Source organism: Lampetra fluviatilis, chromosome 33 (assembly GCF_964198595.1).
Source record: "Lampetra fluviatilis chromosome 33, kcLamFluv1.1, whole genome shotgun sequence".
In the NCBI taxonomy this organism is placed as follows: Eukaryota; Metazoa; Chordata; class Hyperoartia; order Petromyzontiformes; family Petromyzontidae; genus Lampetra; species Lampetra fluviatilis.
The window spans coordinates 4,393,262-4,465,182 of record NC_136307.1 but is presented as its reverse complement, the minus strand read 5'-3'; the positions used below and the strand labels follow the sequence as shown (position 1 = coordinate 4,465,182).

General features: G+C 54.4%; 1 protein-coding gene across 1 annotated transcript; it reads left to right on the top strand.

Annotated features, from left to right (window-relative positions):
• Positions 1-28,738: 28,738 nt before the first annotated feature.
• Positions 28,739-62,327, top strand: LOC144943944 (CCAAT/enhancer-binding protein zeta-like). Its single transcript, XM_078871846.1, is given in 18 exon segments — positions 28,739-28,892; positions 31,621-33,383; positions 33,985-34,216; positions 34,737-34,953; positions 35,287-35,375; positions 36,370-36,423; positions 41,242-41,344; positions 42,692-42,766; positions 44,506-44,572; positions 48,450-48,556; positions 52,953-53,022; positions 54,122-54,354; positions 54,830-54,871; positions 58,602-58,724; positions 59,244-59,314; positions 60,720-60,801; positions 61,748-61,854; positions 61,856-62,327. Coding segments are annotated over 18 exon segments (3,723 nt in total). The 5' UTR covers positions 28,739-28,754; the 3' UTR covers positions 62,006-62,327.
• The last annotated feature ends 9,594 nt before the right edge of the window (positions 62,328-71,921 follow it).

The window sequence follows — 71,921 nt, the reverse complement described above, 5'->3', positions numbered from 1 at the left end:
AGTGGAGGTCTCTGTAGCTCACAAGTCTCTATGAGAGTGAGTGGAGGTCTCTGTAGCTCACATGTCTCTATGAGGGTGAGTGGAGGTCTCTGTAGCTCACATGTCTCTATGAGAGTGAGTGGAGGTCTCTGTAGCTCACAGCTCTCTATGAGAGTGAGTGGAGGTCTCTGTAGCTCACAGGTCTCTATGAAAGTGAGTGGAGGTCTCTGTGGCTCACAGCTTTCTATGAGAGTTAGTGAAGGTCTCTGTGGCTCACAGGTCTCTATGAGAGTGAGTGGAGGTCTCTGTAGCTCACAGGTCTCTATGAGAGTGAGTGGAGGTCGCTGCTGTAATGGGGCCATGTAATGAAGGCGCGTGGAGGAGCCCCTTCTGTAACGTCGGCGTGTATCGATGGAGCTGCGGAGCTGAAATCTGCTCGCCGCATCGCGGCAGTTTTGGCCATCATTTCCCGCTGATGGCTCCGCAATTTTCCCGTCAACTCCGGGACAGATTCTCGGGCAGAGCTCTTACAGGGAGGGCCGCGCGTGGAGGGTGGGGGGAGTGGGACGCGGAGTGTGTGTGCGTGTGTGTGTTGTGTGTGCGTGTGTGTTGTGTGTGTGCTGTGTGCGTGTGTGTTGTGTGCGTGTGTGTTGTGTGTTGTGCGTGTGGGGAGTGGGGTATCGCGGTTGGCGCGTTGCGCTACGAACCCGGCGATCCGAGTTCGATTCCCGCTCACTGCCACCAATACCAGTGACGATTGTATGGACCGGTCCTGGTCTTGCCCTAGGTCGACTCAGCCTCAAATGATTACCTGGTGCGGTGTGTAAACATCGCCACAGGGGAGACAAAGGCGGCCGGAAATGGTGTTGGCCACCCACCCCTTCGTGCGCCGTGCCGGTTTTCAAAACAGCACTTGCCCCAACAGTCTGCTATGGCTACACGGGGGATCTTTGTGTGAGTGTCGGAGCTGTTTTTTGCGGGGAGCGGTGGCGCTGCGGTTGGTGCGCTGCGCTACGAACCCGGTGACCCGACTTCGATTCCCGTTAACGGCCAACACCAAGTGACCGATTATCTGAACCGGTCCAGGGAATTACCCCCCCCTCCTCCCCCCTAGGTCGAATCATCCTCAAATGAGCACCTGGCACGGGGAGACAAAGGCGGCCGAGCGTGGTACTGGCAGGTGCCGCGTTTGCCTTAATTGGTGCTACTCGCCAACAGCCCATTGAAGCCCTTTGCTCGTGGGGCTGTGTGTCTCTCTGCGTGTCTCGCCGAGTCTCAAACACTCTCTGTCCACGTACTGCCAGCAGGGGGCGATGTTGCTGCCGCTGCTGGGGCTGGAGTGTCATCTCCCCCCACCAATTCGCACTAAAATCCGCAGGTCATTTTTCATCATTGGGATGTTTGCCCAATGCTGTGCCCAGTTAATATGTGTGCGTGCTTTAAACTCTGGGAGAAGATGGGATAACGCGGAGGAAAGCCACGCAAAGCAGGGTGAGTACGGGCACGCCGCACAGGGAATGGGGGAGGCGGGGGGGCTGGCGAATCGAGCAGGAATCGAACCCAGGTTCGTCTTGCTGTGAGGCACGGGCTGTCAATCACTGCCCGCCACCACCCCGCTGCCCGATGTGGTACGGGAGGATTTTGGTGCCGAGCTGACCTGACTGGTACCATAGAGACCTGTGAGCTACAGAGATTGCTGGTACCAGCAGCGTCAAAGATCACCCGTGTAGCTCTTAACAGGCGGTGGGTGGCCAGAACCACGCCCGGCCGCCTTTGTCTCCCCAGTGGCGATGTTTACACATCGCACCAGGCATTTATTTGAGGCTGAGTCGACCCAGGGGAGGCCCAGAACCGATCCAGATTAATCGCCATTGGTGTTAATGTCCGTGAGCGGGAATCGAATTGGGGTCGCCGGATTCCTATCGCGCTAATCACTGCGCCACCGCTCCCCGCTGATGCCCACACACCCCACCACGCACAGTCAGTCGTATTGGGTGACACCACATCCACAGTCTCCCACAACTGCGCTCCTCCTCCAGCCACTCAACATGTGGCCCCATTGTAGCGAGCCCCACTGGGAACGCGGCCCCATCGGCCCCTCACCCCACCACCCCCTCCCCTCCATCCCCCTTTCCTCCCCAACCCCTCCCCTCCATCCTCCTTTCACTCCCAAACCCCTCCCCTCTATCCCCCTTTTACTCCCAAACCCCTCCCCTCGATCCCCCTTTCACTCCCAAACCCCTCCCCTCCATCCCCCTTTCACTCCCCAACCCCTCCCCTCCATCCCCCTTTCACTCCCCAACCCTCCCCTCCATCCCCCTTTCACTCCCAAACCCCTCCCCTCCATCCCCCTTTCACTCCCAAACCCCTCCCCTCCATCCCCCTTTCACTCCCAAACCCCTCCCCTCCATCCCCCTTTCACTCCCCAACCCCTCCCCTCCATCCCCCTTTCACTCCCCAACCCTCCCCTCCATCCCCCTTTTACTCCCCAACCCCTCCCCTCCATCCCCCTTTCACTACCAAACCCCTCCCCTCCATCCCCCTTTCACTCCCCAACCCCTCCCCTCCATCCCCCTTTCACTCCCCAACCCCTCGCCTCCATCCCCCACTCACCCCTCTCCCCCTCCTCCCCTCCACCAACAACAACCGGCATGCACCACGAAGTGGCGGTGGCGTCACCTCGGCGCTCGTGCCAGGCTAGGTGCACTTTGAGGCCACGCGAAGTGTCAGAGGCCCGCTTTTGGCAAGAGGACACGCAACAGACCCAGGTGCCGTGGGTTGCCTGACTGAGATGGCTGGCAGATGCACCACGTGTGCTCCCCACTGCGCCAACTCTTCTGCGCTTTAGCCGCCCGGCGCTCCGCTCGTTGTTGTGAGCGTCGCTCCTCTGCCCTCCGTTGTTGCTTGGAGGGCGACTGCCTCCAACTCATGAGCAGCGTCCTTCGTGAAATTCCTCCGCCGACCCTGACACTGCTGGCACCGGTCATCGGCAAGTAAAATCATCTCCACATCACATCAGTCCATCCCTTCTCTAGCCGCGTCACTGTGCCGGCTCATCCTACCGATGGGTTGTTCGCACGGATCGTTCTCATCGGCCTTGGTCAATCCACTGCTGGATGAAGGCCTCCCGCTCAAAGCCACCACCACCACAACTAACACCACCACCAGAACCAACACCACCACCACAACCACCACAACCAACACCACCACCACCACCACAACCAACACCACCACCACAACCAACACCACCACCAGAACCAACAACACCACCACCACCACCACAACCAACACCACCACCACAACCAACACCACCACCACCAGAACCAACACCACCACCACCACCACCACCAGAACCAACACCACCACCACCTCACCCGGCCCCTGCACGCGAGCTCCTTCCATCCCCCCGCCCCTCGACGTGGTCGTTACTAAGGGAGTTGGATAGCCGTTTTATATTGTGTCGGGTGGTGGAGGGTTACGACACATTTATAAATAACGCGATCTAAACCCAAAAACGTTGATTATGAACCGTCTAAATTTCGATTTAAAGCTTTCGTGACTGCAGGGATTCATCTTCTTGGTTCTTTCGGTAAAGTCACGTAGAATGACAGGCCTGTTCTTCACCTGAGGACGGCTGCTTGCGTTGTGGCCGAAACGTCGTGAGAATTATTTGATTATGTTTTATTATTTTATTATTTCCATTCTACGTGACTTTACCGAAAGAACCAAGAATATGAACCGTCTATATCCATTGCAGTTTAGACAGTTCCCGAGATACGAACAAATGTGGATGATGTGGATGATGATGCTGATGATGGTGATGATGGTGATGGTGGTGATGGTGATGATGGTGATGATGGTGATGATGGTGATGGTGATGATGGTGATGGTGGTGATGGTGATGATGGTGATGATGGTGATGGTGATGATGGTGATGATGATGATGGTGATGATGGTGATGGTGATGATGGTGATGATGATGGTGATGATGGTGATGATGATGGTGATGATGATGATGGTGATGATGATGGTGATGATGATGGTGATGATGATGTGGATGATGATGCTGATGATGGTGATGATGATGGTGATGATGGTGATGATGGTGATGATGGTGATGATGATGGTGATGATGGTGATGATCCTCTGCACTCTTATCGTGTGCCGTGCTGTTTGTTGTGGTAACGTTCTGACACGCCTCCCTCCCCCGCTGGACAGGAATCCGATTCATAGCTAATCGGATTCCTCCAGTAAATATACATATTCTGATTTTGATGATGTGGATGATGATGATGTGGATATAGTCGGTAGACGATTTCACATCATCGTGATGATGTCAGTGGTGGAAAAGATTCTGAGCACTGCTGCTGTTCATGTCGCTGCTGATGATTTTGATGGTAAATATCGTGGTGAAAACTGCTGCTGATGTTTGTATATTGAACTTCTTTTGCACCGTGCCTGGCCAACTATGCCAATCGGATGCTGGTGCTGCTGCTGTTCACGATGCTGACGACGGTAAAATATCACGGTGGGTACTGCTGCTACTGATGGTTCTGCTGCTAATGATGATGATGGTTTAAACGTTAACACTTAAAACAAAACACAACAGTCGTGTCTTAATACTTTAAATGACAGCCACATTCTAGCCAACACCTCCTTTCAAACAAACACACGCACACACACATCTCTCTCAGCCTCCTAATTACTCTGAAGCCCAGGACCCGCTCAGGTTTCACTCCTTCGCACGGGTCTCGTAGCCCGTGGTTCACGTTGCAGCCAGCTGACCCTTGCACCACCGCTCGCCTATGATACACTACGGTTGGCCTCCAAAAGCCAGGACACGTAAGGTTATTTATTTTGACACTGGAAATGGACGCGCCGTTAATCGTTTAATTTCTTTGAGTTCACATCGGATTTTTATTATTATTATTCATTACTACTGTTCATATCGAATTTTTTTTTAGTTAAAAACGGAGAGAAATTTGACCAAAGATCAACGGCTTCACTTCGGTTCTACGGATGTGGAAGAAGGCAGCTGTAATATTTTTTAAAAATCCTAAATTTATTTCAAAAGGGAATCCATACACCAGGCATTAACGTTAACGGGCGTCAGTTTGAACATCTGTTAAAATGAATGAGATAACCCTTTTCTGATTTGTTCAAATAAACGTAATAACCTCATGCGTCCTGACTATTGGACCACCAAGTCTACCTGAAGGAAGTTGGTGAATTTGATGGGCGGTGGTGGGTGGGGGTAGTGGGGGAGAGGGGTGAAGGGTCGTGTCAGCATCTACCGTAATCACCCGGGTGAATGATACAAAGTATTATCTATGCGAGTACCGTAAAGTCCTCGCTCAACGCGTCTCGGAACACCTTTCACACAACGCCGAGCGCGCCCGTTAGAACGCGGAGCGCGCCCGTTAGAACGCGGTTCATGAGCGGTCGTGTACATGTGCGGTGGAAATCCACTGCTGTATGAGGCCGCGGCACGAATTGTGCTCCCCGCACTTGAAGAGAGAGAGAGAGAGAAACCACAAACGAGCGGCAAAGCAGCAGCAGCAGCGGCAGCTACACAGCAATGAGCCGGTGCGAAATTTTTCTCCTAGCTCTGCGTTCCTATACACATAAAGGTGTTATTGGCCAATTGATGAGCGTTTAAAAAATTGCGAAAAAAAACCGCATGGAGCACCCGGGGATGACTCCACGCACGTGAGAGGGTGCAACACTCGATCTCACGTTCATGGGACTGGTGGAGAAGCACATTTTGTTTTGCTGTACGCACCCACCGCCTTTCCTCCTGGCTGAAGGGAGTTTCACGGCATGGGTGTGCGGCGGTGATCCACCAGCCCTCGCTGCTGCCTCCACAGTGCTGGATTACAGGTCGACATGTGCACAGAACCACCACCACCATCACCACCACCACCATCACCACCATCACCACCACCATCACCATCACCACCACCATCACCGCCACCACCACCACCATCACCACCACCACCACCACCATCACCACCACCACCATCACCACCATCACCACCACCACCATCACCATCACCACCACCACCACCACCATCACCACCATCACCACCATCACCACCACCACCATCACCATCATCACCACCACCACCATCACCACCACCATCACCACCACCATCACCACCACCACCACCACCATCACCACCATCACCACCACCACCACCATCACCACCATCACCATCACCACCACCATCACCGCCACCACCACCACCATCACCACCACCACCACCATCACCACCACCACCATCACCACCATCACCACCACCATCACCACCATCACCATCACCACCATCACCACCACCATCACCGCCACCACCATCACCATCACCACCACCACCATCACCACCACCACCACCATCACCATCATCACCACCACCACCATCACCACCACCATCACCACCGCCGCCCGGCTAAATCCGTTGGACGAATATTAATAATAATCAACGATAAACTAATGAACGACATTACAGCAGTCAAAAAATACAACCCGACGAGAAAAACAAACTCCCTCCATCTCCCCCCCCCCAACCTCCCCTGGCCTTCCCCCGCCCGCCCGGCCTCCCCCGGCCTCCCCCGGCCTTCCTCAGTCTCCCCCCGGCCTCCCCCGGCCTCATCACTGACTGCGAGGTGACAGGCGAACGCGTGGCAATTAACACGTGGCAGAGCGAGCTGTTGTTTTGGAGATTAAGGGTTCGTATAAATGGGTTATTTTGTCATCGCCATGGAGGAGAATTTTAATTTATATATCTGTGCGAGCGCGAGCTCGCGCTCGCGTGCGTGTGTTGCTTTAGAGAACACACACGGGAAGAAACACGCATGATGGGGGCAGCTCCCACACTCGGTGATGCGATGATGATGATGGCACGTGTTTGATTGTGGGTGGGGTGTCTGTCTGTGGATGGTGATGTGATGAAGATGGTAACAATCATTATTATCATCACGTCATCATCATTAATGTCAGTAGCAGCACTGCTATCGTCATAGCTACCATCATTGTCATCATCATCAGCAGCAGCAGCATCATCGCTACCAACCACCACCGTCATCATCATCAACAGCAGCGGCAACAACAGCGACTTCAGCATCGGCCATCGACATCATCATCATCAGCAGCAATATCGCTACCAACAACCACCGTAATCATCATCATCAGCGGCAACAACAGCGACTTCAGCATCGGCCATCGACATCATCATCATCAGCAGCAATATCGCTACCAACAACCACCGTAATCATCATCATCAGCGGCAACAACAGCGACTTCAGCATCGGCCATCGACATCATCATCATCAACAGCAGCAATATCGCTACCAACCATCATCATCATCAGCACCACCATCATTCTGGGCCCAGTGGCTCAGTGGTAGAGGGAGCAGCTCAACATCAGGGCTCCAAATCCTGTTCCGGGGTTAACTCAGCCCGTAATCCCTCCGCGGTAGATACAATCAGCACGGATAAGTCAACAAATGGGTTTCCTCTGGACATAATCTCCCGCCGCCATAGGAATGTGGAATGTACGCAATTGGTTTCGGTACCCAGATGAGCGCCGCCGCAATGCTCATTTGAGCAGGAAATCACCTTGCCTATGATATGAACATCATCATCATCATCAGTAGAAGCATCATCGTCAACATCAGCATCACCCAATGAACACGATCCATTCATTTATAGTAAGGACCGGTCGCTGTTGGCAACAGGAAAACATCAAATTCTCATCAAATTCTGGGTCAATATAGAGGCCCGTGTGTGTGGCTGTAAAGGTCACATAAACGCACGATGGACAACATATTCCACCACCATCAGAGCCAACGTATTCATCGCCATCATTACAATCACCATCGCCAAATCCAATTCCAACTCTCGTCATCGTCCACGAACCGAGCCAGCCCTTCCCCTCCCTCCACCCCTTGCACCCCGCCGCCTCCCGCTGGAGACGCAGCGGGCTCCGTCATTGTGCCGCCTGCCACCGCGATTGTAAAGCGCTAAAGCAAACAGGTCGCGGGGAGGGTTCAGCGAGGGAGGGGGAGGGGGATGGGGGAGGAGGGGGGGCAACAAAATGCGAGACGGGGGTCACCGGTGTCGCAATAACAGAGGCAGACAAACCCCGGTTGGCCGTGCAGCTCCCGAGACGACGCTGTTGTGGTGTGGGGGAGGAGGGGAAGGGGGGGGAGAAGTGGTGGGAGGGGGGGATGTGTTTGGAGGGGGGGGGGTAGTCGCAGGGATGGAAGGGGGGGGTGGAGGTCGCTCAGTTGCTCGAGTTGAGTCCGGCACGGGATTGGCACGGGATTGAAGTCGGAAAAAATTATTAAGCGCGCGTTTGTGTTTTAGCGGTGATTGATGTGCTTCGATGAAGGGGCATTGCCCGAAACGACGCACGTAATTTATTGTTTATTTGAAAGCAACGCAGTGTTACTGACGAATGTGTTTAGTTTGTGTTTGTGTTGTTCTTTCTGGGTCGATTAGTGGTGATGTTGTCAGTCGTGATGGTGATGGTGGCGGTTGTGATGGTGGTTGCGGTGGTGGTGATGGTGGCGATGGTAGTGGTGATGGTGGCGGCGGTGGCGATGGTAGTGGTGATGGTGTTGATGGTGGTGGCGGTGGTAGTGGTGATGGTGGTGATGGTGGTGGCGGTGGTAGTGGTGATGGTGGTGATGGTGGTGGCGGTGGTAGTGGTGATGGTGGTGGCGGTGGTAGTGGTGGTGATGGTGATGGTGGTGGTAGTGGTGGTGGTGGTGGTGGCGGTGGTAGTGGTAGTGGTGATGGTGGTGGCGGTGGTAGTGGTGATGGTGGTGATGGTGGTGATGGTGGTGGTGGTGGTGGCGGTGGTAGTGGTGGTGATTGTGGTGGTGTCGGTGGTAGTGGTGGTGGTGGCGGCGGTGGTAGTGGTGATGGTGGTGATGGTGGTAGCGGTGGTAGTGCTAGTGGTGATGGTGATGATGATGGTGGTGGTGGTAGTGGTGATGGTGGTGATGGTGGTGGCGGTGGTAGTGGTGATGGTGGTGATGGTGGTGGCGGTGGTAGTGGTGATGGTGGTGGCGGTGGTAGTGGTGGTGATGGTGGTGATGGTGGTGGTAGTGGTGGTGGTGGTGGTGGCGGTGGTAGTGGTAGTGGTGATGGTGGTGGCGGTGGTAGTGGTGATGGTGGTGATGGTGGTGATGGTGGTGGTGGTGGTGGCGGTGGTAGTGGTGGTGATTGTGGTGGTGTCGGTGGTAGTGGTGGTGGTGGTGGCGGTGGTAGTGGTGATTGTGGTGATGGTGGTAGCGGTGGTAGTGCTAGTGGTGATGGTGATGATGATGGTGGTGGTGGTAGTGGTGATGGTGGTGATGGTGGTGGCGGTGGTAGTGGTGATGGTGGTGATGGTGGTGGCGGTGGTAGTGGTGATGGTGGTGATGGTGGTGATGGTGGCGGTGGTAGTGGTGGTGATTGTGGTGGTGTCGGTGGTAGTGGTGGTGGTGGCGGCGGTGGTAGTGGTAGTGGTGATGGTGGTGATGGTGGTGGCGGTGGTAGTGGTGATGGTGGTGATGGTGGTGGCGGTGGTAGTGGTGATGGTGGTGGCGGTGGTAGTGGTGGTGATGGTGATGGTGGTGGTAGTGGTGGTGGTGGTGGTGGCGGTGGTAGTGGTGATGGTGGTGGCGGTGGTAGTGGTGATGGTGGTGATGGTGGTGATGGTGGTGGTGGTGGTGGCGGTGGTAGTGGTGGTGATTGTGGTGGTGTCGGTGGTAGTGGTGGTGGTGGCGGCGGTGGTAGTGGTGATGGTGGTGATGGTGGTAGCGGTGGTAGTGCTAGTGGTGATGGTGATGATGATGGTGGTGGTGGTAGTGGTGATGGTGGTGATGGTGGTGGCGGTGGTAGTGGTGATGGTGGTGATGGTGGTGGCGGTGGTAGTGGTGATGGTGGTGGCGGTGGTAGTGGTGGTGATGGTGGTGGTAGTGGTGGTGGTGGTGGTGGCGGTGGTAGTGGTAGTGGTGATGGTGGTGGCGGTGGTAGTGGTGATGGTGGTGATGGTGGTGATGGTGGTGGTGGTGGTGGCGGTGGTAGTGGTGGTGATTGTGGTGGTGTCGGTGGTAGTGGTGGTGGTGGTGGCGGTGGTAGTGGTGATTGTGGTGATGGTGGTAGCGGTGGTAGTGCTAGTGGTGATGGTGATGATGATGGTGGTGGTGGTAGTGGTGATGGTGGTGATGGTGGTGGCGGTGGTAGTGGTGATGGTGGTGATGGTGGTGGCGGTGGTAGTGGTGATGGTGGTGATGGTGGTGATGGTGGTGGTGGTGGCGGTGGTAGTGGTGGTGATTGTGGTGGTGTCGGTGGTAGTGGTGGTGGTGGCGGCGGTGGTAGTGGTAGTGGTGATGGTGGTGATGGTGGTGGCGGTGGTAGTGGTGATGGTGGTGATGGTGGTGGCGGTGGTAGTGGTGATGGTGGTGGCGGTGGTAGTGGTGATGGTGGTGATGGTGGTGGCGGTGGTAGTGCTAGTGGTGGTGATTGTGGTGGTGGCGGTGGTAGTGGCGCAACTGCATTGACTTGTTTTGTGGTTGTGTGATATTTCTTTGCGGCTGTGAGGTGTGGTTGTGTGATATTTGTTCGGGTTATAACCACGTCTTATTCGGCACGATGTCCGACGTTTCGTTCCACGTGCTGGCAGCTTCTTCGGGAACTGAATGTTGAACCTACAACTGAATGATAATAATAATACATTATTAATTTGTGGAGTCATTGGTGCAAATTGAAAACCAAAGACGCCAGACATTGCGAACCAGATTCTAACCACTGTCACCAATTTATATACATATACTGTACACCTAATTAAATATAATGTTTATTTTAAGGCGGTTTTGTTGACAAATCTGTTGGGGCCTTTATTATTTTTGCAACGTTCACCATCGCCAATGCATTGTCTCCAAATAATGTTGTTCGAGTGGAAAATAATTAGAATTCCACGTGGAGTTTGTGTGAAACAGCTGAGAGAGAGAGAGCACACATGTTGCATGTTAAACCTTCAGTAGTCGAATCCCTTGTCATAGCAACGTGGAATTGTCCACCCTCTGCTCAAGGAGGAATGAACGAGATGAAAGACGTATGAGACTCCTTTGAGGTGGGAGACTTTTTGAATTTCTGTCAACTAAACTCTAAACTATGTTTTTATTTTAACCAGGTAAGGGCCCACTGAGGGATGTTTAGCTTTTTTTCAGAAGCGACCTGACAATCACAAATGATATCTCAACGAAGTGGCTTATCATGTGGAACTTTATAGCGGCCAAATCTATGATGAAATCCCGGCGTTCCGTTTGTCCATCAACTAAATTACGAGAGGGCCTGAATCAACAAGTTAGAGAAAGTGGACCCCCCCCCAGATTCGGGGTAAAACGTTGATCCGTAGTCACTTTAAGATGTTCCTTGTTCATGTTTTTGTTTGTTGCGGTTGCACCCGAGTCAAGAGCCGAATGGCTCACAGGGCTATACCTAATAAATGAACGGAACTAAACTGATCCAACAGGTCTACAACAATTGTCGAACACCCCCCCCCCCCCCAAATGATGTTTTGTAGGGGGGGAGAAGAGGACATCAGTGGTGGCCATAGACCGCTTACGGCCACCTAAATTCGAATATCCTGAAGGCGTGGATGTTGATTCTAAATGTGGGGGGGGCGGGGGGGAGGAGGAAGACACGGAGAAGAATCCACGCGACCACGGGGAGAGAGAGACACGCGAACTCCAAATATACAGCAGCAGCAGGCATCGTCAGGGTCGGGGTCGACCCCACGACCTCCTGTATACCAGGCGAGGTAGTTAACAGCTCACCACCGTGATGATGATGAGAGAGAGAGACACCGCAAACTCCAAATATACAGCAGCAGCAGGCGTCAGGGTCGGGATCGACTCCACGACCTCCTGCATACCAGACAAGATAGTTAACATCTCCTTGCCACCGTTGACGATGTTGATGATGATGGTGATACATCATTAGTAGCAGGAATTCGTGTGTCACGTAAGAAGAAAATGTAAATTTCTCTGACAAACACGACAGAACGGACAACCAGTCTGGTGCCCGACCGCCTTTGTCTCCCTTTCCCGCCCCTCCCATTCTGTCGACCATATTGGGGGCCGTCCATAAATGACGTCACGCGATTTTTGACCCCCCCCCTTTCGTCACACGGCGGCCCAACATTTCAGACCCCCCCCCTCAAATATGACGTCACAAAGCTCTGCCTCCCCCCCCCCAATAAAACATTCTTCAAATCGATTTCAACTATTGTCATTGTAGTGCGTATTTAATATGGCGCTGCACTCTGATGTTGTAGGAGAACACATTTATTAAAAAGTCTATTTAATTAAGTAGAACGTGGTGTCTATATTTATTTAAAGTTGCGCATTTTGACGTGACGTCACATTTCTCAAACCCCCCCCCCCCTCGTCACACATCGTCACAAATGTCTGACCACCCCCCCACTAGATGCGTGACGTCATTTATGGACGGCCCCTTAGAGACAGCACGATTCAATCTTGCCGTTGGTGATCTCCTGTTCGCTACTGCCACGGAGCGTGGTGGGGGGGTGGTGTGTCCTGTACCTCCGCTTGGCACAGTTAACTATGTACGGTGCGAAAGAAGTTCAACGTACAGTACGTACAAACACCCCACGCCCGGCCGTCTTTGTTTTTTTTTTACCCAGTGTTGATCGAAGGCCAGGATTGATGTCAGATTGGCACCGCTGTCGATGTGCGTTGGAGTTAAGAATCTAAGTTTGCGTAGCGATGGACAACCATCGTGATCCTCATCACCACCGCCAACATCATCATCACGAAAAATCATCCTCGCCACCACCATCATCATCATATTCACGATGCCACCGTCATCACCATCAACATCACGACCGTTACACGACGTGGTGTGATGTCCCCATCCTTCATAACCACCGCCACTTACAACCACCATCAACATCACAATTACCACCATCATCACCACCACCACCTAATTACCACCATCACCACCACCATCGCCACCATTAGCTCCGTCGTTTCCGACATCATCACCACCACCACCACCACCTAATTACCACCATCACCACCATTAGCTCCGTCGTTTTCGACATCATCGCCATCCACCATCACCGCAACCACGAGACAATTGCCACCATCACCATCGCCACCATCACCGCTGCCACCCCCATCACCTCCAGCAAAAACACACTGCACGCCGTTCGTGCTGCCTGTTGGTAAAGACTCTCACTCATCCTCCTATCCCCCATCACCCCCCCACTCCCTCCCCCACTCCCTCCCCCTTCACCCCCCAGCCCCCCCTCCCCATTCCCCATCATCGCCTCCCGCCCCATCCTCGTTCCGTGCTCCGCTCGGAGGACGTGGCAATCAGCGAGCACCCATTTGACCTCCCAACCGCACGGGCGACGCGTCCTGATAGCACGGGGAAGGGAGTGGGGGGGGCAGGAAGGGGCGAAGGAGTGGGGGGGGGGCACGGTGGGGGGGGGGGGTAGCGAGGCGGAGGGTGGGGCCGGAGGAGTGGTGTGGGGGGGGGTTGGTAGTAATACCTTCATCACAATCACTGCATGTCTACATGTACGGCTCTTCTGTCAATCAATTCACTGCTGGATATGGAGGCGGTGTGGAGGGGAGGCCACTCGTGGGGGGCTGCTCGACCATACTTCACCCACGTGGTGTGAGGGTCAGTGCGGCTTTGGTTTAAAGAGCGTTTCAGAAATCGCTCGCCACTGAAGGTGAGCCGTGCCTGGGAGTCGAACTCGGGACGTCGGGTTCTGAGCGCGGTGCGTCGCTAGACACACGCACACACACACGTGCGCACGTACAGACAACAAAGACAAAAGATCCCCGTATAGCCTCAACACACTTTTTGGGGGCAAGTGCTGTCAGCGAGTAGTACAGACATTTGTGACGATGTGTGACGAGGGGGGGGGGGGGGGTTGAGAAATGTGACGTCACATCAAAATGCGCAACTTTAAATAAATACAGACAACAGGTTCTACTTAATTAAATAGACTTCGTAATAAATGTTTTCTCCTGCAACATCAGAGTGCAGCGCCACATTAAATACGCACTACAATGACAATAGTTTAAAGCGATTTGAAGCATGTTTTATTTTTTGGGGAGGGGGGGCAGAGCTTTGTGACGTCATATTTGAGGAGGGGGGTCTGACTTTGTGTGACGATGGGGGGGGGGGGGGGGTAAAAAATCGTCCAAAATCGCGTGATATCATTTATGGACGGCCCCTTACGATGATGATGATGATGATAGAGAATACTATTCATCTTATTTGTGTCTTTCGGTAAAGTCACGTAGATAGGCTCAAATGATTGAAAATAAAATAAACAAAAGACTACGACGTTTCCATCACAACACAAGCGATCGTCATCAGGAGGAGAGAGGAAAAACGAGGTGAATCATGTTAGTTGTTGATGGATGCTGTTGGCTGATAATACTTGTGTTGCTTACGACCAAGTCACCTGGAATGCGCCCCACCAGGTCGGTCCCTCCAAGTCTCAGCGGGTTTGAGCCTGGTTAGCAACCGGGGAGGGAGGGCGGGGGGGAGGCTTGCCAGGTGTTGTAGGCGCGGGGGTTGCTATGACAAATTCTCTTCCCGCACCGAGACGAACTCTCACTCACTGCAGGAAGAATCCGATGAGCCATGAAGCTCTTTTTGTTTCTCACAGATGTCCAGTCGGGTGCGAGTCCGAACGTCACAGCAGCAAACAATAACAAACAAAAAACCGATATGAAAGGTAAACAAATCACACAAACAAATATATATACCAATAAAACTCAACATTTTTCTTTAATCTTACCAGATAAAACCCACTGAGCTATTAGCTGATTTTTCAGAAGCGACCTGGCCGGCAAAAAAAGTTGTAAGCTCAACAAAGTGGCTCATCGTGTGGAAATGCATCGCAGCCAAACCTCCCGAGGCCAGGCGAGGCAATTCTATAGCTGAACAAAAGGGAGCATTGTGACAAGACTGCCAATGCGTTCTGGCAGGTCGTGAGTGGTGGGGAAAAGTGTGGGTAACCCCCCACCCCCCCCACCACCACCGCTTACAAGCTTTCGTGACTCCAAGGATTCATACTCTTAGTTCTTTCGGTAAATTCTAGATTTGAAGCTTTCGTGACTGCAATGATTCATACTCTCAGGTTTTTTCGGTAAAGTCACGTAGGTAAAACATTAAAAGTAATGAAAGTAAAATAAAACAAAACAAAAATAAAAATAAAATTCACGACGTTTCGGAGGCAACACAAGTCTCCGTCATCAGGTGGGACCGTCACAGCCAGATTAGCTGCATCAAGTGAAGCAATGATTCAAGATGTAATCCCTTATAAGCAAGTTGAAGGGGGGGAGGAGAGGGGGGGGAGTTCATCAGAATGTGGTAGCCAATGAATGGAACGTATCGGGAGGGAGGGGGGTGGGAGGGGGAGGGAGCCAACAAAACATTTGGCGACGGCTTGGACGCGGCTGCTGCGCACGCCAACACAATGGGCAGAGAGGGGGGAGGGGAGGTCTGATACACATGATAGAACAAAGGAACGAAAATGCCCATGTTTATACCAATGCAGTACTCTCTTCATTTTTCAGCCTGCATTGGTATAAACATGGGCATTTTCGTTCCTTTGTTCTATCATGTGTATCAGACCTCCCCTCCCCCCTCTCTGCCCATTGTGTTGGCGTGCGCAGCAGCCGCGTCCAAGCCGTCGCCAAATGTTTTGTTGGCTCCCTCCCCCTCCCACCCCCCTCCCTCCCGATACGTTCCATTCATTGGCTACCACATTCTGATGAACTCCCCCCCCCCTCTCCTCCCCCCCTTCAACTTGCTTATAAGGGATTACATCTTGAATCATTGCTTCACTTGATGCAGCTAATCTGGCTGTGACGGTCCCACCTGATGACGGAGACTTGTGTTGCCTCCGAAACGTCGTGAATTTTATTTTTATTTTTGTTTTGTTTTATTTTACTTTCATTACTTTTAATGTTTTACCTACGTGACTTTACCGAAAAAACCTGAGAGTATCTTTCGGTAAAGTCACCAAGTAGGTAAAAAATGAAATTAAAGTTAATAAAAAAAAATCACGACGTTTCGGAGGCAACACAAGCTTCCGTCTTCAGGTGAAACTGTCACAGCAAAATATCTGTATCAAGTGAGGAGAAGTCCCAGGAGGTACGACCTTATATATTGGTTAAGGGGGGAGAAGCCAGGAAGGGCCGTGCCTCCTGGGACTTCTCCTCACTTGATACATATATTTTGCTGTGACAGTTTCACCTGAAGACGGAAGCTTGTGTTGCCTCCGAAACGTCGTGATTTTTTATTTTTTTTATTTTTTATTAATTTTAATTTCATTTTTAATTTACGTGACTTTACCGAAAGAACTAAGAATAGGAGCTCGTTCTCATTGGAAACCTTTGTTTTGCCATCAGTGGAGTGAGTGAACCATTGCAGGACCGCGCCTCTAGCTTCGCCACCTCTAATGAGGTGCTGGCTCCTGTGTGCCACACACACCCCGAGCAGCCTCGACGCAGCGAAGAAGTGGTGAGGTCACTCGTAACCTTGTGACCCCTACCCCTCTCCCTCCCCCCCCCACCTTATCCTCTCTCAACGTACCTACAGCACCATAGCGAGTGGCTACATAGGAGGGCGCCACGGTGGCTAGGAGATGTTAACTACCTCGCCTGGTATACAAGAGGTCGTGGGTTCGATTCCGGCCCAGACGCCTGCTGTATATTTGGAGTTTGCGTGTCTCTCTCTCTCATCATCATCAGGGTGGCTAGGAGATGTTAACTACCTCGCCTGATATACAGGGGCTCGTGGATTCAATCCCGGACGACGCCTGCTGTATATTTGGAGTTTGCGTGTCTCTCTCTCATCATCATCACTGTGGCTAGGAGATGTTAACTATCTCGCCTGGTATACAGGGGCTAGTAGCTTCGATTCCGGCCCAGACGCCTGCTGTATATTTGGAGTTTGCGTGTCTTTCTCTCATCATCATCACCGTGGCTAGGAGATGTTAACTATCTCGCCTGGTATGCAGGGGCTCGTGGGTTTGATCCCGGACGACGCCTTCTGTATATTTGGAGTTTACGGTGTCGCTCTTTCTCCCCGCGGATTTTTCTCCGGGTCTTCCAGAGTTTCTCTCCACATTTAGAATCATACGTCTGGAGTATTTTGCTGTTATGAGTTTCAACACGATGGTAAAGCCACTTCGTTAAGCTCTCATTTGTGATCACCAGGTGGCTTCTGAAACAGAGCTACGTAGCTCAGTGGGGCCTTCCCTGGTGAAATAAAAACAGATCAGTTTTATCTTCTTGGTTCTTTCGGTAAAGTCACGTAGAAGGGAAATAATAATATAATAAAAATAAAACATAATAAAATACAATTCTCACGACGTTTCGGCCACAACGCAAGCAGCCGTCCGCAAGCAGCCGTTGTGGCCGAAACGTCGTGAGAATTGTATTTTATTATGTTTTATTTTTATTATATTATTATTTCCCTTCTACGTGACTTTACCGAAAGGACCAAGAAGATGAATCCCTGCAGTCACGAAAGCTTTAAATCGAAACTTAATAGTTATATATAAAATATAGTTAATTTAGTTTTACTTATAGACAGTTAAATTAATGAGACATTCTGTTTATATGTTATTTATATTCTCCACAACGATGCAAACGATTATTTTGTGTCTATGATTATTATTTTGTGTCTGATTATACACATTATACATAAGACGCACCCCTCCCCCAGTTTTAGTTTAGTTTTTTTGTGCGGGTAGGACTCCAGAAGTGGGGGCCCTCCACGTGTCCCCATTGTCGGATCTGTGGTGAGAGGTGGACGCTTTGGTGTTGGCGAGTGGGACAGTTGTCATGTTAATTGCCTTGGTAATTGTGTTGTATTATTAATTCATAATAGTTCAGCTGCAAAACAAATTCGTAATATTTCAGCTTCAAGCATCGCTGGTGAAGCTGTCCTCTATTCAAGATGCGACCACGTTACTGTGCAGGCAGGGAGAGTAGACGTGTTATTTGATCCAGCGCATCATCATCAGCAGCAGGATCATCATCATCATCAGCAGCAGCAGCAGCATCACCATCATCATCATCATAAGATTATCAGCAGCAACATCGGCATCATTATTCAACAGCAATATCATCATCAACAGAGGAAGTAGGATCATCGTCATCATCATCATCATCACGATGGGGTCGATGCAATAATTACTTGTACTTTATCGGGAACCTATTGCGACCGCGGTCGGGAATATTGAGTTCTCGCCATAGGAACGTGGAATGTCCACCTCCGTTAATAAACACGTCCTCCGCCAGCAAAGAGGGAGACATGTTCCCCGCACACCGTATCTTCACATCCCAACTTCCTTTGAAACGTATCGGGCCAACCACCCTGATCTAAGCCACCCAGAATATTCAACACATTTTGTCAAGAGCGGTGCGTGTGGCCTTGAAAGGAAACAATTATACAATGGGCAACGTTTCGGGCAATGGCCCTCTCTTCGTAGCACCTCCGATTAGCACGGTTGGCTACGTACGGTGCGAAGTAAGGTCAGAGAGGTAGCGTGGATAATATTCAGAGATTAGACTTCACTCCATGGGGCCTATGGTGAAATTTATATTTAAAAATATATTGTTTCGTGATGAACAGTGTTACATTGACTAACTATATAAGTTATCACTGAATATATAAATCATATAAATATTATATATAATGTTAATATTATCGCGACGGCAATGCGCGTTTGATCTGCCGTTCTTAAGGCTGACAGACCTCGCCCGGGCAGACATTAAAACCACCCCATTCACTAATCCTCGCATAATCTGTCCCCAGCCCCAATTAACTTTCCATTAATGCCAATTAGACAGTTACTTAGTGCGGGTGCCGGCTGGGTAATTGTACTAACGAGTCGCACCAGATTTTTTTTTTGGTATCATTAAAGCCAGCCAGCTAAAAAAAAATCTTCGGTAGATCTATAAAATAAACGAGAGCGTCTATTAAAAACGGAGAGATGACGGAGGAGAGGAAGACAAAGAGGGAGGGGGTGGAGGGAGTAGTAGGGGGGGGGTGAGAGAGAGTGCGGGAGAGATGGTGTGTGTAGTGGTTAGCGCTACGCTGCGCTACGAACCCGGCGACCCGAGTTCGAGCCCAGCTCACGGCCAACACCAGTGACGATTATCTGTACCGGTCCTGGGCCTCACCTAGGTCGACTCAGCCTCAAATAATTACTTAGTGCGGTGCGTAAACATCGCCACTGGGGAGACAAAGGCGGCCGGGCGTGGTGCTGGCCACCCCACCCTCTCGTGTGCCGTTCCGCCCTTTATACGTGCTCGCTAACAGCATTTGCTCCGACAGTCTTTATAAGGTTATACGGGGGAGGGTGGGGGTGGGTCTTTGTCTGTGTGTGTATGTCCCCCAGCGTGGCCTATAGCGCTCTCTCTCTTACCTTCTCATCCCGTTGCCATGTCAACAGCCAGGTTTAATCATTGGACAGGAGGAGAGAACCCCCCCCCCCCGCCACCAACCGCCACAATTTCAGCACCTCGGATAGCGCGCGCCCCCACCACCTCCCACCCCCCCCCGCCCTGCGCCCCGCGTGATCGTGCGTACACAACTAATCCTAGCAGCTGATGTTTGTGATTTAAAAAAATAAAAAAGTCACATTTTTGTTAACGATTTTTTTTTGTACGAAAGTATATCTCAAATTCGTACAATGCGGGTGAAAATGAGACGTGTAATTATTCACACGTGCGTGAGAATCTGTTAGGTGGGTGAGGGTTTTAGAGACGCGTGTTTAATCCCGTTACGCGTGCGCGTGAGAGCGTGCGAGTGCGCGCGGGGAGCGGTGGTGCAGCGGTTAGCGCTACGCCGCGAGAACGAACCCGGCCACCCGAGTTCGATTCCCCGCTCACGGCCACCAACACCACGTGACGATGATCTGAACCGTTGCTGGGCCTCCCCCTAGGTCGATTTAGCCAAAAGTGAGTACCCGGAGCGGGGTGTTGTAAACATCGCGACTGGGGAGACAAAGGCGGCCGGGCGCGGTGTTGGCTACCCACCCCTTCCTGCGCCGTGCCGGCTTTTATAACAGCACTTGCCCCAACAGTATGTTAAGGCTATGCAGGGAATCTTTGTCTCTGTGTGTGGGTGTGTATTTTGTTTGTTTGTGTTATATTTTATACATTGCATTCTTCTTGTTGTAATAATTATTCTAATTCTTTTTGTACTCGCTGTACAAACATTTGTTTTATGTACGCGTCTAATAATTGTTGCGTGTTTTTTGTTTGTTTATGCATGCGGGGACGTGAGCGCGGCGGTGACGGTGCAGTGGTGAGCGCATTTACGCTCCGAACCCTGGCGTGCCGAGTTCGAATCCAGGCGACGGCTAACATCGGCGGATAAATCAAGGGCGTCACAATTAATTGAGCAAAGAAACAACACACACTTTGGCATTCGTTGTACGTCTCTCTCTCTCTATGTATCTCTGTGATATCTGTCTCTACTTATATGTCTGTCTATATGTCTCTGGTTCTGTGTTTTATCTCTCTCTCAAATTTAACATTCTCAGGAAGAACGTAATCAACCAGGTAGGGTGTTGACTTATGTTATCCGACTCTCTGTTGTATTACATTACATTTCTAAGTATACTAGATTTGTGTTTCTATTTCATTTATACCTGATGATGATTGCTTGTGTTGCAATCGAAACGTCGTATGCTAGTATTTAATTTATTATTTTCTCTTTATACGTGACTTTACCGAAAGAGCCAAAGAGTAATTCGTTGATTTGATAAAGAATATATAATGTATGTATAGATACCAACTCAAAAAAATAAACAATACACTGGAATGCCGTACGAACGATAGTTACGCGTACACGTGCTGGGTATATATGTGCATATGTACTGCAGTAGTAAATAACAATTACAATACATCCTCTGCTGGATGAAGGCCTCTCCATGCCGTGCAGCTCATGAAAGCTTGTTTGACCATACTTCCCCACGCTGGCCGCGTCGACATCGCTCGCCCCTGAGTTCACCCCTGGCCAGAAATCGAACTCGGGCCCACCGGGTTCATAGTGCAGCGCGCATACAACTGCCTCTCCACCCACTACCCATCACCATCATCACCACCATCATCGCCATCAGCAGCCATGATCTATCCACTGCTGGACAGTGGCTTCCCCCATGCCGTGGCCATCTCTCAGGGCCCAGTTGCTGTACTGCCATCACTCCTGCTCACCCCTCCTCATCCTCCTACTCCTCCTATTCCTCTGCCTCCTCCTCTACTGCGCGAAGAGGCCTCGTCCTCCTCCTCCTCACGGTCCACGGGTCACGGGAGGTCACGTACAAGAACCACATCGGGGTGCTTCCACTGTTGGGCACCGTCGGCCGGTAGCCTTTTTTTTATCCTTTATATTAAGTTCACTTGCTTGCTTGCGCGCTTACGACCGTCTAAATCTTTCGGTCGTTTTTTAACCCACTTCCCGTGATCCAATCGAGCTGACATTTTGCACACAGACTCGTTGTGCGTGACAATTTATTTTCGTGAATTTTTTTTCCCAAAATTTTCCACTTTTTAGGAAAAAGAAAAATTTCACATTTAATTGAAAATACCAATGTGATAAAAATGAAACTCTTACTCAAGAAAAACAGATAATGAAGAATAAAATAAAACCGATGCCACGCATATAAAGGATTTATAGTGAAAAACTTTGTTTTTACGGGTTAATTTTTTCCCATTGCTAAGTTCAACATCTCTCGAAGACACGCGCGGGCGTTGACCGTCGACCGCGTCAGAACATGCACGAAACGACGCAGTGCAGGAGTCGTGCCACTGTGGCCATGCAACTCAGAACTGTGGACCCAGTGACGGACTGGGACGAAACATCGGCCCAGGCATTTTGTAAACACTCAAATCGGGTAGTTAACATCTCACCACCCTGCCGCCACAACAGAACGCCCCACGCTCCTGGTCGTCACTCATCTCTCGGTTTTGTCGAAGAACCATTGCCCGAAACGTCGCCGATTACATTTGTGCTCCCTTTCACTGTTATTGGCGATCTGAGTTGATCCATAATACAAGTTTTTGGGGTTAGCTCGGTCACGCGATCTAACGCAAAAAAGCCCCTGTATTATTTGGGATGATATTGGTCGCGAAAGCCTTCGCGTTAAACTGATCCGAGTTGAGTTTGTGCGACTAAGTTCGGCTCCCCAATCAGCCGCTTGCTTCTCACGACCGACTCGAGCAAGGGGTATCCTGCGGCCTCGGAGCTGCATGCGGCTCTTTGAGGGCTGCGTCGCGGCGTTACGTATCAGGGACCGCCGTCTCGTATTCACGTTGCATTGTGCCACTCTTGAAATATTGAGGATTTTTTTTTAAATATCGAATTTGTTTAAAAAAATGGTCTCTTCTCGTTGTTTTGGTTGCCGACCACTGGATCCGACGGACGCTTCAACCCTGGACTGAACTCGGCACTTCCTTTGTGGGGTGGAGGGTGTCGGAGGGGAGGGGAGGGGGTGGGACCGGCGTCGATAAGAGACTATGAGGCCACGTGGCTCGTGACCTTCACTCAAGAGGGCCGCCACAATGGGTCAGACCCTTCCAGAGTATCAATGCCGAGACAAAGCCCTCTTTCTATCGGCGCCGATCCACAGCATTTGACCTTGTCTCCAGCGACAACTACAACGGACAGCACCACCGCCCCCCCCTACCGCCCTCCTCCAAAAAATAGAAAACTCGAGCCTCATGCTTTGTCCGATACCACCTCCTTCTCCACTTTCCGCCTATCGCCTGCGGGTATGCGCGGTACTCAACTCGCCCACACCACCCCTCCCGCCTACTCCCCCCCCCGACCGGCCTTTTCACTTTTTTTTTCATTTGCACAGACGGAGAGAGTGAGTGAGTGCGGGAGAGATAAGGCCGCACCCTCGATATTGGTGTCGATTTAATTATTAAATTAGTGGCGTGCCCACTTAATTAATTATTTACGTGGGGGGGGGGGGGGGGTGGTTGTGCGGGGGTGCCGGCTGGGTCGGGTCGGGTCAAAGTTCGCCGTCGCTAATTGCCACTCAATCTGTTTCCGCCGCACGTGCGAGCACCGGGGCCCGGATGTGGGCAGAGCGGTGGCATCCCCGGACATCAATGAAGCCTCCCATTGAGCTCATTAAACATTCAAGTGATTAATTAATTTATCAATCGATCGATGAAGCGAGTAATCAATTGATTAATGAAATGCAGCCCCCCACTGATGTCAATCCACCGCCTGAGTCGAAGCCTCCTCGCCGACGCCGCCTCGGTTGTCCGGGGTCGTTTGGCCATACTTCACCACGCTGGTTCAGTGTCAGTCTGGCCGACGAGGTGTCCCGGGGGTGGTGCCAAACCTCACGCGGACAAGTGATCGAACTCACGCGGACTGGTTGGGGGGGGGAGGGGCGCAGTGCGCTAACCGCTGCGCCACCACTCCGCACTAAAGGAAACCATTATTGAATTTGCAACTAAACCATTGACAAAGAGTTGTCTTACCACTAAGCCGATGGTGTAAGGTATTCCACACAAGCGAAAATAATTGCGGATATATCAGTGCCAAACACATGCCACTCAATTAATCAATCGATTCCCGGCGAAAGCTTCCTTCTCCGCGTTCTGAAATCTGTGATCCCACGGGAACGGTGATCCTATGGGAACCGGCGTGACCCCATGAGCCGCCTCTCCCTTTCGCGTGGCCTAATGAAGAGGAGCAACGCAGGCAGTCTGGCGGAATCGATTTAGCCACTCAATTGCCCCTCGTCTGAGAGTCGGTGAATTGCAGATGCACCCAAGCCATCCACCCCCACCACCTCAACAAGATGGAACAGAGACGGGGGTCACCGCATCTCCGCCGCCACCACCTCGGCCCTTTCAGATGCGCTTCTGCGGCACGTCTGGAACGCTCTTCCGCCCTTCCGATGTTAGGAATGCCACTGGAGCTGTGCACTTCGAAATCGTCCGGATTGTGAAACTCATCCCTTTGGAACTGCTTCGTGTGTTTAGTTCGTTGTCCTTTCTCCGCACCTCCGATTGTCACGGTTGGCTACGTACGGTGCGAGTTCAACGTACACAAATACATAAGATATACTTCGGGCGGTGAAAAGTTCTTCGCTCCTGCATGCTTTGGAGTTTAGCAGTGAACAGACTGTTGGGGGGAAAGAGCTGTTAGCGAGCACCTCTGCGCGTGCATTAATATTGAACTTCTTTCACGCCTGATGAAGGTCTCAACGGCACACGAGAAGGTGGGTAACCAACACCACACCCGGCAACCGTTGTCTCCCGACTGCTGGTACTTAGAGACGGCACCAAGATACTCATTGAAGGCTGAGTCGACCTAGAGGAGGCCCAGGACCGGTTCAAAGATTCGCCACTGTCATTGGTCGTGAGCGGAAATCGAGCTCGGGTCACCAGGGTCATAGGGCAGTGCCCTCACCGCCACCGAAAACCGCTCCACCCAGTACTCGCACCCCGGCAACAGCAGCCTTGATTAATCTACTGCTGGATGGAGGCTCCCCTCGCCCCCCTCCCCAAAGCCTGCGCGATGCAACGAGCCGACTCGATCCTGATGCGCGGAGTCGTGGCGGCCAAAGGCCTTGGCCACGTCTCCTCCTTTCGGACGCCACTCCGCCTCTTCGTCTCGAACGGCGTCCTTTATTTAAATCAGCAGCGGTCCCCAACATTTTTGTCACCAGAGACCGGTTTCGTGGAAGACAATTTTTTCACGGAGTGGGGGGGGGGTCATCATTGGGTCTTGCCCCCTTTTCAACGAAGCTCTCCAGCGACGTTTGCTTTGTACTAATTGTGGCTACTAGGGGTTAGAGCTTGTGGGCTTACCAAGACTCTGACTGAGTCAAGTGCGCAGTGCGGGAAAGAGGCGCGGATGGAAGTGGTAAATAATAAAACAATGGGGGCAGGCCACGCGCGGACTCACCGCTCTCACCTCCTGCTGCTGTGCGGTCCGGTTCCTAACAGGCCACGGACCGGTACCGGACCGCGGCCCAGGGTTGGCGACCCCCCTGCTTTGTTCGACAGCGGAGGGCCGGAAACCCGCGGCTCTTCGTGACGCCGGTTATCAAGGACCCCCACGGTTGATTTGCGGCCCTTGAAATATTAAGGATATTTTTTTTTCTCGAGCGAATTTGAAAAAAAAATTAACCCGTAAAAACAAAGTTTTTCACTATAAATCCTTTATATGCGTGGCATCGGGGCGGCTAGAGTCCTCTCGTCCTCTGGCTTGAGATGGCTGCCACCTATGGGTCAGATGATTGTCTGCCAGCATTAAGCAATTGGTAATTAAACATTTTTTTCCCTAAACAGTGTAAAATGTGGGAATTTTTTTTCACGAAAATTAATTGTCACGCACAACGAGTCTGTGTGCAAAATGTCAGCTCGATTGGATCACGGGAAGTGGGTTAAAAAACGAGCGAAAGATTTGCACGGTCCTAAGCAAGCAAGCAAGCACGCAAGCACGCAAGCAAGCAAGTGAACTTAATATAAAGGATTTAAAAAGGCTCTTCTCGCTATTTCGGTTGTCGATCCCTGTTCGACAGGCGACGTCAATGTGATGTCTTTAACTTGCAGGACCTCCCCCCATCCCCTCGTGCCTCCCCCACCCTCCTCAATGCCATCTGGTTCTCACCCAGTCACTCCACTCACCCACTCTTGCCCCCCACCCCCCCCCCCCCAAATAAAACCACAACATTCTCTCGAGAGAAATCCGCGCAGTGTAAACACGGAGTGACGAGGCAAGGCGGTGGCGGTGGTAGTGGCGAGGAATCTTAAGCCCCCTGGCTTTGAAGCCCAGAGCACGTGGCGGGGCGCGCCGGAGCTGTTTGCCCGCGTGGGGACCTAAATTGGCTGCCTGCCCCCCCCCAGCCACCACCCCGTGCGTGTTGTGCGTGAGAACGAACTCGCCAAGCCGGATCGTGACTGTTTTTTTTTTTAAGAGAGAACGAACTAGGCGCGTGGTGGCCACTACGAACCCACGAGTCGTGATGGACCCTACTTATCTCATGCTATATTTACAAAGAGTGAGAGAGACAGAGAGCACCTTCGCATCTCTGTAGCCGAGTTTGAAAGCGGTCGCAAAAATATAAAATCGAGTGATTTAGATGGCGGGGGGGCAGTGCGAGAGCCGAGGGATGAGTGATTGCGAGACGGGCTGGGTGCAGATGCAGCACTTGTCGTAGTAAAATTTCTTTTAAAAAATATTACATAGAAAATAGGGGTGACATAGACATGGAGTAGGGAGAGAGGTGGTAGAGAGAGAGAGAGGGGGTAAGAAGGAGGAGAGCAGAGCGTGAAATCTTTTGTGAAATCTTTCATTTAAAAAGGGGGAGGTGGGGGGTCACATAAAGCAAAGCATTGAAAAAAACTGAAATGATGAACGAAGCAAAGTGCCGACTACACCGAGCATCTTCTTGTTTCCTCTGATCGTAAACAAAAGGGAAAAAAAGACACCGTAACAGAGGGCACGTGGGGGGGTTGGGGGGTCTCGGAAGGGCTCTGGGGGAGGGACGGCATCGAGTGGAGGGGCGACAGGGGGGGGGAGGGAATGGGCAATGGAGAAGAGGCGAGGCTTGAAGAGAGGAACGGAAGGAGGTGGTTGGTGATGGGCGCGGTAGATACAATTAGCACTCAACTCGCCGCTTGATGTTAGCCGTGCGCGGGAATCGAACTTACTACGCCTGGGTTCGTAGCGCAGTGCGCTAACCACTACGCCACTATTCCTCCTCCCCCCTGCGCCATTGAATGTATCACGTTGATATTTTGATGCATGCTGTGCATTACATTTTCTTGATTATAGCGTTTCTCAAAGAGTCGCATTGCTTTAGAACATTTCTAAAGTTGTAGCGCAGTAACATTACAGAATGTAGACCATTTCAAAGTACAATAAGTTACAGAGCATTTAAGGAGTCTCAAGGCACATTCTAAAGAGGCGCCTGCCTGCCTTGTGATGTTTGGAAAGCGTCCTTAAAACCCCTAAAATACACTCCAAGCCATGCACGCGTGAGCATGTAGAGTCAATCCACTGCTGGATGAGGGCCTCCCCACGCCGTGCAGGCCATTGGGGGAGGGTTTATTTGACCATACTTCACCACACTGGTCAGTACGGGTCGGTGAAGGTTGGGGAGTGCAGAACAGCAATTGACTTTGTACTAAAGTCCAACCTCAGGCCTTGCTGCTGATTTGTGCCGCACAGGGGCAGCTGCCACTGGGGGTGCCCTTTCAAATGGAAGTCGCCGCTTATCGCCACGGTGGCGAGATGTTAACTGGACTCGCCTGGTATGCAGGGGATCGTGGGTTCGATTTTACTCCGGGTCCTCCGTTTTTAAATCCTTTATATTAAGTTCGCTTGCTTGCTTGCGTGCTTGCGTGCTTGCTTGCTTACGACCGTGCAAATCTTTCGGTCGTTTTTAACCCACTTCCCGTGATCCAATCGAGCTGACATTTTCCACACAGACTCGTTGTGCGAGACAATTAATGTTCGTGAAAAAAAATTCCCAAAATTTTACATTTTTTAGGCAAAAAATATTTATTTTACATATATTCAAATATAACTCATTCATGGCTTTGGCTGAACGTAACAGTGTAAGAGCCCAGAGCGTAACCCCTCCACAGGCCGTGGCGGAGTAGCGCAGATGGTAGCGCCCTTGCTTCCCATGCCAAAGGTCGCGGGATCGATCCCCGCGTCCTCCACAGGCGAATATATTTTTTAATCCTTTATATTAAGTTCGCTGCCACGCATATAGGGGTCGGCACGGTTTGAACCGACTCAAACTGGTTTCAAATTGAGCAATCCAAACCAAACCAGCGACGACTGAACCAAACCAAACCAAAACCAAACCAAACTAAGCTAAACCAAACCTCTTAAGTTGGCTTGAACCAAACTAGTTTGAGCCGGTTCCACCCTGTCCGAGCCAAACCGAGTCGGTTTTCGTAGCCCCAAACCAAACCGAACCAGTTCAAACAGAGCCAAACCAAACCGATTTGGTTCGGTTCAAACCGCGGTTTGGTGGTTTGAGCCAAACCGTGCCGACCCCTACACGCATATAAAGGATTTATAGTGAAAAACTTTGTTTTTACGGGTTATACTTATTTTCTCTCTCCACATTTAGAACCAACGTCACGCGTTAAGAGCATTTGGCTGCTTTAAATGTCCACGTGATGAGAAGCCACTTCGTTGAGCTATCATTTGTGGCCAGGTCGCTTCTGAAAAATAGCTACGTAGCAGCTGAGTTGGCCTGACCTGGTTAAATAAAAAGAGTTAAATCGTTATCTTGCGTTAACTTACTCTGAGATATCCCCGTTTAATGGGGCGCTCTCTCCAAAACAAACCACTATCATTCGGTCATCCAGCAGTGGGTTGACCATTGCTGATGATTAACAAAAAAAATCATCAACACGTTTGTCAGTAACTGTGTCGCGCAAAAAAAACAAATAGATATAATAGGCGACGTTTCGGGCAATATGCTTTCTTCAAAGCATGTTAATTTTTTTTTACTTTTAAGGCCACGGTGTTGTTATTAACGAATGAGTTTAACTTTGTTCGTTCATTCTGCCAACGAGCGTTACAAAAAAAAAATATTCAAATTCTGATCAATGATCATTAAGGGTAAAATGTGAAGTCTACACGTGGGTGGGAGAGCACGTGACTGGCCCGCCGCCCCACGTGACCTCGCCTCCCCACGTGACCCCCTGTAGCAATGGCGGCGCGCAAGGGGCACCACGCTGAACGTTCGCAGGCCGGGTCCTCCGAGCCTCGCGTTCCGGCAGAGAGCGACGGGAACGCGGAGGAGGGAGACTTTAACCTCAACGATGTCCTGCGACTCGGCGGGAAGAAGGTGACGTGAAAAAAAAAAGAACTTTCAAAAACAAAAAACACGACCTAGGCCTAGACAGCGTAAGGGAGGGGAGCCTCGGTTATGCCTGGATGGGCTACCCGGGAGAGGTGAGGGGAGGCCGGGGAGGCGAGGCGACGAGAGGCTCCTCCCCCCCGTGGTCCCGAAGATTTAGTTTGAACCGCGTGGTTGTGTGGGTGGAACGATGTCCGTAGAGTAGGTGGCGTTCGTTTGCTTTCAGCGTGCTCGTTAATATTTAATATCCGTCTAATTCTACACGTCCCGTAGTCTCTGGAGTGTATGACGGGATTTTCCACGTGTACAGTATTTTAATGCAAAACATAGCGGGAGGGGTGCGTCTTATGTATAATGTGTATAATCAGACACAAAATAATAATCATAGACACAAAATGATCGTTTGGGTCGTTGTGGAGAATATAAATAACATAAGCAGACATGTCTCATTAATTTAACTGTCTATAAGTTTCGATTTAAAGCTTGCGTGACTGCAGGGATTCATCTTTTTGGTTCTTTCGGTAAAGTCACGTAGAAGGGAAATAATAAAATAATATAAATAAAACATAATAAAATAACATTCTCACGACGTTTCGGCCACAACGGCTGCTTGCGGACGGCTGCTTGCGTTGTGGCCGATGTTTTATTTGTATTTTATTATTTCCCTTCTACGTGAGTTTACCGAAAGAACCAAGAAGAACTATTATGTTATATTATGTTCTCCTGGGAGTGAATAATTTCAGCAGCAGTGATTCAGTCGAAGCAAACTCCAGAGCGGTTTCCACATTCGGCGTCTCATCAGCAGAGTATACAAAACATGCTTTACTTTTGTACGTGGAGAAATTTAGGGTGCTGCTTATATTCCTGAGCGTCTTATAGTCTGGCGAATGGGGCAATAGTTTAGACTCCAAACAATGATGCGGTATGGTGTCCGCATGCCTGTGATCCAGGTTGGCGCATCACGCACAATTGTGAACCTCCCAGAAGGTTGCTGTACCGTTAGTGTGTTCGTTAACCCGTCTGTGCAGTTTTATTCTTCGACGCGTTTGTCCCACTCATGAGGGGTCCACTGTCCTTGCCAACCTTCTCCACACTTCCCTGTCCTGCTCCATCTCTCTTTCCGCTCCTCGGACCACCTTGTCTGATCGCACCACATCGCCACCCCCACCTCTTTTTCTGCCTTCCTCTTGATCTCTTTCCTTCCACTTGCATCACTTGCACCTTCTGACCCACATCATTTTCCTGTTGTCTCTCCACGTGACCGAACCACACCAGCCTTTACTCTCTCACCTCTGTGATTTCTACCACCTCGAGTCTTCCTCTCGCTTCTTAATTTCTCACCCAGTGTTTCCTTGTTAAACCCAACATCCACCGCAACACATCTTCATCTCTGTGACTGCCATAGCTTGCATCCTCCCTCTTTCTTGTGCCCTAGCACTTGGCCCCAACAAACCGCACCGTGCAGTTTTCTCTCGCGTGCAAAACACTGTTAAAGAAAAATGGGCCAAACATACCAATGCCTCCTGAAAATGAGTCTTGAGGCTCAGTGGGCTGTTGTTTAGAGTTGGCTGAACTGAACATGTTTCATGCATTTTATCCGAGGTTGGTAAGCTGCGATTCACGTCGTTAATGTGATGCAAAGCAAAACTTGGTAAATCAGAAAAATCACGTGTTCATATAAGAGGAGTTTGTTGCACTTTTATACACCCATTTTCAGCTATACCAGACGATTGCAATTTGTCTTGGGTTTTTTTGCATTAAATTATTGTCACTGCCAAGACACTGCAGAAACGGTGGGCATATATTGGCTTATATTCTTAGGTTTTTTCGGTAAAGTCACGTAGGTAAAAACATTAAAAAGTAAAATAAAATAAAAATAAAAATCACGACGTTTCGGAGGCAACACAAGCTTCCGTCTTCAGGTGGTACCGTCACAGCCACGACAGCTGTATCAAGTAAATGAGAGATTGCAGGAGTTATTTACTTGATACAGCTGTCGTGGCTGTGACGGTACCACCTGGAGACGGAAGCTTGTGTTGCCTCCGAAACGTCGTGATTTTTATTTTTATTTTATTTTACTTTTTAATGTTTTTACCTACGTGACTTCACCGAAAAAACCTAAGAATATGAATCATTGCAGTCACGAAAGCTTCAAATCTAGAATATATTGGCTTCTTAGATTAGAAGTTTTCGTGACGGCAAGGATTCATACTCTGTTTTTTTCGGTAAAGTCGCGTAGGGAAAAAAATACTTAAATAAAATAGAATGAAAACAACAAAAATTGAATCAAATCACATCACGGCGTGTTTCGGGCGCAACACAAGCATCCTTCTTCAGGTGGGGACAACGAAGCGTAAGCACAACAGCTGAAGAAGGACGCTTGTGTTGCGCTCGAAACGTCGTGATTTGATTTAATGTAATTGTAGTTGTTTTTATTTATTTAGTTTCCTACGTGACTTTACCGAAGAAACCAAAGAGTATATATTGGCTTCTTAGAGAGAAAGAGATGAATCAGTCTTGTATGTTGTGTAATGTGCTCACTTGACCCATTAAGCCACGGCCATTCACCAGTGTTCAAAAATAACAATTTCTTTCAACGAATCATGACCATGAAGTGCTGCAATTCGCCCAGTCACTGCGAGTGTGAATTGTTGCACCCACGCTTTATACTGCGGCGTTAATCTCTGCATCGTGCCTGTTTTGTTGACCCCGGCAGGATGACTACATCATGCTGGCGGCGTTGGACGATGGCAATGAGCTCGTGGACGGAGGGAAGAACCAGGGCATCGATGATCTGGAGGAAGGAGAGCTCCGTACCTTCATCCAGTCGCTCGGCTTCAACAAGCACGGACATGGAATGGCCGAGAACCCCGAGGAGGAGCAGGGAGAGGAGGGGGGGCGGCCTCCGGAAGAGGGAGACGCCGTCCGGAAGCGAGACAAAGCTGGTGCCACCAAGGAACTCAAGAAGGAGAAGGTGGACAAGAAGAGTAAGGGAACGGAGAAGGCGAAGACAAAAGAAGAGAAGTTGAAGACAAGAGAAGAGAAGTTGAAGACGAAAGAAGAGAAGGTTAAGACGAAAGAAGAGAAGTTGAAGACGAAAGAAGAGAAGTTGAAGACAAAAGAAGAGAAGTTGAAGACGAAAGAAGGGAAGTTGAAGACAAAAGAAGAGAAGGTTAAGGACCGTGCGGTTACCCGTCCGGGCAAAACGGCTGAGGCAAAAGTGCCAGCCAAGAAACGGGATGGGGCTCGCGAACCGCTGCAGCTGAACGAGGTGTCAAGCAGCACGCAGGCTGCCGCTGGCGGCAGGAAGGCCAAGCAGGCGGACGCGCTTGCGTTCACCCCGCGCCAGCACTTGCTCATTAAGCCCGGCGGGAAGTGGCACGACATGGAGTACACGAGCGAGTCGAACGCCGCCGAGCAGGACGAGGAGCTGGTGCGGCGCCACCTGGAGCTCGCCGAGAAGCTGCTGGACCACGAGGTGGAGCTGTACCGTACGCGGCGTGAGAACCAGAAGGGCGGCAGCTCGTCGTGGATGAAGACGGTGGCGAGCGCCGGCACGCTCGCCGACCGTATGGCGGCGGCGACCATCCTGGTGCAGGACGCGCCCGTGCACAACCTGAGCTGCATTGAGACGGTGCTGTCGCTGGCACGCACCAAGGGCAGCCGGCGGCCCAGCCTCATGGCCGTCGACACGCTCAAGGAGCTGCTCGTCTCGGACCTGCTGCCCGACGAGCGCAAGCTCCGCAACTTCTCGCAGCGGCCCTTTGACCGCCTCGACGAGCTGAGCAGCGGCAACAAGGACGCGCGCGATCGCCGCCTCGTCCTCTGGCTGTACGAGCACCGCTTGAAGCGGCAGGTGGCCGAGCTGGCGCAGACGCTGGACCTGCTGTCGCACGACACGGTGGAGGCGACGAAGCTGCGGGCGGTGGGCGCGGCGCACGAGCTGCTGGGCAGCAAGCCCGAGCAGGAGAAGGCGATGCTCACGCTGCTCACCAACAAGCTTGGCGACCCGGCGCACAAGGTGGCGTCGCGAGCGGCCTACCTCCTGGAGGGGCTGCTGGCGCGCCACCCCAACATGAACGGCGTGGTGTGCCGCGAGGTGGAGCGGCTGCTCCACCGGCCCAACGTGGGCGCCAAGGCGCAGTACTACGGCGTGTGCTTCCTCAACCAGGTGGCGCTGAGCCACGACGAGGGCGACCTCGCCGCCAGGCTCGTGGGCGTCTACTTCTCGTTCTTCCGCTCGTTCGTGAAGAAGGGCGAGGTGGACTCGCGCATGCTGGGCGCGCTGCTGAGCGGCGTGAACCGCGCCTACCCCTACGCCAAGCTGGGCGACGGCGCGCTGAGCGAGCAGCTGAACACGCTGTTTCGCGTGGCGCAGGTCTCATCGTTCAACACTGGCGTGCAGGCGCTCATGCTGCTCTTCCAGGTGATGGACTCGCAGCAGGCGCTCTCCGACCGTTACTACTCGGCGCTTTACAGGTTCGTCCGCGCTGCGTCGTCGCATCGTCGCCGGTGCTGTGAACTCCGCTTTTAAATGAGCAAAATCTTTTTATACGTATTTTTATCTTACACGTTTTTATTACAGTCGAGCTGTCGGCATCGTGCGATGTGAAGGCATGTTAAGCGTGACGCCGCGAGACGGCGAATACGTTTGGATCTCTCGTAGAGCGGTGTGTGTTTGGAAATACGCGTTGGGAGTATTTGGCTGCTGTACATTTCCACGTCATAAGTTACTTTGTTGAGCTCTCATTTGCGGACAGTTCTCTTCTGAAAAGAGCTATCTAGTGGGCTTTACCTGGTAAAATAAAAGGTTATTGTCACCCCTTCGTCTTCGAGCACAGCCCCGCGGAAGTGGAAATCACAACTAACTACTTCTTAAGATCCCTTCAATGGTTCTCCGGTCCACACTCCAGGGGGCATCACCCTCCCACTCGCTCTGCTCCAGAGAGCGTAACCGTAAAGCCGATCGCCCCCCCTGCGACGTCCACTGCCCTCGGGGCCCCCCCCCCCCCCGGTCGCCCTCGTCCACACCCCCCGCCCCCTCCTCCACCCTCCACTCAAACCCCCGAACCCCTCGCAGGAAGCTGCTGGACCCAGGCCTGTCGTCGTCGTCCAAGCCCAGCATGTTCCTGAACCTGCTGTACAAGTCGCTGAAGGCGGACGTGGTGGCGCGCCGCGTCAAGGCGTTCGTCAAGCGCCTGCTGCAGGTGGCGTGCGCCCAGAGCGCCGCCTTCGTGTGCGCCGCGCTGTTGCTCGTCTCCGAGGTGCTGCGCATGCGCCCCGAGCTGCGCTCCATCCTGGACACGCGCGCGGTGAGGAAGGAGGCGCGAACGCACGCACGCACGCAGCCGCGCGCTTTACGCGCGCAACTGTAGAACGACGAAGGAAACCGGCAGGTAGCTTCGTCAAGTAACTGATGGCGGCGGCGTTGGCGGTGGAGGAGGGAAGGAAGGCCGAGTGGGTTTGGGTTTGCTGGAAAATTCCCGATTGTATTCAGACACTTGAGCCAGCTTGACGCGAACCCGAACTGCGCAGCCAATCAGCAACTAGCAATAATGAGACTCGTATCTGGATAGCCAACCAACCGCAAGTACACTTGCACAGATCCGAACCAACAAGGCAACCACTCGCAATAATCACACCACCCTTAACTAGGTATCCAGCCAACCATTATTACTAGCAATGTCCTCAACTAGCTAGCCAGCTGGCTGGCTACTAGCCGTAGCTCGAACCAACTAGCCACCCAGCCACGGGTACAAGCACTGTCAGTGACTGTCACCACAGCGAGCCGGCGGGGGGTCGGGCGCGCTGATTGTCTTCCAACAATCGCAGGACTCGGACGACGAGGAGCACTTTGAGGACGCGGCGGAAGAGGACGAGGTGGACGTGAAGGAGCGAGCCAAGGGGGCGAGCGGCGCGTTCTCAAAGCCCGGGGTCACGGAGTCGAACCCGGAGGCTGGGGCGGAGGGCGAGGCTGGGAAGAGCGCAGCGCCCGCTCGCGCCGGCTCGTCCGCATGCGCCTCCTGGGTTCACCATCGCAACCGGGACGGTGAGTGTGGAGTCACCGGCGGAGTCATTGGCGTCGTTCTCGGCATCGTCGGCGTCGTCATCAGCATCGTTATCGTCAGCATAATCAACATCGTCATCAGCATCATCAACATCATCAGCATTGTTATCAGCGTCATCAGCATCGTTAGCATCAGCATCATCAGCATCGTTATTATCAGCATCCTTATCAGCATCGTTATCAGCATCATCGGCGTCGGCATTATTGACGTCCTCAAATTCGCCATCGTCACTTTTTCTGCAGGGAGAGGCGCTCGCCAGCTCTTGACCTTTCTGTCTGTCTCCGTGCCTCCCTGTGTCTCGCGTGCGGGAGCAGGAGACCGCACGGGCGGATTGTACGACCCGGCGCACAGGAACCCCCTCTACTGCTCCGCCGACAAAGCGTCGCTCTGGGAGCTGCGTCTGGTGAGCGACGCCGTGGCCCAGACCCGGCACCCTGTCACCCTCTGGCGCGCTGTCGAGTCATACCTCTTGTCAAAGTCTGTCGACGTGGTGCCGGTATCCCTGGCTCGCTAGTAGGCGGTATAGAAAGTGGGATCATCGCCATCCGTTTTCCAGCCGTACCGGGGATCAAGCGTTAATATTAAACTAGACTCTTTATTTTACCAAGTAAGGCCCACTGAGCTAGGCAGCTCTTTTTTAGAAGCGACCTGGCGATCACAAATGATTGCTCAACGAAGTGGCTTATCATCATGTGGAAATTGATAGCAGCCAACTACTCTGAACGCACGTTGATTCTAAATGTGGAGGGAAAAACCGGAGGATCCGGAGAAAAATCCACGTGACCACATTGAGAGAGACACAAACTCTACATATGCAGGCGTCGGGGTCGGGATCTAACCCACGACCTCCTGTATACCAGGCGACGTAGTTAACATCTCCCCACCGTGGCGCTCATACGCTCGTAGAAGAAATGGCTGGAAACATTTAAAAACAAAACATTTTTGCAGGACACCCCTGCGAAAAAACAAAAATTCCACCATTGGAACCTCCTTTGCCAGTAGCAAAATATAATTGGTTGTTTACCCTTTTATCTGGCAACAAAACTGACACCTTTTTTAAATTATTATTATAAAAAAAAATTCCTACTCGTGGCTCTCCTGGATAGATAAAAAAACCTACAAATTCCATCGAACCGCACAGCGACCGAGGACGGAAGGAGCCGGCTTCACGGTTTCCTTATGTGGCCAGCGACGGTGAATGATGGTGGTGACCACCCGAATCGACGGGGGCTATCGAGCAATCCACTCGTCGCGACGACTTTGGGTGTCATCTTTTATTTGAGCTCCGCGTGCATGAGAAACGACGGTAAGCACCCACCCAACGCCCGCCCCCTTGCACTCACTTGTTGGTGATTAACGTCGTCGTTGTTGTTGTTTGTATGTTGCTGTTGTTGCAGCTTGCCAACCACTATCACCCGTCTGCAGCCTTGTTCGCCAACACCATCCTACAGGTACAGACATCTCTCGAGCACCATCCTGCCCTACCTGTGTGTGAGTGTGTGTAGTGGGGAGTGGTGGTGTAGCGGTTAGTGCTACGCTGCACTACGAACCTGGCGACCCGGGTTCGATTCCTGCTCATTGCCAACACCCAGTGATGATTATCTGAAAAGGTTCTGGGGCTCCCCTAGGTCGACTCAGCCTCCAATGAGTACCTGGTGCGGTGTGTAAACATCGCCACTGGGGAGGCAAAGGAAGGCCGGGCGTGGTGTTGGCACTCCCCCCCCCACCCGTGTGCCGTGCCGGCCTTCATAGGTGCTCGACGACAGCACTTTCTCCTGTAGTCTGTTAAGGCTGCGAGGGGGATCTTGACTTAAAGCTTTTGTGACTGCAGGAATTGGTCTTCTTTGGGTCTTTCGGTAAAGTCACATAGATAGGTTCAAAGAAAATAACAAAAAACTACGACGTTTTCGATCGCAACACAAGCGGTCTTTTATATATCCATCCACCCACACACACGCAGTGGAAGTGGGAGAGTCAGCCATAGGCATCCGGCAAACGGGGTGGGGGGGGAGCGGGGGAGAGAAAGTAAAACAAACAAAACCACAAAACTCTCCGGGGTCGGAGGGCGTGGGGTCGTCTCGGGGTCGCCGTTCCTGCGCACGTTCACGTGGCCCAGCCGATGCGCCAACCGCGTTGCCGGGGCGAGGCCGCTCGCACCCAACGCGCTGGCACGCGGAGCCGGCGCTAGCTTGCGGGGTTAGCGATGCCCGGTCAGCGCCTGGGGAGTGCGGGACTGCAAGGCAAACGCTGGCAGCCTGAGTTCAATCCCGCGCCGTCGCTGTCGCAGTCAGGCCGCGTCCGACGGTCATCGCCTCGTTTTGTACCTCGCCATCAACGTCGAGTGCAGAACGTGGCGAGTCGTTTACGTGTAAAGCAGTTGGGGAGGATGTATCGTCAAAGCGATTCGTCCCCCACCTTGCGGTACGTACGTATGCACGCCGAACTTCTATGGCACCGTGCATCGCTAACCGTTGCGAATCGGTGGTGCGAAACCACGGTGCCGAGGTGTCGCCAAACCACGTTCACGCGTCAAGCCGACAACCCATAAAAACAATCGAGGTTTATTTGTACATATATATTTTTATTTTCTATCCGAATCGTAACGGATCGTCGCCACGCGTCTCATCGCGACGGAAGAGCCGCGCTCCACGCTCGCAACGATCGCGGCTCCGGCCCCACGCTTGTTTGGTAAAAAAAAAATAACAAAATTCTTTCCACCGCTACTGCTGCTGCTGCTTGCTCCTGAAGGAATGGAAACGATCCCCCCCCTGCCCCCTTTGCTACCCCCCCCCGCCACCGCCCAGCCGTCGCGGCCCAATTAATGACGCCGGAGTTATGTTGTAACGAGCGGCGGAGCGCGGCGCTGGTGCCACGTGAGATGAGAACGTGCTGATGGACGCGCCGAGAGTGCCGCGCATGCCTCCGAGCGCCCTGTTATGGAAAGCGCCCGGCGCGGTTATTCCTTTACTTTTTAAGTTTCGCGCGTGCGCGAGCGAGTTCACGCGCGCGCGAGTGTGTGAGTGAGTGATTGTATGTGCTCGCGAACAGCACTTGCCCCAACAGTCTGTTAAGGCTGTATGGGGGCTCTTTGTCTTTGTGCGTGCAAATCGGTCCAGAGAGGGATGGCAGTGGCTGTGGTGGTGCTGGTGTGGGGAGCGGTGGTGCAGTGGTTCACGATCAATTTAACAGTCACGAATATCTAAACCAGTCCCGGGCCTCCTCTAGGTCGACTCAGCCTCCAATGTGTAAACATCGCCATACAGGAGACAAAGTGACCGGACGTGGCGCTGGTCACCCACCCCCTCGTGTGAAGTGCCGGCCTTCATAGGTGCTCGCTAACAGCACTTGCCCCAACAGTCTGTTCAGGCTATACGGGGGATCGTTGTCTTTGATTGCGCGTGCAAGGACGAGTGTGCATGTGTGTGTGTGTGTGTGCGCGCAGTGCGCTACGAACCCCAGGGTCGATTCTACCCCAAATAAATATTAGCACCGGGGGAGACAAGGTGGTCGGGCGTGGTACCGGCCACACCCCACCCACTTGTACACCGGTCTGGCCTTCATAGGTGCTCGCTTACGGCTCTTGCCCCACCGGTCAGTAGAGGGCACGGGGCGCCGTCTCCGTGTCGTGTCTGCACCATCTTCCCTCCTCCACGCCCCGGCTCCCACTGCCTCTTCCCGCGCTGGTGAGCAACCGAAGGCGGCCTCGGCACAGCCACATCGGCCTTGCTCGCCAGGGCCAGATTCTACGCGTGTGCGTTGAACTTCTTTTTCGGGAGGTGCTGGGGGGGCGGGGAAGGACAACAAGCTAAATGCAGAAAGCTACCGGCGGCGAGCGAGCGACCGATCGAGCGAGCGATTCTGGCAAGAGGGGAAACTCGGCGCACGTGTAACACACAAAAAAAATCCCACGCGAAAGACTTGGGAGTCGCACGCGGCCGATCGCGCCTTTTCCGAGCAAATGTTTCCCGTCGGCGTTTTTTTGAGCCGAAAGGAATCCCAGGCTGCCGAGCTGCGGGGCCCGCTTTCTCTTAATAGTTTGTTGAAACGGCTCAGCGCCGAGTGTTGTTATCGAATTGGACTTTACGAGGATTGATGGCGTTCCCACAAACTCGGGCCGCGATGACATTCCGCGCCGCGCTCTGTGTTTCCAGATATCGCCGGGCGTTATTACGTGAATTATATCAATTTCACATCAGCGAAATGTCAGCCCCTCGCTCTCTCTCTCTTCTCCCTCTCCCTCCGCCTGTAATTAGGCGGCGAGAGCAGCGCCGGCTCTGCCACCGCCGCCGCCGTTCGTTAGCGACGATCAAATATCATTTATATAACGGATGACATTAACATTCCTTTAATAACTGGCCCGGGGATTAGGTATGTAATATTGGTCGCGTAATTGCATTCCATTAGAGGGAGCTCGGGGTAGAGAGGGGGGTGGTGGGGGAGGGGGGGCAGTGGGCTGAGGGGGGGGAGAAGCGCTCTGCGCGGCGCTGTGCGGCGGAGAGCGAGCGGGCGGCGTGTTCGGTGACGCCGATCGTCGTCGCCGGCCGTGCCCAGCGACGGAGCGACGCCGCGGGTGGTCTCCACGGTTATTAAGGCCCCGTTCGCTCGCTCGCTCGTTCGCTCGTCCGTTCATTCCATCGATCGTGTTTTGTTCGTGGTACGCGCTTTCGTGACCGCCGTTAGAGGAGATGGGCGGGTTTGGGGGGGGGGGGACAGGGGCCGGGGGGCTCAATTGGGGAAGAAGTTCTTGTAACCGCGCCTTACGTGGTGCTGTTTGTGGCTGGCCGCTTGGGCGTTCCTGGCTGTTGGGTTGGGCGGCACCCCCCCCCCCCCCCCCCGTGTCCAGCGATGGAAGTGAAGACGAGAAACGGAGGCAGCTGTGCCGGGTTGGCCCTGCTGGGCTCCTGCGCCCTCAAGACTCCCTCGCCGCCATGAACTCACTCCCGACAGCGCCACGAACAATATAGATGTGTTTATTTATTCGTGAAGTAAAAAAAAAACTCCACCACGTGCGGGGTTGGTGTTGCGTTGCAGGATTTGTACCTCGGGCGAGCTGTGCGTTGGCAAGCCCGAGGGATTTTTTCACTTTATTTTATTTTTTAAACATAAGCTAAAGTAAATTTTCACGCGTGGGGTTTTCTCGCCGCCCGTTGTTACGATTCCTCCAGTGGCGTTGTTGCGCAACCTCCAAAGGCAAAGATCACCCGTAGAGCCTGAACAGACTTTTGGGGCAAGTGCTGTTAGCGAGTAGCGCCTGGTGAAAGCCGGCACGGCGCACGAGCGGGGTGGGTGGCCTGCACCACGCCCGGCCGCCTTTGTCTCTCCCCAGTGGCGATGTTTACACGCCGCGCCAGGCACTCATTTGAGGCTGAGTCGACCTCAGGGGGAGGCCCAGGACCGGGTCAGATAATCGTCAGCGGTGTGGTGTTGGTGGCCGCGAGCGGGAATCGTGTCTCTGCCGGCGCGCCAGGAGACGGCAGTGCAGCAAGTGGACGAATCGCCATCTGTTACCGTCTGTACGGGGATAGAGCGTTGCCCCCTCGCGCCCGACGTGGGTTTTCTCTTGCGAGCTCTGGTTTTCTCCCGCTTGCAAAATGAACGCAACTCATCATTAATTGGACAAAAGAACCCCTCGTATGAATAACAACTCAACGTTGCAGCTGCAGCGGAACCCTCGTGAACACGAGTCATCCGTCTCCTGGATAAATCGCGAAACGTTTTATTGTTGTTTGGAATCGAAGCGGCGACCTCCGGATGGCAAGTCCGGCACGCTGCTAACCGTCACTCCGCCGTGGCCGCTCCCGGTTTCGATGAGAGATGCGATGCATGATGCACTATGCGATATCTGATGCGCGATGCATTATATGATGTGATGTATGCTGCGATGCATTATATGATGTGATGTATGATGCGACGCACAATGTGATGCGATGCGGCTTCACGCTTCGGCGCTTCTCATCACGCGGCTACCGTGACCGCGTCCACAACAAACGCGGCATTCAGCTCCCGCTCCCTCCCTCTCTCGGGTGCTCGCTCTAAAGTTCCGTAGAGAAAATATTTACTCGCGGGACTCCCCCCTCCCCCCAGCAGCGATGTTGAAAGAGATGTTTTGTTACCTCCACGGGAGTTTGTTTAGAGTTTCCTTCCCGCTCGTTATTTCACGTTGGCGGCGATCTGAAACGCTGAGGCTGGGGCAGTCGTAACGCTCTCTCCTCCCCCTCCCTCCCCTCCTTCCCTCCCCCCCCTCCACTCCCCCCGTCTCCCCGCTGCAGGGCGAGTGCGTGAGCTACACGAGCGACCCGCTGCAGGACTTCACCCTCATGCGCTTCCTCGACCGCTTCGTCTACCGCAACCCCAAGCAGCAGCGCGGGGAAGGTGGGGTCCTCGAGCCGTGCACGGTCTGGGGGGGGTGGGGGGGGTGCCGAGTTCGCCCCCGGGGCAAAGCGGAGGGGGGGGTGGGGTTGGGGGGGGCAGGGAGGGGGGTGAATCGAAGACTGAAGGAAAGCAGCGCTTCGTGAAAGTTTCCTTTGAGCCATCGAGAGTACCGTGTGTACACACACGCGTGTGTACTGTGTACGCGCCATGTGTGCGCACGCGAGAGCACGCACAAAGCACGGGCGCACATACACGTGGAAGGGCGCGTGCGCGTTCACACGCGCACGGACGGACGCACACGGACAGGGGAGGCAAAGTGTCGCCACTGCACGGCTGAGCGCAGATGAACTTTGACCTCGGGGGGGTTGGGCGGGGGCGGCCTCCAGTGAATTAGTTTGGTAGTTGGGAGTTTCACGTTTACAGCTTCATTATTGTATGGGGGTATTGCTTTTAAAATTGCAGAGTGCAAGCGGAGGAAGTGACTTTGCCAAAAATATTATTAGGAATTCATTCAATTGGTTTGTTTTATTTAAGTGACCGGGTTAGGGCCCACAGAGACCAGAAGGTTTTTTTTCAAGTGGGCAAAAATTAAAAATGCAGTAAACCGGGGGATGCAAATTGGAGGATGGATTCTTGGAATTCAACGTTCAGCCGTGGAGATGGAGCGTTTAGATCGCCGGCATCGCGGGACCGCAGGGGTGCATGGTGGCAAAGGCCTTCGATCCAGCGGTAAATAGATATACCACGGCTCACGACGATGATGATGATGTCCAGCGTCTACTTTCTCTGTCCCGCTAAGCGCCGCACTCGCATCATCAGCAAAAAAATGCAATAAGAAATATTATAACAGTGATTATGATTTGCAGACCCCCCCCCCCCAATCCACTGCTGGATGACGGGGGCTGCCAATAGTGGGGTTTGGTTGACCGTACTTCACTGCACTGGTCGCTGCATGTTGGTGAAGTGGGAGTAAGCGGTGTGGTGGTGGTGGGTGGGCGGGGCGGAGATGAAACTCGCCACTGGCGTTAGCCGTGGCCAGGACTCGAACCCGGGTGGCCAAGTAGCTGACAATGACGACAGTGGCCAACAAACTCTTTTGACGGCCGCGTTGATCGTCACCATCGGTGGCATAGCCACATCCATCCCCCCACCACCCCTTCACCAGAAAAATAATGCTTAAATCTATAAACGTAACTATTTAAATTTTTAGCAGGTGAGGCCCACTGTAGTTTTGAGCGAACAAAACGCGACGAGCTTCTCGCGCCCGCGACGCCAGCGGAGGCTTCCTGCTCTTCTCGAGTTGACCCCCCGACCTCGGGTCGTTCGTCCGCCCCTCTCGCCTCGCAGAAATGCTGCCGAGCGTCTCGGTCATGAAGCCCAAGCAGAAGCGCTTCCTCGCCCAGGACATCCGCAACCTGCCAGGTAACGACGCTGCGCGCCGGGTGGAGGGGGCGTCCGTGGCGGCGGTGGCCACGGTGGGGGGGTGGGGGGGGGCGGTGGGGGGCGGCGGGTGGGTGGTTGGGGGCGGGGGGGGAACGTCCGGCGCCTAAAATGAAAGCGTCGGAGCGGAGAGACTCCCGAGCGGCGCTCCCTCCGCGCCGGCTCGTTAATTGGCCGGGGTCGAGCCGGGGTCGAGGCGGGCTCCGTGGTGCCCAGAGGTCGCCGGGGTGAGAAGTTGTTGTGGGAGGAGGCCGTTGGAGGTGGGGGGGGGCGGGCGAGCGGGCGGGCGGGCGGCGGTAGCAGGGTCAGGAAGAAAGGTGGTGAGGGGGTTGAGCGGGGGGGGGGGGTCGGCATGGGGGGGGGTGCATGACGTCGGAGGTGGTGGTTGCTCCTGCCGCCACCCTGCCCTCGTGACCTCCGAACTCACCGGGCGAGGAGCTCTGAGCTCCGCGCGGCTCGCCGCGGGCAACGAGGAGGGCCCCGGAGGGACGGCGCAAACTCCTCCTGTCCGCCGGCGTCTGTCATCGCCGGGATTAATGCCGGGGCTTTGGCTAAATAAATAAATAAATAGGTGGTTAAGTCGGTGGGGTCGGGGGGGCGGCCCCTCCCTGGCCCTGCGTTAACCCGTCGTGCGTACGCGCACGCGGGCACACGCCCCCCGTACAGCTATACGTCCAGGGCTGCGCGTTAATGGGATCGAAGAGACTTGAAAGTTGTGGTGAAGGGGCTGCTGCTCCTTGGGAGAAACGTCGCCAAATAGAAAATCGCACGGCTTGGAACCGTCGCGGAGAAAGAGGCCCCGGGCCGCGGCGAGCCTCCCGCCGGATAAATGAACCCTGAGGGCGTCGCGGCGAGCACGGGACGGACAGGTGGTCGGACGGACAGAAAGACGGATAAAACGGCTGGGCAGAGAGACGAAGGCTACGTGGACGAACGGACAGAGATATTTTGTATTTTATTTTTTGACCGAGCGTCGCTTTCCAGCTCTGAGAACTAAACGAACGTCTCCGTCGTCGCCCGAGTGTGGACGGTGGCAATAAGAAGTCGATCGAAGGAGAGTTTTTCGGAAATCGCCTCTGCGTTGTTGGCAAACCCGTGGATCCCGTCGCCCTGAAAACAATGGGGTTGATGGGCGGATCTGCTCGAGTTTGGGGGGGGTGATTCCCCATCCCGTGGCGCGACGCCGAGAGGGCAATCGGGGTAACCTTGTTGAGGCGGGGGCGGGGGGTGGGAGAGAGACAAACAAAACAGGAGAAGTCACTTGGCCTGCAATGATTCTTTGCACCCAGCGATCTGATGAATCGCCCCAATTCCTTTGGGGGATAAGTCCGATAGACATTATCTATTCTCTCGTCCACCTTCCTGTCGGTATTCAGGTGAGGGTCATTTGGTCATAGGCGGCGACCTTCCCTCCCCCCATGTCACGCGACTTTGCTGAGACGCTGTCGTGTTGTGAGGTCGGCACGACTGATGCCCAACTCCTGGCTCACCGCCTGACGGAGCCGTGGCGCCGTTTATTCTCCGACACGGTGGCGTGCGCTGAAGTAGAAACTAAATGGCCACGTTTTGTTTTCGCGACAAATCTTACCAATTGGCCGCCTCGGGTGGCGGCGGGTTAAGGACACGTTTGTGCTTACGTGATCTCACACAAAAAAAAACCTTTATTCTGATGCCCCCTTCCTGCCTCCCTCTCTCCGCCCCCCACCCCACGTGGCCCGCAGTGAACAGCAAGGCCTACCTGGAGCTAGACGAGAGCAGGGTGCCCGTGGACGAGCTCTTCTTCTACAGGTGAGGTCGCCCGCACGGCGACGACGCCATCCTGAGGGGGGGGGGGGCGTGGCGGGGGGGGGGGTTGTTTTTTGTGTTTGCCCGGCGGGCTGGAACGCGTCTCATTTTGTATTTCATTAAACAAGGCCGGCTTGACTGGCGGTGGCAGCAGCTGGGGCGAGGGGTTCACGGGTGGGTGGGTGGGCGTGAGGGGGGTAGATTGCCTGATAGAGGGGGGGAGGTGGGTGGATGGGTGTGGGTGGGTGGGCAGGTAGGCGCGTGGGTGGGCAGGTGGGCCAACAGGTAAGTGGGTGGGTAGGTGGGCGGATGGGCGGGTAGGTGGGCGGATAGGGCGGGCGGGTGGGGGGTGGGTAGGTTTGGCTGCTTGCTAGGTGGGTGAGCGAGTGGACCGGGTGTGAAGGTGGGTGGGGTGGGTGGGTGGGGCGGGTGGGTGGGTGGGGTGGGTGGGTGTGCAGGTGGGTGGGCGGCTCGGCAGGCGGGAGCGCGGGGGGTGCTGCGGGGTGGAGGATCGTTTAAAGTATAAAAATAAATAAGGGTATAATCCCGCTCTATTGACCTTGAGCCGCCGGGCGGGCGGGGAGATAAGATCGGACGACGCAGGAACCGAGTAAGTCGACGCGCGGCGACGTTAACCGCGGCGGTGGCGGGTGGAGGGGGGTCAGCCGCTCGGCCGCTAAAGAGGTTCCATTTTCTCCTGCCCCCCCCCACACCCCCCCCGACACCCACCCCCACCCGCTTCCCGTGCGGCCGCCCCGGCCGCGATCATTCCAACGCTCGTGTCCGACCGCGGTCGACGATGTTTGTTGTTGCGCGCCGGGCGTGACGGGGGAGGGGCGCTGCAAACGTCGCCGCACGCTCGTCGTCGGCTCGGCTCCACGCGAGCGGCGACGTTTGCAGCGCCGCCGGGGACCCGGGCCAAATCGATCGGCACGCCGACGCGTCGGCACGACGTGGGCGCACGCGCGACGAAGGCCGCCGCTCGCCGCTCGCGGGTGCCGGTGACGTCGCCACGGCTCCCGCCGCGCCGGGCTTGGGCGCGCGCTGTGAGGCTGCCGCGTGAAGCGTGGGAAGGCTGCCCGCCGCCGCTGGCGGGAGGTCACGGGACAGACGCGCGCAAAGACGATGAACCCCCGTGTGGCCTTCGGAGGCTTTTGGGGCAAGTGCCGGTTTGCGCGCGCGGAACCCGCATTGGTACACGCGCAAATACGCACGTGTGCACACGAACACAATTACATACTCGTGCATGCAGACACAAAGATGAAGATCCCCCTAATTAGCCTAAACAGACTGTAGGGGCTGTTAGCGAGCACCTATGAAGGCCGGAACGGCACACGAGGGGGGTGGGTGGTCAGCTCCACGCACGACCGCCGTTGTCTCCCGAGTGGCGATGTTCACACACCGCATCAGTTACTCGTTTGAGGCTGAGTCGACCTAGGGAAGGCCCAGGACCTGTTGAAATAATCGTCACTGGTGGTGGCCACGAGCGGGAATCGAATTCAGGTGGCCGGGTTCGTAGCGCAGCGCGCTAACCGCTACACTACCGCTCGCCACACACATACAAATGCAAAAACACACGCGCGACACGGGAAACACGTCACACACGGCCGGGGTGCAAACTCCACCCGGGCTTTTGTGAGATAAGGGTGGGTGGGAGGGAGGGGGCTGGGGGTGGGGGGGGCGTGGGGGGGGCGTGGGTGATGTCAGTGGCTGCTCGGGACCAAAAGCTCCTTCCTTTGCCCTCATCGGGTTACGGCCGTTATCGTGAAAAAGTTGTGGGAGGAGGAGGAGGAGGGGGGGGGTGGGAGACACTTGGGACTGCGCAGGAAGAGGATGCGTACGTGCGTTGGTGTTCCCGGATCGCGTGAGCCGTGTTCGAATCGCACCTCTCGGCGCTCTCTGCGGTCGGACAGGTGATGTTGCCGTGTGGCCGCTGTCTGGCAGAGGGAGAGAGACGTGAATAATGAATTAATGATGACAACGAGTAAAAAAAAAAGTTTTCCCCGCTTTCGTTCCAACCGCGCTGCTGTCGCCACGGTGTCGCGAGACCCGGCGGGCGATGGGAGCTTCGCGCAGAAAGCGGCGCACCCTCCCCTCACTACCCCCCGCCGCGCCCTGCGACCTACAAATAATTCTGTAATTTGGAACCAGAATGAATGAGCAACAGCATTAAAGCTGAATAAAAAAAAGGGGCGGGTTTTTATTTGGTGCTGTCGTTGGAACGCCTCGCACCGTAACTCCAGCAGGGACCCGGATTCGAACCCAGGTGTCTCGGCGTCTCTAGGCCGCCTGAGGTGCCACAGCGACATTGGCCTTCCTCTAAACGTGGTGATTGTAATGGTGATTGTGATGTTGGTGGTGGTGTTGGTGTTGGTGGTAGTGCTGTTGGTGGTAGTGGGGTGGAAATACCACCACCCCCTCTTGTGCCGTTCCGGCCTTCATAGGTGCTCGCTAACAGCACTTGCCCCTACAGTCTGTTAAGGCTACACGGGGGGATCTCTGTCTTTGGTGGTAGTGGCGGTGGTGGTGGTTGTACTGGCGGTAGTGGTGGCGGTAGTGGCGGTGGTAGTGGTGGTGGTAGTGGTGGCGATAGTGGTGGCGGTAGTGGTGGTTGTACTGGCGGTAGTGGTGGTGGTGGTAGTGGTACTGGCGGTAGTTGTGGTGGTAGTGGTGGTGGTAGTGGCGGTCGCAAAGACTTTTGCCACCGTGACCGACGCCGCAGCTCCAGCCGTCGCAGCGGGTGCCCGTGGTGGTAGTGGTGGTAGTGGTAGTGGTGGTGTTAGTGGCGGTGGTAATGGTGGTGGTAGTGGTACTGGCGGTAGTGGTGGTGCCCGTGGTGGTAGTGGTAGTGGTGGCGGTAGTGGTGGCGGTAGTGGTGGTGGTAGTCGTGGTGGTGGTAGTGGTGGTAGTCGTGGTGGCGGTAGTGGTACTGGTGGTGGTAGTGGCGGTAGTGATGCCGGCGCCCTCCGCTTGCCGGCGACGCGCGACCCCGTCTCCACGTGCGTCCGCTCGCGGTCCCCGGCCTTGTTTTGCGCGCGCGACGTGCTAAACGATCTGTCGCGCCCGCCGACTGGCGTGTGACGGGCAGCGTTTGCCCGGCGCTCGCCCCTCGCTCACCCCTCTTGCCCGGCCGCTCGCCCGCCCGCCCGGGCTGCTCGTGAGGGCCCTGCTCTCCTTTTGACCGTTTGCCGGATCCCTGGATCGGCGGCCGAGGGCTCGAGAGTCGCCCGTCCCCTTGGCCCCGCGTCACCACGGCTGTCCACCCCCCCCCTCCCCCCGTCTCCCGCGTCCCTCCGTGTGCCCCCTGTCTCTATCTCCCTCCTCTCTCATTCCTCTCTCTGCTGCCTCCTCTCCCCTCGCTTGTCCTCTGCCTCTCGCCGTTGTCTCTCTCTCTGCTCGCTTTCCTCTCCCCTTTCGCTTTTCTCTCTCCCTCTCTACGCCGTCTTTCCCTCTCGTACTGACGGCTTGAAGCTGTACCTGTGCGCGCGCATTTGGGTTGTGCCGGCTTGGGATGGCACGCATCCAGCAGTGGACCGAGCGTGGCCAACGCTGACGATGTGCGCACGTTTGCACGCGTGTGTTGTGATGCGGCGGTGGCGGCGGTGAACGCGCTGCGCCACGAACCCGGCAACCCGAGTTGGATTCCCGCTCGCGGCTAACATCGGCGACGGATGTCTGAACCGCTACTGGGCCCTCCCCTAGGTCGACTCGGTTTCGACTTTGCAACCCGGTGCGGCGTGTAAACATCGCCACTGGGGAGACAAAGGCGGCCCGTGCGTGGCGATCGCCCCACCCCTCCACCTTCGCGTGCCGTTGGCCGGCCTCCTCCTCCGTGGGTTCTGCTCGCTTACGCTTGCCCCGCCGGCGTGTGCGTGTCCAGGTTCTTCAAGCAGCGCGAGGCGGAGCGCGGCCCCAAGCGGCAGCGCCAGGAGGAGGACAACGAGAGCATCGACGACGTGAGCGACGACGAGTTCGAGAAGTTCCTCGGTGAGTGGCGGGGGGGGGGTCAGCACCAGTAGGATGAGTAGCGGCGGTAGGATCGGCAGTATTAGTAGGATCAGCATCAGTAGGATGAGTATCGGTAGCATGAGCAGCTGTACGGTCAGTAGGATCGGCAGTATTAGTCGGAACAAAGGGGAGCAGTAGGGTCAGCAGTGTCAGTAGGATCAACATCGGTAGGATCAGCAGTATTAGTAGGATCAGCATCAGTAGGATGAGTATCGGTAGGATCAGCAGCTGTACGGTCAGTAGGATCGGCAGTATTAGTCGGAACAAAGGAGCAGTAGGGTCAGCAGTGTCAGTAGGATCAACATCGGTAGGATCAGCAGTATTAGTAGGATCAGCATCAGTAGGATGAGTATCGGTAGCATGAGCAGCTGTACGGTCAGTAGGATCGGCAGTATTAGTCGGAAACAAAGGAGCAGTAGGGTCAGCAGTATCAGTAGGATCGACATCGGTAGGATCGGCAGTATTAGTAGGATCAGTAGGGTCAGCAGCAGTAGGATCGGTTGCGGCAGGATCAGCAGCATCAGAATGGGCAGCATCAGTAGAATCAGCAGCAGCAGTAGGATCAGTCGGCAAGTCCACTCAGCCCCACATCTTCCTCTACCACATCAACCCATCTCTCCTGCAGCCCGTGCCACTCACCCTTTCACCCACTCGCCCACCTACTCATCAGCCCATCTCTTCTCAGCCCATACCACACCCATTTAGTCCCCTCGACACGGCCAAACAGAAGCTGCCGGGCTACGTGACCCAGCAGCCTCCTCGACTGCCGGAGGAGATCACCGACGGGACTGCGTCCAGATCTTATTATAGCCGCGCGCACACAGACGCACAACAAAGACGATGACAAAGATCCCCCGCATAGCCTTAGCAGACTTTCTGGGCAAGTGCTGTTCGCGAGTAGCACCTATGAACGGCCGGCACGACACACGGGGGGGGGGGGGGGGTGGGTGGCCGGCACTACGCCCGGCCGCCTTTGCCTCATTTGAGGCTGGGTCGACCTTGGGGAGGCCCAGGACCGATTCAGACGAATCGTCACCGGTGTTGGCCGCGTAGCGGGAATCGAACTCGGCTCGCCGGGTTCGTAGCGCAGCGTAGCGCTAACCTCTGCGCCACCTCCCTCCCCCGCCCCCCACCACCGCACGGACACGCAGACGCGCGTGCGCACGGGTGTTTATCTTGCGACGCGTGCGTACGTCTGGCAAGCTCTCCTCGTCCACCACAGCCTCCGCCGCCGCGTCGTCCGAGAGCCAAGGCAGACCTCCGTCTCGCCCGGCGCCTCGCCCCGCCGATTGACGCTCGCGTGTGCCCTGTTGGCAGACACGTTTCCTGCGCGCTTGTAATGGTTGTCATTACTTAGGACAGATGCCAAATCACGTTTAAATGGGGAACGGATTTGGACGGAGAGGTGGGGGGCGGGGGGGGGGGTGAGGAGCTAGATGAGAGAGAGAGAGGAGGGGGAGGCGAGGGAGAGAGAGAGAGGGAGAGAGCAACCCCCCCCCCCCCCCATGGCTTCCAACTGTCGCCACATGATTAAGGTGTCTTGCTGTGGCTGAGCTGTGGTTTTGTCAGAATTATGAAACATGTTCCTTACGTGGAAGGGCCCCTTTTTTTGTATAAATTATAACGTCAAATACAGATGTCACGGGAATCGGAAGTTTTGGAGAGGTGTGGGGGGGTGGAGGGGGGTGGGGTGGCAGGGGAGGGGGGCGAGAAAGTTTGATTTGGGGTTCGTCTGTCTTCGCCGTCGTTCGTGACTCGACATCGCGAGGGTTGCAGCGAGCGCCGGCGGAGCCCAGCGGAGCGGCTCTGTGCACAGCTACACACAGCTACACACAGCTACACACAGTTACTCACAGCTAGCGGCAGCAGCAGCTACACACAGCTACACACAGCTACACACATTTACACACAGCTAGCGGCAGCAGCAGCAGCTACACACAGCCACACACAGTCACACACATTTACACACAGCTAGCGGCAGCAGCAGCAGCAGCTACACACAGCTACACACAGCTAGCGGCAGCAGCAGCAGCTACACACAGCCACACACAGTCACACACATTTACACACAGCTAGCGGCAGCAGCAGCAGCTACACACATTTACATACAGCTAGCGGCAGCAGCAGCAGCTACACACAGCTACACACAGCTAGCGGTAGCAGCAGCTACACACAGCCACACACAGCCACACACAGCTAGCGGCAGCAGCTCCACACAGCTAGCGGCAGCAGCAGCTACACACAGCTACACACAGCTACACACAGCTAGCAGCAGCAGCTCCACACAGCTAGCGGCAGCAGCAGCTACACACAGCTACACACAGCTAGCAGCAGCAGCAGCTCCACACAGCTAGCGGCAGCAGCAGCTACACACAGCTACACACAGCTACACACAGCTAGCAGCAGCAGCTCCACACAGCTAGCGACAGCAGCAGCTACACACAGCTACACACAGCCACACACAGCTAGCAGCAGCAGCTCCACACAGCTAGCGGCAGCAGCAGCAGCTACACACAGCTACACACAGCCACACACAGCTAGCAGCAGCAGCTCCACACAGCTAGCGGCAGCAGCAGCAGTTACACACAGCCACACACAGCCACACACAGCCACACACATGTACACACAGCTAGCAGCAGCAGCCACACACAGCAAGCGGTAGCAACAGCAGCTACACACAGCTACACACAGCTAGCGGTAGCAGCAGCAGCTACACACAGCAAGCAGTAGCAACAGCTATACACAGCTATACACAGCTAGCGGTAGTAACAGCTACATACAGCAGCACCAGGCAGTAGCAGCAGCAGCAGCTCCTGAGAACGACTCATTCGGGATGACGCCCGGCAATCGTTGCCCCCAGGGCCGCGTGGCCGAGTCGCGGGGACAGCGAGCTGCCGCTGGGGGTGCTCCTTTCCGACGTGTCGTGATGCGCGACGCGCTCTTGAGAAGCCCCCGAGTGGTCGCCGCTGCTTGTGTCCCATGCGAACCTCGGGGGCCCATCGCGAAGGCCGGGACGGCAGAGGAAGCGTGCTGTCGGATTTCGTTGGCCGGGGGTGATGGGCGATGCGTGCGTGCGTGGAGAGAGAGAGGGGCGGGGTGGGTGTTGTGCGAGAGAAGAAATGATTCTGGTGGTGGACGGATGGACGGATGGCGGTGTTTGTTATGGCTAAGTTTGTCACCTCGGCGGCCGCTGTTTAGTCTCGCCCGGTCAAAGGCGGCGAGGCTGTGGGCAGCGAGCGGCAGCTGTCAGGGCCCGGTCCTCGCGTGCGCCCGCCCGCCCGCCCGAGCGCACGCGTGTGTGCATGCGAGTGTGTGCGAGTGTGAACGGACTTGCCGATGACTGGTACCAGCGGTGTCAAGATCGGCCTCCTGCGGAGGAGGCTCGTGAAGGACGCTGCTGGGCAGTTGGAGGCGACGCTCGCAACAACGAGCGGAGCGCCGGGCGGGTAAAACGCAGCGAGATTTTGGCGCAGTGGGGAGCACAGGTGGTGCATCTGCCAGCCATCTCAGTCGGTCAACCCACTGCACCTGGGTCCGTCCTGTGACCTCCTGTCGGTAGCGAGCCTTTGACGCTTCACGTGGCCTCAAAGTGAACCTAGCCTGGCACAAGCGCCGTGGTGACGTCGGCTCTTGTTGCGAGTACGTACGGGGGAGCGGTAGTGTGGTGGTTAGCGCTGCGCTACGAACCCGGGTTCGATTCCCACTCGCGGCCAACACCAAGTGACTATTATCTGAGCCTGTCCTGGGCCTTCCCTAGGTCGACTCAGCCTAAAATGAGAATCACAACAAGAGAGACAGGCGGCCCGGGCGTGGTGTTGCCCACCCACCCCGTCGTGTGCCGTGCTGGCCTTTCGTAGGTGCCACCCGCCGGGGGGGGGGGGGAGGGGGGGGCTTTGTGTCTGTGTGTACGTAGTGGCGCGCATGTGGTTAGAGGGCGGAACGGTACCTCGCCCCCCGTAATGACTGTTTTAACAGCCGATTAACTCGTCGAGCGGGCCACCACCACAGCCCCGCGTCGCTACGCTCGCACGTGGCATCACGTGCGCTCCGAACGGTCTGCGTGCGCGCACACACACACCCGTTGGTGCGCGTGTCATCGACGCGGAGGGCATGGGGGGGGGGGGGGCGGTAAATGCGCAGCCCCTGCAATTGCCTCCGCTAGACGTGGCTCTACACAGAGATCCCCGACAGAAGAGGAGTAATCTGCCCACTCTTCCACGCCGGCGTGACGTCTTAGAAGCGTTGGGAGTTACCCACACGTCACCCCCATCGCACGCGACCTGCCAATCGTAGACTGACTGCGTGGTTGTCCCAACCGCTGGAACCCCCTTTGTGCCAACCGTTTCACCACCGTTGTTGTTGTTGTCGTCCGCAGACACCCACGAGGGGGACGAGGATGATGACGTGGATCTGCTCAGCGACGGCGACGACCTGGACTTTGCCGGGTAACATCTCTTCACCGCGCGCGCGCGTCGTTTTGCAGCGACAGTTCAACGAACGCGTTGCCACCTGTGGCGAATTAATGCGTCCCTGAATCTGTGCTAAGGTCTCGTTCGTCGCTTCGCGATGGTTTTTAACGTACGAAACAGGAGGAGGATTTCTCGACAAATCTGGCTGTCGCCTGGTGAAGCTGGTTGCAATTACTGGTGAAACGTCGTACTCAAGATTGTAAATGTCGTGCCTTTGCTCTCCAACACAGCGGTGTGCTGGACTAGTGACGAATTGGCCACGTTCTGTTCACGTGACAACCCTTACTAGTTGGCTGTGTCGGGTGGTGGCGGGTTTAACGACACATTTATATATTTGCGCGATCTAACCCAAAAACATTTGCATTATGGATGATATTGGTCGCGAAAGCCTACTACGTGTTAAACTCGCTTGGTTTGTTTTAATTTTTTCTTGCCGCTTCCGATGGCGCGTCGTGAAATTATTGCCGCCGTCGCAGCGAGTGTTCATGTTTCGCGCTTGAAATCTGCGCGCAGCGTGATTCGCACGCAGAGTCTCAAGAAAGCGCTTTAGGTGCGATCGCCTTGCGGCGCTTCCAGAATTGACCACGTGCCACCGTGTGGCATTTCCCGGCAGCATGACGACGATGTCACCGCCCCCCCCCCCCAGTGACTCGACAAAACGTAGCGATTCTTTCTTAGTTTTTACCGTCTCCTCGTTTTCGCGCTCTCGTTGGTATTGTTTTGTCCGCCCCCGCCGCCAGCCCAAGTGCGGCATTAGCCAATCGTGCAACGTGCAGTTTGACAATCGACGATTTGTTAATTCAGCCCCGACCGATGATGACGACGATTCTGTGCGTCGTTGCTTGCCGAGCCTGACTACCCCAGGTCTCCCTAGCCAATGAACCTCGCCTGCCAAGCGCACCGATTGGCTGATCGCAGTGGGAAGCTGGCCTTGAGGTTAACGGCGAGTGGGGGTGGGAGTTCAAGGGTCGGCAAAGATCAGTGCAATTAAATGTCCCTCCCTCCCCCCACGCCTCCGCTCCCTCCCTCCCTCCCTCCGCTGCTCCCTCCCTCCCTCCATCTCCCCGACTCCCAGCAACATCAAGAAACCACAGCAGAATAAGAAGAAATCTCAAGGAGGAGGGGACGGCAATGACGACGACGACGACGAGGATGAAGATGACGAAGACCTCGATGACCTGGATGATGAGGAAGTGTCCCTGGGAAGCTTCGACGAGGAGGACTCTGGCGACGAGGTCGGGGAAGATGGCGGAGCGTTCATGAACGGGGGGGGTGACGACGACGACGAGGGGGAGGAAGGGTGGGATGGTGAGTTGACCGTCGCGCACACACAGACACACGCACACAGACAAAGATCCCCCCGTGTAGCCTTGCCAGACTGTTGGGGCAAGTGCTGTTAGCGAGCATCTATGAAGGCCGGCACGGCACACGAGGGGGTGGGTGGCCAGCACCACGCCCGGCCGCCTTTGTCTCCCCAGTGGCGATGTGTAGACACCGCACCAGGTACTCATTTGAGGCTGAGTCAACCTAGGGGAGGCCCAGGACAGGTTCAGATAATCGTCACCGGTGTTGGCCGTGAGCGGGAATAGAACTCGGGTTCCCGGGTTCGTAGCGCAATGTAGCGCTAACCGCTACACTACAGCTCCCCCACGCGCACTCACACACACACACGCAACATGCCACACGCCACAGAAGAGCACAGCACAAGCCGCAGGGCACACGTGCCCGCCCGCGGTCTGTTGCTCGAGAGAGTGCCACGTGCGCCGTCTGTGTGCGTTTGCAGCTTTTGACGAAGGCGGCGGCGGCGGCGGCGATCTGTCGAGCGGTGAGTGTTCACGCCCGGCACAAACACACCGACACGCTCGTGTTAACCGCACACGGTCGCCTCACCGCACCTCACCCGCTGCACAACCACGCTTTGACACTTCCTAACCCACACCCCGCCATGGAGTTAGTGCAGTATCGACTTGAGGAAGCCTTTAGCCAGCCGTGGATGGAGCCGAGATCATGGATGACGATGATAATGAAGTTAGTGGCGCTCATCTCCTCTGATTTCATCTTTGCCCCTCTGCATCTCTTACACTCCCCTCCCCACCACCCCCTCAACTCCCCCGGTCATCTCATAGCCCCTCCCTCCACTCCCTCCTCTCCCTCCACTCCCTCCCTCTCCCTCCACTCCCTCCACTCCCTCCTTCCCTCCCTCCCTCCCTCCCTCCACTCCCTCCACTCCCTCCACTCCCTCCTCCCCTCCCTCCCCTCCCTCCCCTCCCTCCCCTCCCTCCACTCCCTCCTCTCCCTCCACTTCCTCCTCTCCCTTCCCTCCCTCCACTCCCTCCCTCCCCTCCCTCCCCTCCCTCCCCTCCCTCCACTCTCTCCTCTCCCTCCACTTCCTCCTCTCCCTCCACTGCCTCCTTCCCTCCCTCCACTCCCTCCACTCACTCCCTCCCCTCCCTCCACTCACTCCCTCCCCTCCCTCCACTCCCTCCACTCCCTCCTCTCCCTCCACTTCCTCCTCTCCCTTCCCTCCCTCCACTCCCTCCCTCCCCTCCCTCCCCTCCCTCCCCTCCCTCCACTCCCTCCTCTCCCTCCACTTCCTCCTCTCCCTTCCTTCCCTCCCTCCACTCCCTCCCTCCCCTCCCTCCCCTCCCTCCACTCTCTCCTCTCCCTCCACTTCCTCCTCTCCCTCCACTGCCTCCTTCCCTCCCTCCACTCCCTCCACTCACTCCCTCCCCTCCCTCCACTCCCTCCACTCCCTCCTCTCCCTCCACTTCCTCCTCTCCCTTCCCTTCCTCCACTCCCTCCCTCCCCTCCCTCCCCTCCCTCCACTCCCTCCTCTCCCTCCTCTTCCTCCTCTCCCTTCCCTCCCTCCACTCTCTCCCTCCCCTCCCTCCCCTCCCTCCACTCTCTCCTCTCCCTCCACTTCCTCTTCTCCCTCCACTGCCTCCTTCCCTCCCTCCACTCCCTCCACTCACTCCCTCCCCTCCCTCCACTCACTCCCTCCCCTCCCTCCACTCCCTCCTCTCCCTCCACTTCCTCCTCTCCCTTCCCTCCCTCCACTCCCTCCCTCCCCTCCCTCCCCTCCCTCCCTCCCCTCCCTCCCCTCCCTCCACTCCCTCCTCTCCCTCCACTTCCTCCTCTCCCTTCCCTCCCTCCACTCCCTCCACTCCCTCCCTCCCCTCCCTCCACTCTCTCCTCTCCCTCCACTTCCTCCTCTCCCTCCACTGCCTCCTTCCCTCCCTCCACTTCCTCCACTCACTCCCTCCCCTCCCTCCACTCCCTCCCATGGCTGCCCATGCCCGCCATGGTGCGTGCGTTGCCCACCGCCGGGGTTTTTTGTTCCTGTGTCTCTGCTCGCGCGCCGACCCTCCGGATGCGGCGGCGGCGTTGGGCGGCACTCCCGAGGTGGATGGGTTGGGGGGCAGATCATAGGTGGCAATGAGGACGAGGAGGAAAGCATTCGCAAGGGGGGGGGTGCGTGCGTGTTGGTGTGCTGCCGGAGCGTGAACGCACGTGCGTGTGCATCGGTGTGCGTGTGTCTGTGCGCACGTGGGTTCCTGCGTGAGTGTGTGTGCGCGCCTGTGTGTGTGTGTGCGCGTGTGTGTGTTTGTGTGTGCGTGTGTGTGTGCCTGCGAGTGCGCGCCTGCGTGTGTGTGTGTGCGTGTGTGTGCGTGCCTGCGAGTGCGCGCCTGCGTGTGTGTGCGTGTGTGTGCGCGTGTGTGCGTGTGTGTGCGTGTGTGTGCGTGCGTGTGTGTGTGTGTGTGTGCGTGCGTGTGTGTGTGCGTGCGTGCCAGAGCGCTATAACAACCGCAAACTCCGCCTCGCTCGGGGCCCAGCTCGGGTTACGAGCCGGGTGTCGTCCTCCTTCACCTCCTCCTCCGTTTGTTTATTTTATTAATTCTCGTTGAATGTTGTTCTCACCTTCCGCGTCCGTCCCGTTATCTCGTCAAAGCTACCTTGCCTCGTCCTGCGGGCGGCCCGTGGCACAGAGATTCGACTAAAATAGTCACGGGTTCGTGGTGGCGATTCAATTTAAGAATAGATTCGGGTCTCTTGCCTTGTTGTCCGTCCGGTCCGGCCCGTCGCGTGTGATCGACACGCGTCGTAACAGACAGATCCCCCGACGCGCTTTAACCCCCATCGCCAGAACCGCTTCACGGCCCCACGATTCCACGCGGCGCCGATCCCGTACGATTCCGTCTCCCTGCGCGGGACGTTTGTACGCTGCCGGAGCGAAGGTGCTCGGGTCACAGCGTGCAACTCCCCCCCCCCCCCCCTCTTCCCTCCCTTTCCTCCTTTCTCTTCCCCTCCCCAAGCAAACCGCCGCCACCCCCACCCACCCACCCCCCCCGGAGCGAGCTAATTAAAATTAAAAGCACGAACCACAACCGGTGTAGGACTCAAGTGAACCAGGGCGGCTGGGGGCGCGCGAGCGAGGTGGGGGGGGGGCGCTATTGAATGACTTCATCTCCCCGTGCCCTTTGTGGGGAGAGAGGCGGAGGAGCGGCGCGGACTTCGTGAAACTCGCTCGCTCGCCACGCCGCAGAGGACGACAGCTCGCGAATTAGCCCAGCGGTTTTTTTTTCGCCCCCCCCCCCCCCCTTCCTCCAGAGTTGTTAACCGCTTTGTGGAAATGGAAATGGTAGCAGGAGTGCCGGATATGAAACCTATCCACGTTCCCCCCGCCCACCCCTTCCCCGCCCCGCCGTCGTTTCGCCAACGCGCGCAAACGCCCGTGGCCCGAGTAGGAACGAGGAATCGGGAACCTGCGAAGGGACAGGGTGGCCGGTTACCCCACCCCCCCTACCCCCCCCCACCCCCCCTACCCCCCCCCCACCCCCCCTACCCCCCCCACCCCCCCTACCCCCCCCACCCCCCCGCTCACCCGGTGATCCCCGTCGCCAAGCGAAGATTCAAAATCTGAATTTCGAACCGACCGCGGGGGGGAATCCGACGAGCCGCAAAGCTCTTTAGTTCGTTGTCTCTCGCGCCTCCAATGAGCGCGGTCCAGCGCACGCGCCGGTGACGGTGACGTACGCACGTTTCACAGATGTCCCAACAGGACATCGTCGGCGTCAGCCGTTGTCTCTATCCGCTGCTGGATGAACGCCTCGCCATGCCATCAATCCGTCGCTCCGGCGCGGGAGCCGATCCCGTCGCTCCATCTCCGCGCCTGTCAAGTCCCTTTGCCCTTAACGTCGGTCGACATTCCGTCACCGCTGCCCCGTGTGGAGCTCGCGAAAGGCTCTCGGAATGATAACGGAGAGAGAAAACGAGAGATGAAGCGAGAGGTCAAAGAGAGAGGAGGGCGAGAGAGCTGTCGACCGGAGCGGTCGCGTGTGTGCACGTCGCGACGTCTGCGCGCATGACGCTATGGACATCCACGAAACTACTGGACGTGTGTGCAAAACAGCTTGACGGCACATCGGATTCTTCCAGTGTAAATACACATTCTGATTCTATGACGCTGCCCCGTCGTGATGATGGTGACGACGACGACGTTGTTTGTGATTGCTCGGCGAGTGAAGCGAATTAAGAGTCGAGCTTCCCGTTGGCAGGGCATCACGCGAAGAGGCGGCCTCCATCTGCAGGGGGCAGGGACAAGGGGCCTCAAGTTGGGGGCGCAGGAGCCAAGAAGCGAGAGAGGCTGGAGACCATCGACTTCAAGTCGGCCATGACAGGTACGTCTGTGAAAGTGCATGCGTGTATGGGCAGCGTTTCTTTAGCGGTTAACGCGCCACGAACCCAGTGAGCCGAGTCCGATTCCCGCTCACGGCCGACACCGGTGACGATTATCTGAACTGATCCCGGGCCTCCACTAGGCCGACTCAGCCTCAAATGAGTACCTGGTGCGGTGTGTAAACATCGCCACGGGGGAGACAAAGGCGGCCAGGCGTGGTGCTGGCCACCCACCCCTTCGCGTGCCATGCCGGCCTTCATAGGTGCTGTTCGCGAACAACGCTTTGCCCAACAGTCTATTCGAGGCCTTTCACCACTGCGTCTGGCTGCCTTGCTGCCATCTCATAACAAAACAGCGGGGCAATCCTTCCCGTACGGTGACATTGGGGCGTTGCCCCTCCCGTTGGGACGCGGCGCTCTTGCGCGTTGTCACTTGAGAGTCGTGGATCAAAGGGCGGGCGAGGAATCGGCCTTTTCCCGTGGTCGTGAATGAACCTGTTGTTGGTGTTGTGCGATCGCAGGAGGGGGAGGGGGACACAGCACGAAGAGGCGGAGGAAGGACGGTGATCAGCTGTTCCTAGCAGCAGAGGAGGTGATGCTGATCGCTCGCTACACACAAAGATCACTCAGAGACTCACCACACACACAGCGTGTACTCATAGAGACCCATAGAGACTCACCACATACACAGAGAGACTCATAGAGACTCATAGAAACCCCCCAAACACACAGCGTGTACTCATAGAGACTCATAGAGACCCATAGAGACTCACCACATACACAGAGAGACTCATAGAGACTCATAGAAACCCTCCAAACACAGAGAGACTCATAGAGACTCATAGAGACCCCCCCCACACACACAGAGACTCACAGAGACTGAGACCCCCCACACACACAGAGAGACTCATAGAGACTCATAGAGACCCCCCACACACACAGCGTGTACTCATAGAGACCCATAAAGACCCCCCACACACAAAGAGAGACTCACAGAGACTCATAGAGACCCCCCCCACACACAAAGAGACTCATAGAAACTCATAGAGACCCATAGACACCCCCCACACACACAGAGAGACTCATAGAGACTCATAGAAACCCCCCCACACACAGCGTGTACTCATAGAGACTCACCACATACATAGAGAGACTCATAGAGACTCGTAGAAACCCCCCACACACACAGCGTGTACTCATAGAGACCCATAGACACCCCCCCACACACACAGAGAGACTCATAGAGACTCATAGAAACCCCCCACACACACAGCGACCACTCAGACTCGCTGCACACGCGGCGAGTGGCGGTTGTACTCCACACTTCACTAGGTGCTTATTGAAGCGTGGGTTGATCGAGAGGGGAGGCACAGGCTGCTGATGTTAGCTGAAGTCTCTCCTTGTCCCTGACTCTTACCTTGATCCTGAATCCAACCCTAATCCCCTGGTCTCACCCCGATCTTTAACCCTAAACCCTAAAACCTTTGCCCTGACGCTCACCCTACTGCCCAACCCTAATCCTTAACCCTGACAACAATACCTGACCCGAATCGTTGACCCTAATACCTAATCCTGACCCTGATCCCCAACCCCTAATCCCTAACGCTGACTCTCACCTTGGTGCTTGATCTTAATCCTTGACCCTAAACCTTGACCCTAATCCTTGACCCTAAACCCTGACCCTAAACCCTGACTCTAAACCCTGACCCTAATCCTTGACCCTAATCTTTGACCCTAAACCTTGTCCCTAATCCTTGACCCTAAACCTTGACCCTAATCCTTGACCTTAAACCTTGTCCCTAAACTTTGACCCTAAACCTTGACCCTATTCCTTGACGCTATTCCTTGACCCTGATCCTTGACCCTGATCCTTGACCCTGATCCTTGACCCTAATCCTTGAGCCTAATCCCTGACGCTAATTTCCTGACTCTCACACTGATCTCCACCGCTAAAACCCCGACCCTGACTCTAACTCTGACTCCCTGTCTCTGTGTAGTTCGGGACGATGCTGGATGAACATTCGTCCTCGGGCATCGACACGTCGGGTCTGAACGCCGTGGCCAACAAAGACAACTCTCGTGAGTGGGGTGGGGGGCGGTGGGGGGCGGTGGGGGGGCGGGGGTGGGGGGGTTGTGGGGGGGAGGGGCGCGGGTGGGGGGGCGGTGGGGGGGGGCCCTTATCCCGCAGTGGATTGACAGAGAAGGGCCGTGCCTGCGTACGTGCATGAAGCGTGCGTTTCCGACTTTCGGATTCATAAAAAAAAAATCTGGAAATCCATGCCCGGATGCGAACATTTTGGATAATCTGCACAAAAAAAACCCCAAAATTTGTTTTGCTTTTGAGCTGAAACGCGGACGCGTCGCTAGCTACCACCACAGCAACGACGATGAGGAGGAGGAGTAAGAGGTCGCTTCCTATACAAACTACGCCGTTTGTATTTGACCAGGTAAGGCTCCACTGAGCTGTGTTGCAGCTCTTTTTCAGACGCAACCCGGCTCTCACCACAAGTGGGGGGGGTAGTTCAACACAAGTGGGCTCACCGTCACGTGGACATTTATAGCGGGCAAATCCTCTTGAACGCGTGACGTTGATTCTAAACGCGGAGGGAAAAACCGGAGGACCCGGTGAACAAATCCACGCGGGCACGTTGAGAGAGAAAGAGAGAGAACGCAAACTCCAAATATATACGGCAGGTGTCAGGGTCGCGGTCGAACTCGCCCAACGACCTCCTGCACACCAGGTGAGGTTAGTTGACATCTCGGTGCTGCGAGCCGCCACGTTGTGCCCGGCAAAGCCTCCCTGAGGCCTCAAAACTCAGGAGGGTCCTGCCACGTGTTTTGCAGTACAGGGGGGCGGGGTCGACGGGGGGGGGGGGGGGCAGGGGTCGACGGGGGGGGGGGGCGCAGACAGTGAGCCGACGAGCCAGTGAACCCAATGACCCCGCGACCTGATTGGTTGAATGACCCCGGCGGGCCGCCTGACCCCATGCCGACCGCCGTGACCGCCGTGAACTCCGCTCCGCAGACGCCAAGCAGCTGAACTGGGAGGCGCAGCGCGACCGCTGGGTCAAGGGGGACGGGGAGCGACGCAGGCGGCCGTCCTGGAAGAGGAAACGACGGAGTGGAGGGGGAGGGGGGAGGAGGGGGAGGGGGGGCCCCGGCAGGTAAATTCGGGGGGGGGGCCCCACGCAAGGGAGCGGCCGGGCGGAGAGCGGGGGCAGCTGGCGGAGGAGCGAGAACAGCGGGGAAGAAGCTCGGAGGGAAAGAGAGGAGGAGGAGGTGATGGTGACGATGGGGGGGGTGGTGGCGGTGACGACGATGATGATGACAACCACGACGATTTGGACGACGGAGGTGTGGTGATGACAGCGTGGATGATGGGAGGCGGCTACGACGACGGTGGTGATCGCCATGGAGGTGACGGCGATGTCAGCTGGTGGTGCCAATTGTGTGTCGATGGTTGTGAGATGATGATGGTTATGATGATGATGACGACGACAACGTTGGTTGTGATGACAGTGGAGATGGTGGTGATGTTGATGAAGCAGCCTTTAACACACAGCTCTTCAAACTGTACACAAAGCAGGAAATAAACCTTTGGCGTGTTTAAAGTTGCATGCTCTGTGTGGTTATCTCGAGACTGAGTTTAAGTCGACCGACGCTGGGATCACCAGTGAGTTGAGTGATCGATTACTCTTACGGATAAGTATCGGTGAGGTTACTCCAATAGTCCAGCATCACGAGAAGAGTTGGGAGAGTTCTACAAGTCTCGGCTCTCTTGCCGTGTGTGCCGCTGGACGGGGAGGTGATGGGCGGGGCTTGGTGATATCATCGTCGGCCACGTCGCGCTGGGCGTGGCCTTGTCGCGTGGGGGTTTCCAGCCTTCACAAAAGTGTAACCGATTCGCAAATCTCATGTCGACAATCGCCACAACTCTAAAATCAAGCGTACGTTAAAAATAATTACAAATACAATTATTCTTTATTGGACCACAGAAGCATCATCTGAGTCTCAAGACTCATGATTCTTTTTCGATTTAAAGCTTTCGTTACTGCAGGGATTCATCTTGGTTCTTTCGGTAAAGTCACGTAGAAGGGAAGTAATAAAATAATAAAAATAAAACATAATAAAATAATTCTCACGACGTTTCGGCCACAACGCAAGCAGCCGTCCTCATGTGAAGACCAGGTCTGTCGGGGAGACAGCGTCTGAATTCCTTCTACGTGACTTTACCGAAAGAACAAAGAAGACTCATGATTCTCTTGGTGGCTGGGCTCCTGTGCGTGTTGAGGCCTTGCTCGCTAACAGCACTTGCCCCAAAAGTCCGTTCAAGCTATATGGGGAACCTTTGTTTTTGAGGCCTTTCTCAATCCACTGCTGGATGAAGGCCCCCCCCCCCCCCGGTGCTATGCAATCCACCCGCCACCCACACCGCAGCTGATTGTTGACCATACTTCACCACGCTGGTGGGGCAGTCGACCCATGGCACCGGGACCTGTCCCGTGACCACCTGTCCAGCGAGCGAGCCTTGGACACTTCACGTGGCCTCAACGTGCACGTGGCCTGGCACAGGCGCCATGGCGAATGGCGGGTATCGGTATGCGTGTTGAACTTCTCTCGCGCTCCGTACGTAGAATTGCCGTGGTAATTAATCGGAGGTGCCGGGGAAGGACAAACTAAACGCACACAAACAAAAGGCAGTGCGGAGTTACTGCAGGGTGAAGAGCCCACGATCGGTTTGGATATTGCTCGGCACTGATGTTAGCCGTGGCCGGGAATCGAGCTTGGGGGGGGAGGGGGGGTGGGTTAATGGCGCAGCGTCTTCACCGCTGCGCCTTCACTACCCCGCACCACCACCCCCACCTCTTGTTTATTATATTTAATTGTATTAATGAAAGTGACGTTGAGTGCACACTCATTCAATCTCCCGGAGCGGCAATTAAATAATGGGGCAGGCTCCTTACACCCTTGCCGCCCCTCCCCTCCGTCCCCCACCACCTCCGTCCGCCCAGCGGTATATTGCAACTAAACTTATTTTCTTTATTGTTTACAAGGCCCACTGAGCTATGTAACAGTTTTTTCGGAGGCGACATGGCCACAAATGATAGCCCAATGAAGTGGCTTATCGCGTGGAAATGATCGTCGCTAAAGACATTGAACGCGTGATGTTGATTGTAATCCACGCGAGAGAGAGAGAGACACGCACACAGCAGACGTGAGGGTCGGGATCGAACCCACGACCTCCTGTATACCGAGCGAGGTAGTTAACATCTCACCACCGAGGCACACCCAGAGTATGCATTGCTGCAGCATCACAGTCGATTGGCAGTTCGTGTGCGGTGGGGTAAAGTTATCGGTAACTCCCACTCCTTCCGGAATGGAAGAGTAGGCCAAACACCATCCCTGCAGAGGAGCTCTCCAGAGCTGCCTCTGGGTGGAGGCCCTTCCGCCGGCAGCGGCGCGAGCGAGCCGTTGCAGGGACTACGCCTTAACCTTGCGGGGAGGTGTGTCACGTGGTCGCGCCGATTCGCCCAATGAAAATCGATTGTCGTCATCGCGCGCGTGTCGGAGTAAGAGTACGGCAAGTCCTCGCTTAACGCGACAACGCGTGTTCGCTACAACGCGATTCCTCCATTCGCGAACACTCTGCGCGAGGCGGTTACCTGCACCGCTATAACGCGGAATTCTGAGCGGTGAAACGTCGAACTACTTTGTCGAGCGGCACAGTGACGCGGCAACGCAGGCCATGTCTCCCGGCGTCTCGCCGCGCGTGCGTAACAGTACAGCGTGTCGCGTCAAACTTTGTCATCGCGACGTTACACCATTGGAACCTCATTTGCCAGTAAAAAATATGATAATTGTTTTTTTACCCTTTTATTTGGCAACAAAACTGACACCTTTTTTTTTAACAAGGAGTCATGTTTGTATTGACCACAATACCTGCAGTCGAAATGCAATGGTGTAAATGCTTACCCCGAGCTCTCATACTCTGATGGTGCATTGTCTTTGAGTTGTGCACCTTTTGGCGTCATCTGGTCCAACACCTTGTGAGACTAGGCTCTAAGGAAAGCTGTCTCAGGTGTGGACCAATCAACGTCAAGGACAGTGCACACATTATCAGGGTTGTGTTTTTTGTTTGCATTCCGACTGCAGGTATTGTGGTCTATGCAAACATGACTCCTTGTAAAAAAGGTGTCAGTTTTGTTGCCAGATAAAAGGGTAAAAAAACAATTATCGCGACGTTATTTATGGGGAAATTGATTTCGCTGAACGCGGCGATTTTGAGGAACGACATCGAACCGAGGGCTCGCTGTGCCCGCGATTCTTTGGCATCGGCTACGACCGTGAGAGACGGCGACGCCGTGGGGAGGGCCTTCATCCAGCAGTGGAGAGAGAGTGCATGGCTCACGATTGATGGACAGCTGACCATGGCAATGAACGTTTTATTTTAAGCGATTAAATTTGTTGAGTGTCACGTTCACCGCGGGCATATACCATTTCTAAACATTATTTTGACAAATGTAAACAGGAACTTTTTTTTTTATAACAGTAAATTATGAAAACACATTAATCGTATTCAATATTTATCATTCATATTTGGGTTAGGCGGCGTCAGTGATTAAGGCCCATTGCGCGAAACGTCGGCACATTATACAATTCTATTTAACAACGCGGCATTATTTGTGACAAACGTGGGCAAGATGCGTACGGTATTAAATATCGAGAATGTTCATGAATTGGTTCCACGCAGTTTCTTGATTTTATATATATTTTTTGTTTATATATATATTTAGGCGACCGAACCTGGTGTTAGCGAGTGGCCTAATGAGTCTGGCTCTCAGCGCAGGAGATTACCGCAGCCTCGGTGTCAACGAGGGCTCTCTAACCTGCGGCTCATCACAGATCGCAGAGTTCGGGCTCTTGACATTTGGAGAAGATTTTTTTTTTATTTTCTTGTTGTTTCGGTTGCCAACCCCTGGCCGTGGAAGTCCAGGTCACCCGTGGAAGTCCAGTTCACCATGGGAGTTCAGTTTACCATGGGAGTTCAGTTCACCATGGGAGTTCAGTTTGCCATGGGAGTTCAGTTCACCATGGGAGTTCAGTTTACCATGGGAGTTCAGTTCACAATGGGAGTCCAGTTGACCATGGGAGTCCAGTACACCATGGGAGTTCAGTTTACCATGGGAGTTCAGTTGACCATGGGAGTCCAGTTTACCTTGGGAGTTCAGTTGACCATGGGAGTTCAGTTCACCATGGGAGTCCAGTTCACCATGGGAGTCCAGTTGACCATGGGAGTCCAGTTCACCATGGGAGTTCAGTTTACCATGGGAGTTCAGTTCACAATGGGAGTCCAGTTGACCATGGGAGTCCAGTTCACCATGGGAGTTCAGTATACCATGGGAGTTCAGTTGACCATGGGAGTCCAGTTTACCTTGGGAGTTCAGTTGACCATGGGAGGCCAGTTCACCATGGGAGTTCAGTTCACCATGGGAGTTCAGTTCACCATGGGAATCCAGTTCACCATGGGAGTCCAGTTTACCATGGGAGTCCAGTTCACCATGGAAGTCCAGTTCATCATGGGAGTACAGTTCACCATGGAAATCCAGTTCACCATGGGAGTACAGTTCACCATGGAAATCCAGTTCACCATGGGAGTCCAGTTCACCATGGGCAGAGGTCGTCAATCTGCGGCATGTGGCTCATTAACGACTGCTTCGTGACGTTTATTAAGCACCACCACCACCACCGTCTCTTATTAACCACACGGTGCATTGCAGCTCTTGGAAATATTGAGTGGCGTGGGTTTTTTTGTTTGTTACCGAATTCGAAAAAAACGTCTCTTTTCTTATTTTTCTTGCCGATCCCACTTGGTTTGAATAAAAACGAAGGCGACGAGATGATGACTCCGTGTTTCCATTCAACGTGCGCGTGGTGTGTGTGGTGTGTGTGGTATGTGTGTGTGCGTGGTGTGTGTGCGTGGTGTGTGTGTGTGGTGTGTGTGTGCGTGGTGTGTGTGGTGTGTGTGTGTGCGTGGTGTGTGTGTGTGGTGTGTGTGTGGTGTGTGTGTGCGTGGTGTGTGTAGTGTGTGTGATGTGTATGTGTGGTGTGTGTGTGGTGTGTGTGTGGTGTGTATGTGTGGTGTGTGCGCGTGGTGTGTGTGCGCGTGGTGTGTGTGTGGTGTGTGTGGTGTGTGTGTGTGCGTGGTGTGTGTAGTGTGTGTGGTGTGTGTGTGGTGTGTATGTGTGGTGTGTGTGTGTGCGTGGTGTGTGTAGTGTGTGTGTAGTGTGTGTGGTGTGCGCGTGGTGTGTGTGTGGTGTGTATGTGTGGTGTGTATGTGTGGTGTGTGTGCGCGTGGTGCGTGTGTGCGCGTGGTGCGTGTGCGCGTGTGGTGTGTGTGTGCGCGTGTGCGCGTGGTGTGTGTGGTGTGTGTGTGCGCGTGGTGTGTGTGTGGTGTGTGTGTGCGAGTGGTGTGTGTGTGTGCGAGTGATGTGTGTGTGTGTGTGCGCGTGGTGCGTGTGTGCGCGTGGTGCGTGTGCGCGCGCACGTGTGCTGCACAGTGTGTACAACATCTCCATACCTCCGCACCGTGCGTTTACTTCTGTGGTTCCGAGACACGGGGATGGAAACACGGAGCACGGGGAGAGAGAGGCGGAGGAGGCGGAGGAGGGAGACAATGGAAGGGAGAAGGGAGACACCGGGTAGAGTAGGAGGAGGGGGACACGGGGAGGATAAACGGAGAATCGTGAGCAGGGAGACACGGGGGAGAGGAGGAGGGAGACACGGGCAGAGAGACACGGGCAGAGGAGGAGGGAGACACGGGGAGAGAGATTGGAGACACGGGCAGAGGAGGAGCAGTATGATTCTGCTGCTGCTACCTCCTTGGCCGCGTACGTATCGTGTGCTGTGTAACACGCGTATTGGATGTGTACTGAGTGAAATTGCCGTGCGCTGTGTGGTATACGTTGTGTTGTGTGTGGTGGTCGTGGTGGTCGTGGCGACCCCATCCACTCGTGTGCCGTGCCGGCCTTCATAGGTGCTCGCTAACAGCACTTGCCCCAATCGTCTGTTAAAGGCTATACGGGGGATCTTTGTATTTGCGGTGGTTGGTGTAATGCATCTCGTGTGGACTGTACATCGTGCGTTTGCAATAGGTGTGTTATGTATGTGTCGTGTGTACGATGTGTGTATGTTGTGTATGTATGTGTGGGAAACAGTGCTGTGTGTGTGTGTGTGTTATGCGCGCTGTGTGTGCGTGTGTGTTGTCTTTACGGCTGTGCCTTTGTGTAATGCGCGCGCGTGTGTGTGTGTTACATGTGTGTTGTGTGTTACATGTGTGTTGTGTGTTACATGTGTGTTGTGTGTGTGTGTTACATGTGTGTGTGTTACGTGTGTGTTACATGTGTGTTGTGTGCGAGTACTGTATTGTGTTTTACGTCACGCAAAGGTGCTCGCTAACAGCACTTGCCCCTACAGTCTGTAAAGGCTATACGGGGGATCTTTGTCTTTGTAATGGGGAGCGGTGGCGCAGTGGTTAGCGCGCTGCGCTACGAACCCGGCGTCCCGAGTTCGATTCCCGCTCACGGCCAACGCCGAGTGACGAGTGTGAGAACCGTTCCCGGCGGTCTCCTTCCACGTCGACTCAGCCTCAAATGAGTACTTGGTACGATGTGTAAGAATCTCCACTGGGGAGACAAAGGCGGCCGGGCGTGGCGCTGGCCCACCCACCCCCTTCATAGACACTGCTCGTTCATCAGCACTTGCCCCAACACTTTGCTAAACGCTATACGGGGGATCATTGTAATGTACGTACACTGTGTGTGTGTGTGTGTATATATGCGAGGTGTGTGTGTGAGTGTGTAATTAGCGCTGTCTGTTTATTATGCAGGAGTAGTCTAACCCTGCTGCGTTATTAGCTCGCTTTCGATCGGCTTCAGAGTCGCACTCTTTTATAATTAAGCGACTTGAGAGAGAGAGAGAGAGAAGATTCAGGGGCGCCACATTCAAGGCAAAATAAATAAATAAAATACCAACAAAATTATGACAGATGTCATTATTTAAATTCTCCGTGCGCGTACAGAGGAAATGTTAATTTTTTATTCATTTCGCAACATTTTTGAGAATGTATCGGTTGGACAGACGGGACGGACGGTCAAACCGGTGGTGCTGAACGAGCAACGAATTGTCCACGTTCTGTTTACGTGGCAGCCCTTACTCGTTGGCTGTGTCGGGTGGTGGCGGGTTTAACGACACAACATTTATATATTTACGCGATCTAACCCGCCCCCACCCCCCCCACTGTATTACGTATGAATAATTATGCCTGTTGTTTAAATACGCGTACACAAAAAAAAACATTGAACGTAAAAAAAATACATGGGGCAAAATATTTGCCAATTTGACCAAAACAAAAATACAAACCTCAGCCGAGATCTTCCCTCGATGTTCGCGGGGGGTTCTGGGGGGGGAGGGGGGGCCGAACCGTGCCAGAGATCGATTCGCTCTTTGCGCGGGGATGTTTCGGTGTTCATAGCTGGACGTTGTTTGCGCGGAGCAGTTTCGGCGGCAGGGGGGGGGGGGCGAGAGAGAGAGAGAAATAATGTCTTCTCCCGTCTCAAAAAACAAATCGCTTCTTCCTCCCGTGAAGCAGAACGCGCCCGCCGTACGTTTGTGAGCCGCGTTGATCGATAGCTGCCCGAGTTGGGCAACGAATGCCAATCGTATCCAGCCCGCGAGCTTGATAATGTGCGTGTGTATGTTGAACTTCTTTAGCACCGTACCGTGGGCAACCGTGCTAGTCGGAGGTGCGGGCGAGTGGGGAGGGGGGTTAGGACAAGAAATGAAACACAAAAATCAGTCCTAAAGAAATGAGTTTGTCAATCGAGATGAGTTAAAAGTGACACAGCTCCGGTGGATTCCGAATATCGGAAGGAAAGAGCGTTCCAGACGGCCACTGAAGCGTGTCTGGGCCCTGATCGCCGTCTTTGTTCGATGGCTCAGCCGAAAGCCGCCGCTGCCGCCACCGCTGCTGATATTTAATCGTCGTCGTCGTCGTCATCATCATCATAAATTGCCTCGCTGTTAAAACGCTTCCCACACGTGGACATTTAGGCGGCCGTGTCGTGTGGCGGAGGGTCTTACGACACAAATCAAGACGCATTATTACGTGGCTTAACCCCCCCGCCTCGCCCCCCACAACACAACACCAATAAATCAATCGCCGAATATTACATCACGTGGATTTGACACTCGTCACGACTTCCAGACACATATTTTGGAAACGTGGTTGTTTCCGAGTCTCAATGAAAAGGCTCGGACTAAATTCGCACGTGATGATGACAAGCCACCTCGCCGAGCTTGTCGTTTGTGATCGCCAGGTGGCTTCTGAAAGAAAAAAAACCCACAGCTATATATTATCTCAGTAGGGGGGTGGGGAGGGGTGGGGGGCTTACCTGGAAACAATAGAAACATTGTTGCGTTTTTACACGTCGGTTAGCGAATGTCAAGCGCTCCTCGTTAACACGCAGTAGCGTAGCACGCGTATCACATTTCGGGTTTGTGTTTGTATTGTACCGTACTTATTCTAACCAGGTGAGAAGTCGTCTGGAGTCGAGCGTTTGCAAACGTGACCCTAGGGGGGGCGGGGGGAGGAGGAGGAGGTGGGGGACGGTCACCACAAATGCTAAAGGAAAATGACAAAAGTGTAAAGAAATCGTCTCATCACACGGCACTCACGCTCAAGTGAGTCAGAGGAGCGTTCCACGCGCTGCTGCTGCGTACATCATTTCAGAAATGCATGATTTAAAAAAAACATATAAATGTATAGGGGAAAGGGGGGGGGTTAGATGGTGCTGTTCTATTTAATATGAAATCCCGGCGTTCCGTTTGCCGTCAACTAAATTACATGAGCCTTTCAGAAGGCCTGAATCAACAAGGTATAGAAAGTGGACCCCCCCCCCCCTCCACTGATGTGAGGATAAAAAGTTGATCCAACAGGTCTACAACAATTATCGACCCCTCCCCCACCACCCAAAATAATATTGAGTTTCACTCCCCTCCCCCAAACAAAGTAATTTATTTTGTAGGAATATGCCTACACACCCTACATACAATAGTCAGTCGTATCTACTGACTCTACAGTAGTATCTACTGACTCCATAGTAGTATCTACTAGATATCTACTAGATACTACTACTGTAGAGTCCGTAGATACTACTGTAGAGTCAGTAGATACTATCTACTGACTCTACAGTAGTAAGATACTACTATGGAGTCCGTAGATACTACTGTAGAGTCAGTAGATACTATCTACTGACTCTACAGTAGTATCTACGGACTCTACAGTAGTATCTACTGACTCTACAGTAGTATCTACGGACTCTACAGTAGTATCTACTGACTCCATAGTAGTATCTACTGACTCTACAGTAGTATCTACTGACTCCATAGTAGTATCTACTGACTCTACAGTAGTATCTACTGACACTACAGTAGTAACTATTGACTCTACAGTAGTATCTACTGACTCTACAGTAATATCTACTGACTCTATAGTAGTATCTACTGACTCCATAGTAGTATCTACGGACTCTACAGTAGTATCTACTGACTCCATAGTAGTATCTACTGACTCTACAGTAGTATCTACTGACACTACAGTAGTATCTACTTGGTAAAATAAAAATACACTTTCGTTCAGAAGCTGGAGGGGCGTGGGTGGGATTCAATAAACTTGCTTCGTTTATTTTTCAGCTGCCGCGTCGAGCGATTTGATGGGGCCACGTGGTGACAGCCAGAGCCATCCATAGGGGAAGGGGGAGGAGCGATGCCCATGTATCTCTAAGTATCTTTATGTATCTCTATCAAGGGTGGCACGGTCGGTTTTTTTTACACTCGGGTTTAATTGTCTTTTAAATTAAACCCGATCATCTGAGATTGGGAGAAATCCGGTTTAATTGGTTCTAATTGCAGAACCGCACTTCGCCAACTTCTCAACGATGGGCTTCATCCATTCCAAGCGAAGGAACTCACTGGCGGTGCCCACGATTGTGGAGGAGAAGCTCGTGTTCATCACGACCAACCTGCCCGCCGCATTCTACGACTAACCCCGTGCCCGACGGCCCCCCGAGTACGATAGCAGCACCGACGAGGAAGCAGCCTAAGCCTTGGATCAGAGTTTCGTGTTCATTAAACCAGGTTTT